At 33.7% G+C, this 72,089-nt stretch overlaps 7 protein-coding genes and 2 long non-coding RNA genes across 10 annotated transcripts; 3 read left to right on the top strand and 6 right to left on the bottom strand.

The window, feature by feature from the left end:
* Positions 1–13,025: 13,025 nt before the first annotated feature.
* Positions 13,026–13,619, bottom strand: LOC120282801 (pectinesterase inhibitor 9-like). Its single transcript, XM_039289647.1, has one exon. It carries the CDS (start codon positions 13,617–13,619, stop codon positions 13,026–13,028), a length of 594 nt encoding a protein of 197 aa, XP_039145581.1.
* A 23,981-nt stretch (positions 13,620–37,600) lies between these two features.
* LOC120282402 lies at positions 37,601–39,239 on the top strand. Of its 2 annotated transcripts, none has more exons than XR_005542965.1 (4): positions 37,601–38,143; positions 38,264–38,408; positions 38,801–38,936; positions 39,019–39,239. XR_005542965.1 is itself a non-coding variant. In XM_039289206.1 (4 exons), the coding sequence occupies exons 1-3, from the start codon at positions 38,003–38,005 to the stop codon at positions 38,882–38,884; spliced, it is 378 nt and encodes a 125-aa protein (XP_039145140.1). In that variant the 5' UTR covers positions 37,601–38,002; the 3' UTR covers positions 38,885–38,936; positions 39,019–39,239. The 2 variants fall into 2 exon arrangements, 1 of the variants encoding a protein (XP_039145140.1); XM_039289206.1 differs by having other exon boundaries at positions 38,793–38,936.
* An 11,301-nt stretch (positions 39,240–50,540) lies between these two features.
* LOC120282610 (F-box protein SKIP28) lies at positions 50,541–54,650 on the top strand. Its single transcript, XM_039289445.1, has 3 exons — positions 50,541–50,937; positions 53,666–53,976; positions 54,119–54,650. The coding sequence occupies exons 1-3, from the start codon at positions 50,566–50,568 to the stop codon at positions 54,390–54,392; spliced, it is 957 nt and encodes a 318-aa protein (XP_039145379.1). The 5' UTR covers positions 50,541–50,565; the 3' UTR covers positions 54,393–54,650.
* Positions 54,651–58,732: 4,082 nt separating this feature from the next.
* On the bottom strand, positions 58,733–61,377 carry LOC120282800. The gene is made up of 8 exons (XM_039289646.1): positions 61,215–61,377; positions 60,885–61,126; positions 60,529–60,783; positions 60,335–60,427; positions 60,133–60,237; positions 59,661–59,978; positions 59,090–59,177; positions 58,733–58,923 (listed from the first exon to the last, which is right to left on the bottom strand). The coding sequence occupies exons 1-8, from the start codon at positions 61,375–61,377 to the stop codon at positions 58,910–58,912; spliced, it is 1,278 nt and encodes a 425-aa protein (XP_039145580.1). The 3' UTR covers positions 58,733–58,909.
* Positions 61,378–61,397: 20 nt separating this feature from the next.
* On the bottom strand, positions 61,398–62,437 carry LOC120282664. Its single transcript, XM_039289505.1, has 3 exons — positions 62,419–62,437; positions 62,004–62,334; positions 61,398–61,901 (listed from the first exon to the last, which is right to left on the bottom strand). Exons 2-3 carry the CDS (start codon positions 62,263–62,265, stop codon positions 61,639–61,641), a joined length of 525 nt encoding a protein of 174 aa, XP_039145439.1. The 5' UTR covers positions 62,266–62,334; positions 62,419–62,437; the 3' UTR covers positions 61,398–61,638.
* Positions 62,438–62,660: 223 nt separating this feature from the next.
* Positions 62,661–63,510, bottom strand: LOC120282663. The gene is made up of 2 exons (XM_039289504.1): positions 63,055–63,510; positions 62,661–62,961 (listed from the first exon to the last, which is right to left on the bottom strand). Exons 1-2 carry the CDS (start codon positions 63,432–63,434, stop codon positions 62,730–62,732), a joined length of 612 nt encoding a protein of 203 aa, XP_039145438.1. The 5' UTR covers positions 63,435–63,510; the 3' UTR covers positions 62,661–62,729.
* Positions 63,511–63,635: 125 nt separating this feature from the next.
* Positions 63,636–64,985, bottom strand: LOC120282799. The gene has a single exon (XM_039289645.1). It carries the CDS (start codon positions 64,983–64,985, stop codon positions 63,636–63,638), a length of 1,350 nt encoding a protein of 449 aa, XP_039145579.1.
* A 190-nt stretch (positions 64,986–65,175) lies between these two features.
* Positions 65,176–65,931, bottom strand: LOC120282667. The gene is made up of 3 exons (XR_005543013.1): positions 65,899–65,931; positions 65,711–65,795; positions 65,176–65,317 (listed from the first exon to the last, which is right to left on the bottom strand). It is a non-coding gene; the product is annotated as an uncharacterized LOC120282667 (long non-coding RNA).
* Positions 65,932–67,031: 1,100 nt separating this feature from the next.
* LOC120282665 lies at positions 67,032–67,932 on the top strand. Its single transcript, XR_005543012.1, has 3 exons — positions 67,032–67,055; positions 67,155–67,220; positions 67,877–67,932. It is a non-coding gene; the product is annotated as an uncharacterized LOC120282665 (long non-coding RNA).
* The last annotated feature ends 4,157 nt before the right edge of the window (positions 67,933–72,089 follow it).

The raw sequence follows: 72,089 nt of genomic DNA, 5'->3' as shown, positions 1-72,089 counted from the left end.
ATAGACAGTAAAGGAAGAATGATGAGAAATAGATTCTCAATTTAATTTTTTTTAATGCAGAAAAAATCATTGTAGCCTTGAAAATTGGTCACTGTATATCTTGTTCACTGATCTTTCTTATGCTTAATTTTTAATTTATTTTTAGATAACTGGATTATTTTTTTAAAGTGCATCTGTTAGGGATTTTGCCAATATTATTTCATTCTTAAAATAATTGGAAAATCTCTGTAGGTGGTTTGTATTTGAGGAAACTCTGTAATGATGAAACTTTCATATTTCAACTTTTGTGGGTCTAAGAACTATATGAAGAAGTTGAATGTCACTTATATATATTATAGTTCAGACTTGTTTGATCAGAATGACGGAAAATAAATTAATTATTGCAATGCAATTCTTTAAATTTAGCCTAAAGCCCTAGCTTCTGTGGACCACCATTGGCTAGACAAATCAATTCTTAGAGGATCAGATGGCATTGAATTTGTTAAGTGTGGGTATTTTATTATGTTAAACTATCATGTATTTGGATTCTGTTTGAAACTTTTGAAAGGTTCTGATTACTGATACTCAGTGCTAATAATTTTAAATGAGTAATGCTATATAACACTACTCAATTACACTAATACCTCACACGACCCATGTGGCACATATAATTTCTCTCCTAGTCAGCATAGTTTTTTTTTTTTAACAAAAACAAATTCTTGAAATTAGGCAAAGTTTTTTTCTCTCGGTGCTCCAACCCATCTTCCCCATTTTCAATGCTAGGGTTAGGGTTAGGGTTTTTGGTTCTCTTGATGGTGATGGATCTCTCGCCGGAGCCCGATGAGTGCATCCGTGAGTTTTTCTCCACCTCAAGCACATCGTCTCCGAGGATGAACGGCGCCGCCTGCAGGAAGAAGAGTGCTTACGGTTTGAGCGGGATCTCATGAAGCTTCAATCCGTTTGTACCTGCCATTCATGTCCTATATTCTATATTCTAATAAATCATAAACCACATACCAAATTTTTTTTCAATTTTTCAGATTTTTAGGGAAATTATTGACTTTGTTTGGGTTGTTGGAACTAGTTTGCAGTGTTAGTTTGCTATTTTGATTTGGAAATGGAAATGATAGGAGTGAGGTATTGAGATGAATGAGGGTGGAGTCGGCCACATAAATCTCGTCTCTTTGTAGCAAACTCGTCTCTTTCAACACGTCTACGAAGGTGGAGTCGGCGTCGGCGTCGGTTGCAGCTAATTATATGCAAAGAAGAGTGGCGATGAAAAGAAGGGTGGGGGTGGTGATGAAGGATGCCAGCTGATTTCAAAAATTTGTTTTTTTAATAAAAAAATTATGCTGACTAGGAGAGAGATTATGTGTGCCACATGAGTCGTGTGAGGTATTAGTGTAATTGAGTAGTGCTATATAGCACTACTCATTTTAAATAGCTTAGATGGCATGATAGGTTGTATTATTTTTTGTCTGTGTACCATCATGCTTTTGTTTTGTACATCTATACCAAATTAAAAAGGGTTTGCAATTGGCCCATGACTTAAAGTGAACCAGGAAAGGTTTTAGCACAGTTTAGGTTGAGTTTTTCTAAACCAGATTGAGTTTGGTTTGAGATTTTAAAATACTCAACGAGAAGACTACTTAAAAAATAAATGAAATAAAAAATTTGAAATCATATTTCAATCATTGAAAGGTGGCTAAAAATAATATTCAGATTTTTAATTCCTTGTTTATAGATATTTGTGCTTTCATAATGATTTAGAGGGGATTCTAAACTCTACATCTCCACCAAAGTAACAACACATTTACCAACTCCTTTAGTTTCTGGTGCAAGTTGTGATTCTTTGTTCCTTGCAAATATCACAATATACACTTATTATTGTGTGTCTGTGTGTGTGCATGTAATATTTGTCATGGAATAGAAAATGAATGCAATCAATATTTCATTCCCCTCCCAGGTTAGGCTTCATGATTTGTTCATATTAAAAAATAAAATAAAATAAAAATAAATTAATGAGTAAAGAATGCAATTAAATATAATTTCCAAATGAATGAATTATGATTATTATTATTTTTATTATTTGTTTATTTATTTATATGTTTATTTATTCATGAGAATCACTAGCATTGTTTTTTGGTGATAATTTGAAGTATTATTATTTATTTTGAAATTTTTTTAATTAATTTTTTTTACACAAAAAAGTATTAACAGACAATCAACGGTTGTAATCTCCTTCACAAAGTGTCTTTTTCATATTATAACACAATGATAGAAAAAAAAATGTGGGATAATCTTATTAACTATCATATCTTGTAAGTTTTTTTTTTATTTTTTTTAATATTTACAAAGATGATAAGGTCCCACAAAGGGTTGTTAAGAGACATGGTGATTTATTAACCAATGTTTGGAAAGAAGGAAAATATCATCCTTTCGCATGAAACATAGAATGATTATTATTGTTGACCCAATGATTCGATTTTGAGTATGTCTATTAACCATTTAAATAATAATCCATTGCATTGGACAGTGGTTGTTATGTTTTGCCAATTTTGCCATCAATAAAAACTAGGTCAAATCCATTCAAAATTGTAAATCTAGATTGGTTTTGGACTTTGGTGTTGAATTATTATTCTAAGGAAACCTCATATTTTAATTTAACTAACACTAATTAAAATAAATTCTTTAAAATTAATTTTATTTATTTAAATATTTTTTTAGGGATAATTGTTTATCAATATTTGCTTCATGTGTGTGTCTATTTAAAACTCGAACAAATTCAATCCGTGGGTTTATCTCTTGTCAACCAAGCCCGCAAACTCAATCTGTATCAATTCACCAACAAATTTGAATTTAGAAGTAGATATCTCAGAAAAGAGGGATCGAAAATATATAAATTTTTTGTTTTTTTCTGGAGGTTTTTTCTTCTAGGGTTTGTGTTTTTTGTTTCAGTGTTGTGACCACTTCTGATGGTTCCTTTTTGTTCTTTTGTTGGTGGGTTCAGTTGTTGTTTCTTGTCTGTACTTTTTTTTAATGGTTGTGGTTTATTCATTTTTTTAAAAAAAAATTTAAATAATTAATTGATTATTCTAATTTTTTTTGGATAATATCAAAGTAGATGTTGTGTTTGCAGATAGGTTGCCATTAAACAAGATTAATCAACATCCTAAACACCACTTGGGGACATTTAAATCCACTTCTATAACTAATATTTTTTTAAAAACATCACCATAAATATTTGTTGTATAAATGAGTAAAATAAGCACTTCAATTTTTTTAAAAGAGTTTTAATATTTTTACAAAATAAAATTTCTAATTGGGTGAATGCTAACTTGATATCTATGTCATCATATAATTTTTTTTCTCCATTTAAAAAAATTTTAGTTTCTTTATAATTTTTAGAATTTAGAGATTTATTTATACAGTTTGAATTTAAAATTTATGAAAAAAAATAATGTGAATGCAAAATTGCCATCTATGTCATTGGTGAAATCTATTTGATAAATTTACAATGTAAATATGACATCACTCTTTTTAAATATCTAAATATAAAATGTCCCAATGCTTCCAATTTTAAAAAAAAATCCCTTAAATTATTTTTTAATGATTTTTTTTAAAAAAAAGCCAATACGAATGCTTCTATTTATTAGCCCAAAAATGCTAATATATCTATATAAAACACGCAGAGGAATCATGTATTTGAAAATATTTTTTTATTTATAAGTAATGCAATCACAAACATAGTAATGCAATCATTGTTTCACAAAATATTTAAATATGATGAGGATTAAATTATGCAATTTTGATAAATCAACCCGTTAAAGTCTCCAAACCATTAATTGTTTGCCAAGAATCATGCTGGTTTAATTCATAAACAAACCTTCATGGAATTTAAAGCTCATTTCATTTCAATTAACAATAAGTAGATAGTTGCTTCACATGGGAGGATCATGTGGTTGATGCTTGTTATTGCAAGTTAATGGCCTTCATAATGGTGTTGTTATTGATGCTATGTACCTAGTTGCAAATCTAATTCTTTTCTTCTCCATGAAACAAGGTGAGAAAATAATAAAGAAATGGAAAGGGTTGTGAACTCACCCTAGGTTCATTGCATTGAGATGAGATTGCATCAAACTAGAATTTCCATTTTTACCAATCCAAAAAACAAAGGGGGAAAAATGATGTGTTTATGTGAAGGTTTGGTATAAAAGACGCCATACTCATGAAAGAGGTTTTCTTGGTATCATGTTGCATTATGAGTTAATAAAATATTTTGTAAATAATTTTGCCTTCCTTAACAATCTTTTAATCAATTAGCATTAGGTTCCTTGTGTAGAGTATTAATGTCATTACCTAAGAGACGATTTGAATCTTATTATTAAGGCTAACTGATGGTTTTATGAAATAAGTAGAATTTTATTTATTTTTATGGTATTTAATAATATTATATACCATTTATTGATCAATTATGAAATAGTATATATTCATAAATTATTAAAATAATTTTAGTCATCGTTTATTAAGTTTTTTTTTTATTATATTCTTGCATGTGTATATAATGATTGAATCCAACACAAGTGATTAATTGTTTGTTTTGGCTCATTTCGTAGAAGACTGACTTAGTTTTACATTATTAAAAGTATTTTATATATTCAAAATCAAGTTATACCTACAAACTTGCACTCAAATTTCATTGTCAATAGATTTTTTTTTATTTTTTTTTATTTTGGGGGAAAGAGCTCAGAGAGCTTATTTATTAATAAGAATAAAGAGGTTTACAAAAAGTTTAAAGATTACACAACAAATAAAGGAAGATAACTAAACAAGCAGCAAAAGAACTAGCAGAATAAGGAACTAAAATATGAATCCATTATCCGTGAAAGTCTTCATGATCCACCACGGCAAGTCGCGTCCAAACAGGTTGAGGTTTAGATTGTGAATGTTGTTACCGGCGCCAGTGAGAGCAATGGCAGGAGCATTCCAGCAACTAGAAATGTCTACAAGAGTAGGATTTCCAACAATTTGGAGGAGATGAGTGATGTCTGAGATGTCCTATGCAGATCGCCAAGCGACAGGGTGCAAGATTCCTATAAGAGATGGGAAAGATCATGGTTGCAATGTAAAATGCCACGAATGTTCAGTTTCCTGTCAATAGATGATCGAACAGCAATGCCTAAGGCTTTGATCCCAGCTTCAGTATGCGACTCAGCTTCAAACTTACAACAACCTGCGCATGAGATAACATAAGTATGATTTGAAATAAAAAAAAAAACCTTAGATTACCTGTCTTGTTCATATCATTCCATTTGTGAGCATAAATAAGAAAGAGGGGGAAAAGTTATTGAGGAGAAGATGTCGTCCCAAAAGAGATGTATTTTCCTTCATAAAGTCCTTTACATGGGCGACAGCTCTGATAGCAATGCTAGAAAAGTTAGGATTAATGTTGTTGAAAATGGCATCACACCTAGCCTTCCAAATATACCAAATATTAGCTGCAATAACAAAAATTGTATGCATGAAAAATTTGTAATCTGTGATCCAAAAGCCTGAGGAGATGTAATCTGGAAAGGAGATGTTAATGCCCAGGATATGATTCAAAGTATTCCAGATCAGGTGAGTATAACGACACTCCTTAAATAAGTGCTCAATAGATTCGGATTCGATATTGCAAAATACACATAAAGATCTAGGACCAAGATTGATGTTGCTGAGATAGTCAGTAGTGGAGATTCTACCATGTAACATAAGCCATATAAAGTGTTTAACCCGCGGAGCTACATGGAGTTTCCATAGTTTATGCCATCCAACCCACAACATATTCGAGTCTGAATTGTGATTAAGGTAATGATAAATGACTGATGAAATTTTTAGATTGGAGGAGTGAGGATGCCATACCTCTATAGTCTAAAGAGCAGATTTTAGATATCAGAGGACCCAGATAATCTCAAAAAATGGAATAAAGCATATCATTGTTCCATTGACCATCAACATAAAGATCAGCTAAACAAACAATATTTAGATCAGCCCAAACATTTAAATAAGTGGGCTTAAATGCAAGAGGGATTTCAAATAACTAAGGATCAAACAAGAATGAAGTTTGTAAGGGGTTGAGAGTTTTAATCCAAAGGTTGGGTTTTAATATGCCTGCTGTCTTGCATATACCTCTGAAAATCCAGGAACATTTAGAAGGGATAGAATTAGACCAGAAATTAATGCAACCATAGTTATGTCGAACAATGTCAACCCAGAAGATATTATCGGAATTTAGATATTTAAAGATATTCTTAGCCATGAGCGAATATTTAGCATGAAAAAGATTCCGGTGCCTCAAGCCCATCTCAGATTTTTTATCAGTGACACAACACCAAGCCACTACATGGATGCCCTTTCCATTGCCTCTTTTAAACCAAAAGAAATCCTTGACCAATCTAGTAACATATGTTTATGTACTTGGCATGCTTGCTAAAGGGATGAATTAAGGTATTAATTCCTCATTTTGGCATAGGATATTTATATGCTTGTTAAGAAGACGGGTTGAGGTATTAACTACTCTACATGCTTTTAATGTGGTTGTATACATTAATAAAAAAAAAAATGCTTGTTTAAAGTTAAATATAATATTAGTTTCATATATGAACTATAAAGATATTGATGTTTTATTTGGATTAATCACTTCTTTTCAATTTGCCTCTCTTTAATCCTTCTTTTATTTTGGTCCGGTAAATTGAGTCCAAAACTTAATCCGCATAGTTTTTTTTAATTAAAATATTATTAAAAAGTAAAAATAAAAAGTTGAATGCCAGTATCCAAACAAAACCATCATATCATCACTGATCACCATCTCCGGTTTCCTATTCATTTCCATCCGTCTACTTTCCTCCTAATTTCTGGTTTTGCAATTGCATTCCTCTCTTCTTAGTTTTACTGCTCCACGCCAAAACCTCTCACATCTTTTCTTCATCCCCACCACCATGAACCATCAATCCACTTCCCTTGACGATCGTTCAACCAAAGGAAAGAGAGAGTAAGTTGGCGACTTTGTTACATGTATATATGTATCTCTTATTCTTCTTCTTCTTCCTCTTTGGATCACAGTTTGGAGAAAGATGGAGTTCTAATGGTGTTAGTGTGTCCCAGTGACTCTGAAGAAAAGTGTCTTACTTGTGTATCTGGTTCTTCTTTATATGGTATTCATCTTGTTCTGGCGAGGTTTGTGTTATGGGTCCAGCCCATATTTGCAATATTTCATATTGCTTTTGTTGTTTATGTTGGGCCTTTATGTTGGACTTGTTATGTCTTATTTCTTGGGTCCATTTGGCATTGATATTAGGGTTTCCAAGAGAATTTTCTTTTGGTGATTTTATTCTTTGGTTTTGGCTGTACAACATGAAAAAGGCGGACGGCAATCAAAGAAGAAAAGAGAGAGCTTAAGAGGGGTTTGTTATTCCCGGTTTTGTGTGCGCAGTTTTGATCAACTCTATGATCGGAGGTGCTCCCGTGGTCCGATTTTGCTCAAATTTGGCCAGCTTGTTCCTGACAAGAAGGGCTTCATTTTGAACGGTCGGATAGTCCTCAGGTGCTCTGGTTTGGTCAGAAATGTAGCTTTAATAGACCAGCAGTTTTTGTGTGATTTCTACACTTTTTTGCTCTATCTTGATCTCTTATTGTTCTTGAAAATTGTTGGTGGGTTGTGAATCCTTTGTTGACTGATTTGGGGTTCTTTTGCCCTCAATTTATCAATAAGAGAAGTAAAGGGTGGACTCCTTGAACGGTCTCGTGGTTTTTATCCTTCACATCGAAGGGGTTTTCCACGTATAAATTGGTGTGTGTTGTTTGTGATTTATTATGGGTTGATTAAATTATTTAATTGGTTGGTTGTCTTGATTGTTTGACTTTGTGAGTGTCGTGAGAGACCTCCGGCGATCTTTACAAAAGTGGTATCGAGCCGAGGTTTAATTTGTCACATTATGGAGTCGAGTAGTAGCCATTCGATGGTAAAATTGACATCAACTAATTATTCTATTTGGAGACCTATGATGGAAAAACTTGTTATATTGCAAGGACTTGTATGACCCAATTGAAAGCTGTCACTAATTCGATGGTAGTGTTTCTAAACCATCTAAACCCGGATAAGATGGAAGAGAAAAGAATGGATAAAGTTGAAAAGAAAGGCTTTTGGGGACTATTAGGCAATGGGTTGATATCGAGCATTTTTCAACCATGTGTCACAAGAGTCGACCCATATGATTTGTGGAAGAAATTGGGAGGTCTTTATGAGCGGAAGGCGCTCATAATAAAGCTTCTTTGATTAAGAAACTTGTTAATTTGAAATTGAAAGGTGGGAAGTCCGTTTCGAGCATCTTAGTGACTTCGAGGATATTATTAACAAGTTGACTACCATGAAAAATTTGTCTTGATGATGAGTTGCGGGGCTTTGTTTCTATTGAGTTCTTTGCGAGACGGTTGGGAAACCTTGGTTGTGACTATTAGTAACTACTGCTCCGGGATGGTGTTCTATCTTTGGATGTCATCAAAAGAAAAGCATGTTTAATGAGGAAATTAGAAGAAAGGAGATGGGAGTTGATAATTCCACGGGCTCTTGTTGTTGAGAAACGGAGGAAGAAGCAAGAGTAGGGGTTTCAAAAGCCACAATAATCCAGAAGCGGGTCCAAGTCCGAGTGATGGGAAGAATGTGACTACATGCCATTATTGCAAGAAGCTCGGTCATATCAAAAAGTATTGTTTCAGTCCGAAAAGGGAGCAGAGCAAGAAGAATGACTCACATAAAGAGGAAGATGACAAAAAAACAACTGCGATGTGACTTCTAAGAGTGATGATGATGTTACTTTGATTTGTGCAACTTTTGAGTGTTATCATGTTGATAGTTCAGACTCAGAGTGGCTTGTAGATATAGGTGCTTCATACCATTGTGTTCCTAGAAGGGAGTACTTCATGAACTACCAAGCTAGTGATTTTGGTAGTGTTAAGATGGGTAATCAGAGCTCAGCAAGCATTGTTGGTTTAGGTGATATTCGTGTGAAGACTAGTCTTGGATGCATACTTACATTGAAAGGTGTGCGCCATATTCCTGATCTACGCCTTAATTTGCTCTCTGCTAATGTGCTTGATCAAGAAGGCTTCCGACACACCTTTGGAAATGGCAAGTGGAAGCTGTCAAAGGTTCTATAACGAGTTTGCGAGGCGAGTTGTGTTGCTCTTTGTACAAGACATATTTGAGTGTATGTTCGATGAAATTAATGCAGTGGAAGATAAGAATTCTCCTAATTTGTGGCACCGAAGATTGGGACACATGAGTGACAAGGGTTTAAAATGTCTACCAGGAAAATCTCTCATTCCTGTTGATACTACAGTTGCTCTTGACCCTTATGATCATTGTCTGGCAGGAAAGCAACATAGAGCTTCTTTTGCTAGGAAGTCTATAAGGAGGCAAGCTAAGCTGGAGCTTGTGCACTCTGATGTCTGTGGTCCCATTGAGGTGGAGTCAAATGGTGGCAACAAATATTTTGTTACCTTCATTGATGATGCTACTAGAAAAACTTGGGTTTACATGTTGAAGACCAAGAGCCAAGTGTTTGAGACATTCCAGAAATTTCATGCTATGGTGGAAAGGGAGACGGAAAGAAAAATTGAAGTGCCTCCGTTCTGACAATGGTGGTGAGTATACTTCACATGAGTTCGAGGAATTATTGTTCACAGCAAGGTATTCGACATGTGAAGACAGTTCACGGCACTCCACAACATAATGGTGTTGCGAGAGAGGATGAGCGAGAACCATTATGGAGAAAGTGAGATGTATGTTGAAGATGTCGATCTACCTAAATCATTTTTGGGCGAGGCGGTGAAAAGCTGCGAGTTTATTTGATCAACCGTTCTCCATCTATTCCTTTGGGTCTTGACATTCCCGAGAGAGCATGGAAGGGATGTGATCCCACATATTCACATCTTAGAGTCTTTTGGATGCAAGGCATACATGCATGTCCGAAAGATCAGAGATTGAAGCTTGATTCCAAGACTACTCCATGTGTGTTTGTTGGCTATGGTGATGAAGAGTATGGGTTCAGGCTCTATGATCCCGAGAAGCAGAAGGTAACGAGAAGCAGAGATGTAGTGTTCTTTGAGCATGAGATGGGAGCAAAACTTTTAAGGGCAAGGTATCATTCTAACTCAGATTCGTTTATTGATACTACTGATGACTCTTCTGTTCCTACTTCTGTTTCTGTTGAACATCCAACACATGACGATCTTGATGCAACACATGATGGTATTGAGGAGGTACAACCTGATGTTGATGATGATGTACCACAGTTTGATGATGCTCAACCAGATGATGAAGAGGTTCATGAGCAGGTGGAACAACCTACTTCGCCAGTGGATGATGTTCAGATTAGAAGGTCAACCAGAGATCGTAAACCTTCTACAAAGTATCCAAGCACAGATTACATCTTAGTCACTGATGAGGGAAGCCCGAGAGTTTCCAAGAAGCGTTGTCTAGTGAAGATAAAGATCTTTGGCTCGAGGGCTATAAAAGAGGAGATGGATTCTTTGAAGAAGAATCGGGACCTATGAGTTAGTGAATCTTCCTAGAGGCAAGAAAGTCTTGAAAAAGCAGGATGGGTTTTCAAGAACAAGAAAAGATGAGTGAGAAGATAGTGAGCGGAAAGCTCGATTGGTGGTCGAAAGGATGCAACCGGAAAAAGGGCGTTGACTATGATGAAATTTTTTCTCCTGTTGTCAAGATGACTTCTATCGAGAGCTGTTTTTAGGGGTATGTTGCAAGTCTTGATCTTGAGTTGGAGCGACTGATGTAAAGGCTGCTTTTCTACATGGTGACTTGCATGAAGAAATCTACATGGAGCAACCTGAAGGCTTTGAAGAAAAAAGGAAGGAAAGACTTGTTTGCAAGTTGAAGAAGAGTCTTTATGGGCTTAAAGCAGGGCACCAAAGGCGTGGTATCGGAAATTTGATTCGTTTATGACAAGTAATAGTTATAAGCGGACTTCTGCAGATCCTTGTGTGTATTTCAGAAAGTTCCCTGGTGACAACTTCATTATCCTTCTTTTGTATGTAGATGATATCTTGATAGTTGGGCAAGATTCGGGTGATAATTAGCAACTTGAAGAAAGATTTGTCCAAGTCGTTTTGACATGAAAGATTTGGGTCCTCGCAAAAGCAAATCTTAGGCATGGAGATTGCTCGTGACCGCAAGGCTAGAAAGTTATGGCTATCTCAACAAAAGTATATTGAGCGTGTGCTTGAAAGGTTCAATATGAAGCATGCTAAGCCTGTTAGCACACCACTCGCATTACATTTTAACTTGAGTAAGAGATCTTGTCCTACAACAGAGAAGGAGAAAGCAAGTATGTCATCTATTCCTTATTCTTCTGTTGTTGGTTCCTTGATGTATGATATGGTGTGTACAAGGCCCGATATTGCACATTCTGTTGGTTTGGTGAGTAGATACTTATCCAATCCAGGTAAGACTCACTGGGATGCAGTGAAGTGGATCTTCAGATACTTGCGTGGCACTTCCAAACTTTGTTTGTGTTATGGAGGTGGCAAACTTGTTCTTGAGGGATATATAGATGCAGACATGGCCGGTGATCTTGATAGTAGAAAGTCTACTTCAGGTTATGTGTTCACACTTCAGGGGGAGCCATTTCTTGGCAATCAAATTACAAAAAGTGTGTGGCCTTATCGACTCTTGAGGCGAGTATATAGCAGTTTGTGGAAGCAAGTAAGGAAATGCTTTGGTTGAAGAGGTTTCTTCAAGAGTTGGGTTTGGAACATGGTGAGTATGTGGTGATACGTGATAGTCAGAGTGCTATAGATTTGAGCAAGAATTCCATGTATCACGCCCGCACCAAGCATATTGATGTTCGATATCATTGGTTGCGGAATATTATTGAAGAAAAGATGATGAGCGAAGAAAGTTCATACAAATAAGAATGGATGCGAACATGTTAACCAAAAGTGGTTCCGGGAAGCAAGCTTGATGTTTTGTGTCAAGCTTGCGGGAATGAACTTCAAGTGGTGATTGAAGAGTGTTCATCTTCCCGTGTTGGGTTGGAGGGGAGATTGTTATGGGTCGACCCATATTTGCAATATTTCATATTGCTTTTTGTTGTTTATGTTTGGCCTTTTATGTTGGACTTGTTATGTCTTATTTCTTGGGTCCATTTGGCATTGATATTAGGGTTTCAAGAGAATTTTTCTTTTGGTGATTTTATTCTTTGGTTTTGGGTGTACTGACATGAAAAAGGCGATGACGAATCAAAAAAATAAAAAGAGAGCTTAAGAGGGGTTTTGTTATTCCCGGTTTTGTGTGCTTGAGTTTTGATCAACTCTACGATTGGAGGTGCTCCCAGTGGTCCAATTTTGCTCAAATTTGGCCGACTTGTTCTCGACAAGAAGGGCTTCATTTTGAGCAGATCGGATCGTCCTCGAGTGCTCTGGTTTTGGTCGGAAACGCAGCTTTTAACTGGACCAACGAGTTTTTGGGTGATTTCTACACTTGTTTGCTCTATCTTGATCTCTTATTGTTCTTGAAAATTGTTGGTGGGTTGTGAATCCTTTGTTGACTGATTTGGGGTTCTTTTGCCCTCAATTTATCAATAAGAGAAGTAAAGGGTGGACTCCTTGAACGGTCTCGTGGTTTTTATCTTTCACATGGAAGGGGTTTTCCACGTATAAATTGGTGTGTGTTGTTTGTGATTTATTATGGGTTGATTGAATTGTTTAATTGGTTGGTTGTCTTGATTGTTTAACTTTGTGAGTGTCGTAGAGACCTCTGGCGATCTTTACAGTTTGAGACTAACAAAGTCCAATGATTGGATTTTTGTTGATTTTTTTTTATCCCCGCTTAAGAGGTGAAAGTATTAAATTTTTCTCTTGTTCTTGTGGGGGTTGTTGATTTAATCTTCAATCGAATATACGCTTTAGAACTGTGTTACTGTTTGTTTTTAATTCAAAAAGTTTGAAAAAAAAATATAAATATAAATATATATATATATATATATAACTCAAGAAACGAGAATGTTAACAAGAGCTAGGGCATTGCTGGAGTACATCTTCACAACGGCGACCATGGCGACCACCTTCTTCACCACAGAATCCATCGGAACCCCATCGAACCCGTCGCCACAAGTGCCCTCATTCGTCAACGCCGCGCTCATCCACGTCTGAACCCCCGAAACCCTCCACGCAATCGACCCAGATCCAGCACCTTTCCCCGCCGCCATCTTCCCCAGATACTTCGCCGATTTGCTAGTTTGATCGACGGCGTCGCCAAGCGTGTCGGCGCAATCGCGTAGCGCAGCGGACTCGCGGCCGGTGGAGGTGGTGTTGGCCAGGGCGGAGATGCGTGATCGGGTGGCTCGGAGACGGGAAAGGGCAATGGAGGCGGCGGAACCGGAGAGGAGGAAAGGGTTGGAGTTGATGGCGGCGGCGGAGGGGGAGAGGGATGAGACGCAGAGATTTGGGTAGCCGGTGGCGTTGCAGCTCTTGAGGATGAAGTTGGCGGCCGATGTAGATGGTTTCTTGGCCGATTGAGTTGGTGATGAAGTCACGGTGATGGTAGAGATGGCAAGGAGGAGAAACAGCTTGGAGGAGGCCATTAATGACGATGAGAAGAGGGTTTGAAAGGAGAGATGAAGATGGGACTTGGGGGATTTTATAGGGAGGAGGAGTGGTTTTTATGAATATACCCTTTAAAAGTTTTTAAATTAACTTTTTATGCAGGCTTATGTAAAAGTGCACTTCAGTCCTTTAATCCTTTAAATAATAGTTTAGTTATAGAGACGACTTGGAAAAAATTAATATTTTTAAAAATAAAAAATAGAATATATCAGACTATGGCATTGCCATCTCAGCTGCCACATCAGTAAACCCATGCGCACTTCAATAAAAAAAAAATTCTTTGGATGGGAGATTTGCTAACGAGGAAATAAAATAAAAGGATCAATTTCAACATAAATATGTAATTCAAGGACCAACTTATATTTTTACTTTACCACGCATTAAGACAAGAAGAGCTCGCCTTAACCCAGAGATCTATGGGGCTTGCTTCATGAGGTAAGGTGGCTTGCCTCAACGTTCATAATGCTGGCTATCAAAGATCAAACTAATACATGAACTCATCTATGGCAAGTTACGGCGTACTTGCTTGTTGTTAGGGGCTCGCTTAACCGCAACAAACTAACTACGTCACCATTAGCCACAAGCTAGCTGGATGATTAGTGAGAGGGAAAATGAAGAAGATGAAAGAGTTAATGGCTTCTTGATCTAGTGGTATTGAATTTTTTGCATATACTATTTATTTTGAAGAGCACTTGAGATCGAATCTCAAAACTCATACTAAGTGAGGATATATATATATATGTATTGAGACAGTAGCGGAGTTAAAAATTATAGGGTAGGAGGTGAATTGTAAAAAAAAAAAAAATCAATTAATAAAATTTTTACATTATTATTTATTCATATGTTAATTTATAATTTAGTTTATAAAAATCAGGTGTCAAACAATAAATTTTTACAAAAACTCTGATAAAAATATAATTTTATATATTATATAACTTAATTTGTAAAAATCAAAACTAAAACATAGATTCAATTTTTAAAAAAATACTATATAAAGTAATTTATAAAATATTAATTGAAAAAATAATAAATTTTTCTAAATATTTTTTTAAAAAATTCACCACAAAAAATCATACTTTTAGGGGCGGTTTTGAAGGCAGTTAGCGGCGATTATAACTGCCGCTAACTGCAATTGGTGGTGATTATAAACCCGCCGTCTATACCGGCATCGGCAGAGCAATTAACGGCCGTTTTAGTGAACGGCCGGAATAACCGCCGCTATATGCATTTGTCATTTCTCGGCGATTATAGAATGGCCGCCAAATCATAATGAAGACAGACAATGGAAATCGTGGCGGTTTTATAGAATGACCTCGAAATGGAAACAGTTGAGGCAGTTTTATAACTGCCACCAAATGAATTAATATAAATTTATTTTGTATTGGCGGCGGTTATATCCTAAACCGCCGTGAACATTGATATTTTTTAGAAAAAATTATATATATATTTTATTTAATTTTCTTTTTTTATAATTACATATATATGAATCTGTAAAGCATGTTGTACATTGAACTCATTCAATTAATATTTAGAAATAATAAACATTTATTGATAACTCACGAATAATTAAGTAAAAGTCAAATTTACAAATTTGTTCTCATCATCCAAACTGAAAATATATTAATTAGTATACATCCTTGTTTTACACCATATATATATATATATATATTCACCTCAGCATCACAGACATCCTCCTCCTCAATGTCTAATGGGATATCACCATGACCATATGGATAGGAATCTGTCAACTGCATATCAACATTTCTTGAGTCTGTATCTGCATTCACATCTCCTGAAATAGTAGACAAAAAATGATCATCATGGTAAGAAAGCACAGAAAGATAAAAAACAATTGAAGGTTCATGAAGTGTGCACTAACCACAGGGAAGCTTAGGCCTTTCATTTTGGGTTGATGAGCCAGAAGCAGACGTGGACGCCCGTGAGAACTATGACCTGTGTTGGCATGGTGAATCATAAGTAAAACTCATAGGCAAACATTAAATAATGTAAATTATACAATTAATCATTTCAAAAGGCACCCTCTAGTTGCCCCATTAAACATAAACCAACACATGGAGCATGCCAAATGATAAAAGAAGCAATACAACAAAGCATCTTGTCATGGATAGAGTTAAGATGTCTGGCCATTTCAGTAAAGTCCTCATGCACAAACTTTCATTTGACATGGGTGAAATAACTTTGGCCAGATTAACATTGTCCTAACAAAACCAAATTCTTAATTATAATGACAAGCACCTCGCTGCATGTGATACTCAGAATTATTCTCAGAACCGAGTGGGGGAAATCTCCAGAACTGGGTGCATACCCACTGGAATTGGTTCTAGAGCCCTGTAGAAAAGTCGGAGCCATAGAAAAAAAATAAGAAAAATCAGAAGAAACATATCACAGTAAATTTCATAACACAGAATGCAGTCAATGGGTGCAAACCACGGTTATTCACAAAAATCTAATCAAAGCACCAAAATCATGTAATGTCCAAACCACGGTTATTCACAAAAATCTAATCATCGTAGATAGATTTTGGCTTGTTTGCAACACCGAGCAGTAAAATAAAAAGATGGACTCACCTGGGAACAATTTCCACGTTCAGGTCCAAGCCACGGTTTTCCAATCTTGATGATAAAAATTGAACACATTAATGATAATAAATAAATAAATAAATAAGAAATACAACTTGTTCCGGAATTCAGTAAAACGTAAGATGCTTACTTTTGACTTGGGAAATTGACGGGTTCCGGAACTTTCCCTAAAACAGTGAATTTTCCTTGTACAATACCATATTTGAAAAATCGAAGAAAAGTTTGCATTTTAGCAGTTGGAATTGGTTTGTCACTAGTCGTGGTTGAGTCAAATTAATTTTCCTCATACAGTGTACAGACATGCACAGTAATATATAATAGTAGGAGGACAAGTAGTAATAATAAATAACATCAACAAACAAACAACAACAACAACATCAAAGAAAAAAGAAAATGGTGATGCAAGAGTTAAAACCTTCGGTCTCCTGTCAATATACTTGAAGCCATAATCTTAATGATGTCAAACAGAGAGTTCCCAGCGATCCCAAATAGCTTCAATGCCATGAAGCCCAGACATCCAATAATTCCAAACATATAATCATTAGAAAAACTTGAACTTGATAAGAGATAAAGCAAAAGGTAATATTTAACATAAAAAAACAAGTCTATGCAATCACTATCAGATAGAATTAGAAACATGAACAAGATTCACTAGAAAAAAAAAATATAATACAACATTTATTGAATGAATATGAGTAACTGTAAGACACTAGCATCTTAAATCACATGTAAAGGTATAGAGAGCTTCAGTGGGCTTATTTCTAATTCAAAATCATGGGCATTCACACTTTAAAAAATCGGAGACAGCAATAATTAATGATCATTAAAAATCAATAAATAAAACCCAACAGTTCAAATTCAACCACAAAAACTACATGAAAGCTTTCACTGGCATACAAAATTTATTGGCAAATAACCAAAAGCATGGTTAAATCCAAAAAATTATCAAATTGTACAAATATAACCATTTCCTACATGAATTCAACTATATATATAAAAATAACACTCCACAGATGAATTGCTGCATTTTTGTTACTCATCTTCCATTGCATGAATAACAGATCCATTAAATCATTAGAAGAAAAGAAATAATACCTTTTTTGTGAGAGAATAGTATCATATTAGGTTGAGCCTTGGATTCATAAACTGGGGCAACATCTGAGACAACAGAAAAATTAATTATCTTACAAACTGAAGCACCATTCAGTAACTAGATAACATCATAGCATTATGGTTTCCATACAATTACAAGGCTGAAAAGTTGTTGAATTGGCTTTGCATGGATGAATATCAAAAGGCTGGTTATCATGTTTTTGTTCACCAATACCATCTAATTTAGATAGCACACCAATTACAACATCTTCAGAAATTGCAACAACAATCAGCAAATATATATGCACATAGCATTAGAAATCTAACTAGTATTATCTATACCTTTGCATGTCTTGAAAGTATTTGTTTCTACAGTGAATCGATGAGTTTGCAAAGCTTGCTCCTCCTTTGCTTTTGATAATAAATTTTTGTTGATAATTGCAACCTGTTCTGACATACTTATTGTTATCGGGGATTACCTAGACAGTCTAGACAAGGCACAACAATGTTTAACATGCAGTAGTATGTTTCTTCAGTTTAGACAACATGCAGAATTATATACCAAAAAAGAATTAAGTTAATAATGCAAATGAATTATATATACCTGATTCGTGTATTTTTGCCAGAAGTTAGGGCCTCATACCCAAGCACCATAAGATGAAAGGATTGCAAATGTAATTCTTACCAACATTTAACCTAAATACTGGTTTCACTTCTCACAATAATAGAAAAGAAAAGAAGAATGAAGGAAAAAAAATATCAAATGCAAACAAAAACTTTTTAAGCCGCAAAATGTGAAACCAAGTTTGTTTTGCCAAATGCATTGGCTGACCTTAAAATGTTGTAACAAAATTCATAAAAGTACCATAAGACTCCTCATGTTAAGCCACTAATCATGCCTAGACTTAACCATAACAACAAAGAACCTAACCAACTTTTTTGATAGGCGATAATATTGTCTCCTGAGGGTAGCCTGCAAAATTCAATGATAGTTATAGTTAACTAACTGTAAACTTCAACAAAACACCAAAAAGAATTGGGTTTTCAGATTCAATTTTCCTTCAATCCAAACAAAAGCAAATGAAAGACAGTATGAACAAGAAGAACCACGCAAAGATATAAACAATGGAGCCAAGGGTCGATCAAGAACTCACTGAATTGTAAGCAAGATCAAATCCCTCTTCGGTGGAGCCAAAACTGAATTCATATGATGGATTATTAAAACTATGAACTAAATTTACACCAAGAAAAATGTGTAATTTTATTCTAATTACAAACAGTTAATTAGATCAATTTCATACTTCAAATTGAAAAATAGAGTATCAAGGACTTGGTTAACTTACCCTGCGATGAACGTATAGTCACATCTGTCCTATATAGAATCATCTGAATTTTGTATGCCATTAACCGTGTGACTACCTTGCGATGAACGTCTTCCAATAATTGGCGACCCCACATTTTCCTATTGCAAAGCAATTTCAATATCAAATATGAAGAATAGATTAAATTCCTATAATTGTAACCATCAACACTAACCTAATCAACATAATTGTACCCAACAATAACTATAACAACAGAAATTCAAACAAACCTGATTAGTTGCTATGTTTTGATTTTGGTTTGCCAATTGTTGGGTAAGAATTGATATTTGTTGCTGAAATCGCTATTTGTTTTCTTGCACTTGTTGCCTTAATAGATTCACAGTTTTCTTGAGCTCAATGATTTCAGCTTGTGAGCCCCCACTAACATCATTTCTCCTACTCGAGCTAGAAGATGATCCATACACTTGAGTTGGGACAACCCCAAGTCCCATACCTCGAACATACCCTGGGTGTTCTTTCCCAAAAACACTAGTAAATGCTTCATTTTCAGTTGATCCTTGAGTCCGAGTAATTAGATCTTCCTGTAAATAAAATAATAGATTTTTTCATAAACACAAGTCATAAAATCATGAAACACATCATACGTATCAGTAATAAACTTACATGACTATGCCTTGCTTCTTCATTTACAAAAGACCCATCGGATGTTGTATGGCTTGCTTGAAATAATTCAGCTCTGGTAATAGATCGACCTAGTTGCTTTTCCTACCAAAAATTAATTTTTTTAAAAATGTAAGTAATGTTGTGACATGATTAATAAACATAATTAAAACTAATCAAAAGAAGAAAGTAATAACCATCTCGTTTTCCAGTCGAGCAATTGACTTAGAACCTAATGTGTGAGGCATTGTTTGGTGGGTGCGATTTATAGTATTTCGTTCTGCTTTTGCCTGTAAAGTGTAATTTAACAATTAAAAGTGAAACAATAATACAACTACCAATTTTTTTTAATTGGATATCACCTTCGTGTCAGGACGAGCTCTATAATCCATAAAAGAAACCCATTGCTCCAAAGGGATCTCTGGAGGTTTCCTTGCTATGTTGGCTTCACGAGGACCATTGGGATCACATTTCATCAAGTTATATAAGTTGTATCGATTGTCTTGCCATTTTTTGGCTAAGCTTTTGAAAATGTATCGCTTATGCCCATCATCATTGACCTCCAATTTTGTCTACATATAAATAAATACATTAATACAAAACTATCAAATGTAGCAAAAATATAACCATAACATGGCAATCATAAATAACACTAGATACCTTTATAATATTGTTCCACACTTGATCTTTATAGCACTCTGGAATCTTTTGCCACTTTTCATATCCGATAGGAAAATTCTGACAATTGCTTACAATGTGGCCTAGAAATTGCGCGAGCATACCCCCTGATAAATCAACAGGTTGATTTCAGGAATTCCATTCCACAACAACTTTTTCTCCTGGAGGAAGAGAGTATATGTCAATTGCTCACATTTTTTGACACTTCACTTCCCCATTGCTATCTGCCATTTACAGAAAATGAAACCACATCTTATATATGTGATTATTGTTTATAGCATTTAAAAACCTATAACTTTGATAACATTCAATATATAAAAATCAAATAAATTATATATATATAAATACATGTATATAGATTAATCACCTTTAATTTTCACATCCCATGTTCTTGTACTCCTTTATAACCCCTCACAAGTTGAGGTTCATCTCTTTCAACTGTTGTTTGGTGCACAGGACCATCTTCTTGAATTTGTGCATTAATCTGAGGACCATCTTGTTCAACTTGTGCATTAATCTGTAGTGTTGACATAGATGTACATGGGCCTATAGAATGATTTCGGTCCTCTGTTGAATGACTTGCCGTAATGTGTCTTTTTGTCCTCGGCATATTGCAAATAACTAACATAATCAATTAGTGTCAAATAATTAGTTTCATAACATGTAAGAGGAAAATAAAATATAAGAATAAGTATAGAGACAAGCTAATAATTACCAATTAGCGTCAAAAAATTATTTAAATATTGTTTTTCAGCTTCATAATGTTATCCAATATTTAAGGATTGCAAATTCTGAAGATCATCTACATCATCTTGATTCAGAGCTAAATGTATATCTTCATTAGGAAATAAGTTTTCAAGATTTTGTGATGGATAAACTTCAATATTGGCCATGGTGTCTAAATCATCCTCATCCATATCGTACAAATCTCTAGGTTTCAGATGTATTGGTATGCACCACCCTTTTTCCTTTTGATCATCAACATAGAATACCATATGTGCCTCAGAAGCTTTAATGTATGGCTCATCATCTTCATTCACCCCAATATGTATAGGTCTTGCAAAATTGATTGAGGTAAAACCTAATGTATCAGTTTTTAAACCTCTAGGGTGAGTTGTGTTGGCCCACTCACACTTGAACAAAGTCACTGTAAACATTCCATTGTAATTAAGATCAATGATGTCAACTAATTTTCCATAATATGACACACCTCCATACCATGCATGTTAACATCACTATTGCTTGAGTAACTCCTTGTTCCAAATGTGCCGAAAACACCACTATTCTGTGTGTTTAATCCTCTATCACGTTCCAAAGTACGAAATTTGTACCCATTGACATTGAATGTTGTGTATATTTTTGCTTGTTTAATTGGCCCCTGTGCAAGAGCTATGAGCAAACTCTTGTCTGTATCTAGGAGCACCTCACGATCTTAATTGATCTAAAGACAAATGTGCATTAATTTAGACAAATTTGCATTAATTTAATGTATATATAGAGATAATACTTACTTGATTTGCAAACCATTGATTAAACTCCCTATGAACCATCTTATCTACCTCGATAGGATTTCTACTTCGGCTTCATAATTGTGGTCTTGCAACAGTCCTGAATTGTCTATCATGTTCAAAGTACCATTTTAATAACAATGTCCACTTCACTAATTCACACATGCACAAGTAATAATACTCACTGAACGTAAGAATCAATTGCGGGGCAATTTATTAACACATGCCGATGCGCTTGTAGCTGCTCAATGGATGATAATGTAAACCACGTAAAACCACCAACTGATTTCCCAACATATGGAAATAATTCTGCAATTCGAGCATTTGGGTACTGGGGGAATGACAGGTTCATCATCAACTCGCCTGGGTCGATTCCATATTGTCTCAATATTATCTAGATATGGCTAACAAAATGTAATAACTTCTTCTGCAATATAACACTCTACAATAGATCCCTCTGGACGTGCTTTGTTGCCCACATATGACTTTAAACGTCCCAAGTACCTAAGACATCATGTGACTCATAGTTATATAACACAGATTTCTTGTTATTATTAATTATAAATAAAGTTATTAACAATTAGGTACCTTTCTATTAGATACATCCAACGGTAATAGACCGGCCCTCCAAGTTTTGCTTCATCAACCAAATGAACAATCAGATGTATCATCAATGTGAAAAATGGTGGGGGGGAAGCATTTCCATGTGACACAATGTCAATACAATTTGGTTTTGAAGATTATCCAAATCCATAATATTCAATGTTTTGCCACATATTTGGCGGAAGAATGAACATAACTCAAGTAGTATCGCAGACACTTTATCATCAACCCCTGCACGCATAGCCAGTGGAAGGAACTGTTGTAAAAGTATATGACTATCATGACTTTTCAACGTGCCAACAATTTTTAGATTATTAATATCAATGCACCGAGGAATGTTGTTTGCATAGCCATCTGGCACACTAATATTCTTTAGAGTGCTTAAAAATAGCTTCTTCCCTTGCTTACTCATTGTGTAGACAGCTGGAGCAAACTTCCCATTTTCATCTGGCCATAAGTCAGGTTTGCAGCCAATATCTTTTAGATCCTTGCGAGCATTGAGATGATCTTTTGAGCAAGAACTGTCATTCAACAATGTAAAAAGAACATTATCGCACACATTCTTCTCTATATGCATGACATCTAAATTGTGACGCAATAAATTTCGTTCCCAATATGGAAGCTCAAAGAAAATGCTTTTCTTCCTCCATTGTTATTGCTCATCTGTAGAGGTACTTGCACCACGTCTTCTGTTCCCCCTTACAAGACTACCCATTGGCCGGCCGAATGTGACATCAATGTCCTTAACTTGCTCAAAAATTTCTGCACCTGATAATAAGTTAGGAGTAGTGCGTAACTCTTGTTCTCCATTAAATCTGATCTTGTTCAGTCTAAATTTATGACCACCATCAAGAAAGCATCGATGGCCCATGAAACACCATTTCCTGCTATAAGGCAAGCGACAAGGATCAGATGCATAATTGCAATGTATACAAGCACGTCCAGTATAGACATTCCACCCAAATAATTTGCCCAAACTAGGGTAGTCACTAATTGTCCACATCAAAGCAGCATGCATCTTGAACATTTCATGTGCATATGAATCGTATGTATCAACACCATGGTACCACAACTCTTTTAACTCTTGTATTAGAGGTTGTAAGTAGACATCTATATCATTTCTTGCATATGTTTACCGGGAATTATTGTTGAAATGATAAAAGATGAATTTTTCATACACACCCACGGTGACATATTGTATGGAATAAGAACAACCGGCCAAATGCTATAACTTTGACTCATATTTCCATGGGGATTAAATCCATCCGTAGCTAATGCAAGACGCACATTCCGAGGGTCTGCTGCTAACAAACTATTTGTTGAATCAAATCTTTTCCATGCTTCAGAATCTCTTGGATGTCTCAGTAGCCCATCATTATTGCCATCCAAGCTGTGCCATCTCATATCCTTCGCTGTTTTTGAAGACAAGAACAATCGTTGTAAACGAGGTCTCAGTGGAAAATATCTAACAACTTTTGCAGGAATCTTCCTTCAAGCTCTATTACCCTTGGATAACACATCTGAGCCACCCTTCCTTTCCTTCCACCTAGAAGTATTACAAATTTTGCAATTTTGTCTCCCTTCATCTTCTGTGTTACCCCAATAAAGCATGCAATTATTTGGGCATGCATGTATTTTATCATAGTTCAATCCAAGCTTCGTGATGGTTTTCTTTGCATCATAAAAAGAGCTTGGAATTTTTATATGGGGAAATGCATCACGTAGCAACTCCAATATCATTGTCATGGCCTTATCACTCATCCCACATAGACACTTGATGTGGTACAATTTCAATATGAATGATATCTTTGAACAATTTTCACACCCTTCATAAAGAGGTTGTTGACCATCATTTGATAACTCATAAAACTCATCTATTGCATTCCTAGTTTGGTTCAAATTTGGTATTTCTTCATATATTTGTCTGACCCCTTCATTTACTGTGTGGAAGCCTTCATTTGAAATAGGTTCATGTACTCCAAAAGCATCATTTACCATATCCCTGATTGGGTCTTCAGCAAAAGCATTTCTTTGTGAATCAACTACGATGTTGCTTGGAACACTAGTTGTTTCTGAGGGTGGGACTCTCCATGAAGGTACCAAATTGTATACCCTTTTGGAAATTACTTGCAAATTAGATGATCGTATACCTCGGCATGATTTTGACGTTTACTAAATCGACACATAGGACATGGACATAGTATCATATCATTAACTGAACGATGCTGGAAAGCAAATTCAATAAAGTTCTTAACACCTTGGTCATACGCGAGTGAGTTTCATGACATTGTAATCCAAGATTTGTCCATGCTTATTAATAACTGTGTCTAAAAATAAACAACACAATATTCATTTATTAATATAAACTACTCATACCTAGACAAATGTATTAATAAATACAATAAATTAACACTTACCAATATTTCTAGTGTTATATTATTAAATATTGCTATTCTTCAAGGTTAATTTTTCTTGTTTGTGTTTAGGATTTGTATGTGTATTCATGTTTAAATTTAATTTCATCTATTTAAAGTGCTAAAATCTTTCAATTATTGGGATTAGAGCATATCGTTCTATTGGAAAATTCATTCCCAAGTGAATATTTGATTCCTATTAATTGAATGATTCTATAAATCTAAATTTCAGTCCTCACGTAAAACTAAATTAAAGTTGGTTGTTCTTCTATATATATATATATATTATAGTGCTAACACTATATAGTTTTTCATTCTTACCTAGATATTGCAATAAGAACTAAGAGCTTGTTTTTTTGTTTCAAGAATTTGCAGGAAAACTAGTGAATAGATGTTCATGTAACATAAAAACCCAACATTCTGATTAAACATCACAGTTATTAAATAAGCACTATAGTTTGGAAACATAGATGTCATCTAGTGTGATTTAAAAACTTTGAGCAAGCTATATATTAAACAAAAACACATTATATAATACCTAATCTAAAGTAACCTTATTGTTCTACTTGTTAAGACCATGGAAGGTAACTTATTGTTTAAGTTAAATCCACACCATTCACGTACAACCACAACATATTCCTTATGCCTACTATTACCATGCTTCTAATGTTTACTCTAAGCCAATCAAAGCATCAAAGACACTAATCCATCTACTCAACACGGCAAAACAAGCTTGTCTTTTAATAATGGTTAAATAAATCACAAGATTATTTCAAATATCATGTTATGTCACACATTGTTAACTATCATTAACTGAAAACTATGAAGCTACTGAATAACCAGGGATACTGGTCACTTTTGGAGTAAAACATTCACTAGCTTTTTTCAAGTATCCTGATATATATATATATATATATATATGAGAAAAGGGTTTCTGTGGACGTACACAGATGTCCACAGACATCAACAGTAGGATTAAGATAATGCACAGTGAGAGCTAATCTTGTGTTAATTGGGTTGATTAATCTAATTTTAGAAAACACTGTTCATCCCAATTTTTACTGTACACTGTTCATAAGCACAGTGTTACTATTCATTGAATAGTGTAGAATCGTTGGATTGAAATCCAACGGCCCAGAGCAACGTTCACAGATTACGAATCTGTGAACGTGCGTAGAGGATCGATGCTCTATATATATATATATTGTTGTTTAGAATCATTCATATATAACAGAATACCCAAAAGTCATCCAAATGTGCTAGAAGAGCTCAAGGTACTTCACTACTCTCATCTTATGTTTAATCTATGGTTTGCTAAGCAAACAACCATTGACATAGAATTGGAAGGTATATATATATATCTGAATGTTTGTAGAAAATCATTGTTAAGTTTGATCTAAAATGCTTAAATTATTTATATTAACCAGGTTTTACAATTTTGAAAGAATGGAAAATCCACTAATGGAGATGGCTGGTGAGTATCATGATATAAAAACATGAAACAAAGTCAAACTTTTTAGTAATCAAGATGTGATTTATCACAAATGCAGGATAGAAATCTTGAGCTTAATCAGTACTTTGGTTTTGGTGGCAATATTTGGTTATATACAGGATAAATAATTCTTACAAGCATCTAATATAACAACAAACATTCAAAGCGAGTATTGCATCGAGAAGGAGAATTCTTTGAAGAGATTGAGAAAAAGCGAGCGACTTACTTGGGGATTCAGGTGCTTGCTCCGTCGAAGGGGGGATGGATTTGGACAGGCAGGTGATGAAGGCCAGGCGGTCTAATCCCCAGTCGTTGTTAACTACCATAAAAAGAACAATTGAATCAAACCATAAAAAAAAGACTAAAAGAACAATTGAATCAAATAATCAGAACAACTAAACGTGGAGATGAGATGAAAGTTGAGAAAGATGAAACAAGAGACTTCACACCACCGTGGAGATGAGAGAAAGACCGAGATGGGAGAAAAGCTCAGATTGATGGTTCATACAATGGATTAATGGCGTCAAGGGATTGATGGCATCAACAGCTCGATGGCAACAACGGAGAGAAAAGGGAAGGCCCTCGATCGAAGGTAGCAACGAATCAATGGCAGCAACAGAGAGAAAAGGGAAAGAGGTCGGGGTTCAGTGGAGAAAAACCTAACACCTGGATAAAGAAAAAGAGATGCTTGATCTGTTTAGAGAAAAGCATTCACGGCCACTTGGTACACAACTACAGCCAATTGCACAGCCGTCTCGCCTATTTGCGTACAACTGCCGCCAATACTACACAAAAACCGATACAATGTGTAACCATGGCGGCCGTTTATTAAACTGCCATATAAACCACCACAATGTGTAACCATGGTGGCCGTTTTGATAAAACCGCATGGAAATGAGTGCCGCAAAAAGACTATTTTCTTGTAGTGATTGTTATGTTTTAGACTATAGGTATTAATTTGTAAAAAAATTGAATTTTTGTTTAAATAAAAATAAAATAAATTTCTAAAAAGAGGTAGAGATATTTTACAATTTTAAAATAAAAACCAAAAGAGAGAAGGATAAAATAAAAATAAAAACCTAGAGAGATACCTAATTTGTAAAAAAATTTTGATTTTTTTAAATAACAATAAAAAACTCTAAAAAAGATAAAGATATTTTTAAAAATTAAATATAAAAACCAAAAGAGAGGGGTGTTTCCTCCCCCTCCAAGCTAATACATTTTTCTGACTTTCGTTAAATAAATGGTGTTTGTCCTTAAAAAAAACTAAAAAAAAAAAAATTCAAGATATTTTGAATAGGTGGAAAGCCCTCCCTCCCAAATGAATTTTAATAGTGAAATATGCTAGCTTTATTTGAATATATATTATTTAGGTCCATCACAAATATTTAAAAAAAATATATAAAAGTAAGGATGGACAGAGATACAAACAAGGGAAAATTACCTATTAGTTCCTGAAACCTTTAGTTTATCCCAATAAGTCCCTCTGGCCAAATAATATACCCTGCAATCCTTCCTTTTTAGAATCATTTCCATTTCGTTCCTACCGTCATCTTTGCCAGTTTATATTTTTGAAAAACCCCACTTTACCTTTGCTTTTGTGAGAGAAATTTGGAACCATGTCTTGTCAAGACAACATATTGCTTGTACTTTGACATCTCTCAAAAGTCTTCTTCATTACCTTTTGTCTTGCTGGAGAAGCTTGCATCTTCTTCATTTCATTTTCTTTCCTTCCTCCTTGGCCTTGGTTTTGGAGTGATTCTCCTCTTTTATCACCCATCTCTACTCACCATCTCTGTTATTCGGCGGTGAGCTAACTTCACAAAGCTCTATCCCAAAGAACGTGTGGAGGTATTTCTTAGATCCCCATCAAGATGCATATCTTGGTCTTAATGCAGGGTTCCTGGTATCACGTTCATCGGTCCTTGATCTATAGTGGTTTTTCTTAATATAGGGTCTTTATGGACATGTTTTATAGTGTTACGAAGTATAAAGGGGATGATTATGTGTTAGATTTCACTGTTTTGACTGGATGACAAACATTATTTGAGGAGATATGTACATATTGGGCTCTCGAACCTCCTACAGTGCGAGTAAAGTATATAATGCCAGACGAGCACAAGACAATATGTTCCATTAGCTCAGAGGATGACTTTCAGAACATGTGTAATGTTCATCGTATATTCAAAAAGACCGTGGTGAACATGATCATAAACACTGTGAACGAAACAACGGAGGCCATCTGTACTTCACCAATGTCACTGTAAATATCTTATTGTTTTTGGTTTTGCACTCATTTTTGTATAATGTGGCAAGGATTTGCATTATATTTTGTTTTCGCATATGTGGTCATTAATATGTTTTTGGGTATAGTAACGTTTGTTTGGTATTAGTTTTATTTTGTAACCATTAGTTTTTATTATTGCTGAAGCTTATTTGCCATAACTATTAAGTTTTAAATTGTTGTTGTTTATTTATTTTACTAACTATTTACCAAATGTATATAACAAGGGTACCAACATCGCAAAATACACTGGCAGTGACATATGGACGATGCATTATGCGACTTAGCCATCAACCGCAATTTCAACTTCATGTTCATAAAAAATGATAAAGATAGAGTTACTGTCACATGTGCTGCCGAGTTATGTCAATGGCGTGTCCACACCTCAAGAGATAGCAACCTCCCCACGTTTAGAATCAAAACAACCCAAAATAGTTATACATGTGGTGGGGGTATCGCCACAACATCTCATCCGAGGGCTTCTAAAAAATGGGTTAGTAGGCTTGTAATGAGGAAATTGTGAGATCTCCCTCTATACCGGGTGGTAGACATACAACATGATATATTGCGTGACCATGGCGTTCGGCTACCATACAAACAAGCCTGGATGGGTAAAGAGGTGGCAAAGTGAATTCTCCATGGAAGTGACGTTGCAAGTTATGATCTGTTGATATGGTATGCAGGTAAGGTTTCTGAAACCAACCCAGGTAGCATTGTTATCATTGAGAGGGATGGAGAACGCTTTAAGCGTGGTTTTTTTGCTTTTATGCATGTCTTCAAGGTTTTAAGTGTGGTTGTAGACCCATGCTATTCCTCGATGGCACCCATTTGCTAGGTAGATATGGTGGCATCCTACTAGGCGCAACTGAAAAGGATGGTAATGAAGGTCTATTTCATCTAGCTTTTGCTATTGTTGACAATGAAACTGATGATAACTGGACGTGGTTCATTTCCACTCTGGGTGATGCAATATATGGTCAAGATGACTACCACAAAATCATTACATTCATTTCAGACCGTTCTAAGGGACTTGTTAATGGTATTGCCAAAATCTTCCCCTCTACCCCACATGGGTACTGTTTGCGACATCTCCAAGCAAACTTTTTGAAGGCTAATGGTCACCTAGGGAAAGGATTAAAAGATGACTGTTGAATGCACATCCTCGGAGTACGATACAACTGTGGGTGCATTGTCAGCGGCATCAACACAGACCCATAATTAGCTATTTGAAAAGTCAGACATGATGCATTGGTGCAATTACTTGTTTAAAGGACAACGTTGGGGCGAGATGTATTCGAATGCGGAAGAGTCTTTCAAAGCATGGATTAAGAAGGCACGATATCTACCTGTCTGTAACATGGTCGATGCGATAAGGTATGCATTGAAATAATTTAAGTAGAATACTTTGCGAAGTTGTCGTTCTATTTCAGCTGAATGTATTTACTTTCAAACATTCTTATGTAGTATCTATATTAAATGTTTGAGTTTTGGCTTCACCATGTAGTTTTAAACCATAATGAGTACTTTGCGCTTTTGTTATTTTGTATTTGCTTTTGGTGTATAGTTTTTAAGGTTGTTGTTCTTTTTTTGTATTTCTTGTAGACAATAGTTATTTTAGTACTCCTTATTTATGCGTAGTGTTTAATATTATGGCTTTGCCGTGGTTTTTTGTTATATTCGCAGTAGTAGTGTTTATTCTCTCATGTGTACTTCCCACCAATGTAGGTTCAAGATGATGAACCTAATGTACAAGCGGTGCAAGAATTGCATGAATGGGAAACCCATCTTTGCGGGAGATTCACAAGAAGATTGAAAAGACTATTGAAGAAAGCAGATGATTAGTCATAGGCCAATTTGATGGTGATATTTTTGAAGTCGTGGACAAGCAGGTCAACTATGTTGATTTACGTAATAGAACCTGTTCGTGTTGTCGGTGGGAGGAGGTGTACGGTCTTCCTTCTAACTATGCCTACTGTGCAATCTTACAAACTGATGTAAACATTCATCATTTCGTGGAAGGCTACCACACAGTCGCATTGTACAAAGAAGCATATGAGAGTCCAATATTTTCTATACCGGATCACGACAAACCGATGGATGAGGGTCAACATCTCCGTATTCGTCCACCTATCTCAAAGAAGAGACCCGGGCGACCAAGAAAAATGAGGATTGAATTACAGACATTTGGTGTTCGTGCTTACATTTTAGTTGATGCCACGAAGTTGGGCATAACAGAGCCACATGTAATGAAGTAATCATAGACTAACCGTGTCCTTTGAACTCATCTCTTTTGTTTTTTGACCACTACCATCATATGTCGAATGAATGATAGTTATATATATTGCATATAAAGTTTGAAGTTTGTTTGACAATACACGTATTTGAACAAGTTCATCAAATAATAAGTGGATACAGGAAAACCAAAAAACAAAATTAAAAACTGAAGGTGATCTATGAATAGTAAATTCAAAGTACGAAAACCAAATTAGTAACACTAAAAACTGAATGTTTTCTAAGAATAGTAAATCCAAAGTGTCAAACCCGAAGATTAAAATTGTATATTGAAGGTGATCTACGAATAGTAAACTTGAAGTACCAAAATCGGCGATCACTAGCTGAGCCATCTCTGATCCATCTCTGTGGCTTCTTGCACTGTTGGTTTGGTTGCTCTTGCCTTCAATGCCACTGTCTTGGATCTTTTCGCTGGTGGAGCTAGGCCAACGTCATTTGTTAATTGAGGTGGTATAACATCTTCTTTCTCATTGGTTGAGTTCTTCCTTTATTCAAGAATAGCAAGCTTCACACGAAGAGCTATCACTTCAGCCATCAATGTTTCGTATTTGTTATCTTCCATCTGTTTCCTCGCTGGACTCGAACATAATGATTTTCTGGACTCCCTTGGTGGGCTCATTGATTTCTCACTTTCTAGATCTGTTGTACAGGAGGCCTCTCCCCCTTGTTTTCTCTTATCTTTTGGTTTCAATGCCTTGATGAATTTTGGTGCTTTCGTTGCACCGGATAGAACCAAACTTTCCTTACAAAGCTGAGCTCAATCTTTCCCAAACCAATGAGGTCAACTTCAGATTGTCTCTCTGGGATAAGTGGGGAAAACTAGTAAATACAACAACAAACATTAATATGGATGTATACACATTATTCTCAAAATGGAACATCTAATCAAAAAACTAAATACATGTATAAGATACTAAACTGGAATCGATATAGAAAACAAGAACCGTGAATATGAAACGGTTAAATATGATACGAATCGGTAAATATGGATAATAATGACCTATGAGTAAAAGTAATCAGAATGACACAAAAGGAGAACAGTAAAAGAAAATACTTAATGGATTCTATTTTTGTGGTAATTCGATTTTTTTCATATATATATATATATATATGTATATTTTTCATTTTCCCTCATGTTTCAATGTGTTTTCTTGAGTAATTTTCATGTGGGAGTGTGCTTAATAGTGTCCCAAGTCATTAGAAACAAAAATGAGGTCAATCGGACACCAATTGAGTTGTTTAGAGCCATTTTAGTATAGGCTGCATGGGTATACCGGGGTCCATATGGGCTGGATAGACCCTGGTATGAAAATTCCAGATACTTTGAACTAGTTCATACAGGGCGTATGGGGGTCGGTATGGGGCATAAATCTAGGGTTTAAAAGCCCTTTTTTCTCATCTTGTCTCATTCTTTTTACACCTTTCCTTGAGACCTTTTCTTTTCCACTTTCCTCCTCCTCTAGAACCTTCATCTCCACTTCTCAAACTCATCATCCCTTGCCTTAAATCAAGAAGAAACTCAAAGATTTCTTCTTCCTCTCTTGAGAAGTGCTTTTCCTTAGGGTTTTGAGAAGCTTTGAGGTAAGGATGTGTTTTATTTGATCTTCTTCTTCTCCCTTTCTCTTATTTAGATTTTCTTTGAAGTTATTGATGGATAATCATGGGTTTCATTTAGATTTAAAGAATAGAAGAAGATTGAAGTTGTATAACCATGAATCCATTGAGATTTGAGAAAGATCTTTCATGTTCTAAATTTGGGTTACTGTAGCTCCGAACCAAGTTTGGTTTCTTTTGCTTTTCTTGTTAGTTTTGAGGGTTTTATTCTTGCTAGATCTTCTTGCTATAGTGTTTAGTATACCCTAGAATCACTCATTTTCCCATTTTGAGCATTGTTCTTCATTTCAATTGATCAAGTCATTGATGGCGTTTCATTGCTTGTTTGGTTGTTCAAATGCTTCTAGGAGGTGAGACTTCAATCAAGGGGAAAGAACCAGTGGAGAAGTAACACCGGGGTGTTTTAGCTCGCCAAGTTTGTGAGTGGGATTTACTAAATCATGGGTTATAAATCATGCATGCTTTCTAATACTTAAATTGCTTTCCTTTGAATGATAAACTTCTTGTTGTTAAAACTTTTGAAATGTTTTCCATGGGACCTAGAAATCTTGATGGTTTATGACTTGCCTTATTTCATGATTGTTGGTAAAGATTATATATATTATTTGTAGTTTGGAAACCCTATGCTTTGAAATATATGTTTTCAAGTTTTGTATTTTGAAAGACTTGATATTCTTCTTCTAATGATTAAAAAGGCATGTATGAAGCAAAATGAATTTCCTTGTGATGATGCTATATATTCGAAGTATATTTTCAAAGATTACACTTGTATGATGTTCATAACGAAAATGGTTTCAAAAAAGATGTTATAATCAAGTTATTCACTCTTGGGGTGAAAGTTGCTTATATGAAAACTGGTGATCTCTTGATGAGACTTATGCTATCATATTAATGTATATATATATTGAGCCTATGGGCTGGATTGTGATTTAAATGTTTTGATGGTGACATGGGGGGGTCCCCAATACCTACTACAGTAAGGGTTAGAGTTTCCACCGGCCGACCTTGTTGGGGTGGCGTGGAGTACTCAAATGAGGTTTCACCCTTTCAGGGGGCGTGTAGAGAGCCTGAAAGGTGTGCAGGGTTGGGTGCCCGGAGTCACCACACGGGTTCCCCAGCAGCCAACACCAAGACACGCGCATCTTGGTAGCTCCTAACTTAACCGAGGCCACGGTTAGCTAATGGAAGGTTTTTGAGGCTAGTTGTGATATTGTTGATTATTCTAAGTTGTTAATTTATTTATTTCTGAACATTTTAAGCTATGAGTTATTAAAGAAATGTTTGAATTTGGATTTGATACTTGTATGGATTCCGTGATGATGTAAAAGGTGTTTCTTATGCATTTCTTATGTTATCCTTGCTATCTAAAGTATTTTAAATATCTTGAGAATCAAAGGATATTTTGGCATTTTATTTTTTTTATTCAATCATGTATGAGATGTAGTTCCATGTTTATCCCTCACTGAGTAATTTGGTTACTCATCCCCTCTTCTTTTCCCTCCCAGGTGATAGCACAATAGCAGAGTAAAAGTGTAAAGTGCTTGGTAGAGTTTATTTTGTGATTTTCTTAAGCTGCGTATGATACTTCAAACATTTTGGCATGTATTAGAAGGATCCACTAGGATGTCATACCTTCATATTTGGTTTTCACTTCTCTTGGATATTCCTAATTGTGTTAGTCAGGACTATATGATATATGAGAGTTATACCCAGTGTTTTGGAGGATGTTATCCTTGTGGCTGATCATCCTCTCGGACCAGCTACTGATATTGTTATGGCTTTCTGTGTTGTGATTAACTATGTTTTTATCTTGTGCTTCAATGTTGTTCTTGTGTAGCAATGTTGTTGTATGTCCTCATTGTTAAATTATTTCTTGTTGTTATAGAATATTGTACAGTGAACAAGATAGCCTTACGGTGATCTAGGGTAGAGGCAGGTGTATGTTCTCCCCTGGGTTGTCGTTGCGGTATGTCATGTGTGGGACCCGTAGGACGGGGCGTGACAAATTTGCATACCTCTTTTCCATCCAATGACTCGAGCAAGGCACTCACACCTGCTTGTTTCTTGATACGGGATTCACCGTAACAGACAATGCGTGGTGTTCTTTCAAAGTGGATCTTCTTCCCAGTCCCCGTTACTTCATAAAACCAAATTGTCTGTGCAACTGTACATCCTCGCAAATACCCTATGTATGGTTGCTTCCCAGAAAATCTGTCATTTACACGGGCAGCTGCATTAGGCAAATCATCCATAATCCACCTGTAGGTGGTTTGGGCCCATGCATATTGATCCAGCGTTGACAGGTCTTCCACATAGTAGGCTAACCATGCTGGAGATGTACATGAAGTGATGGGGAAAAGTAAGAATCCCATGATGTATACAAGCAAAAGCTTTACAAAACGTTCTTCTTTCTTGCCTTCTTTCTTACCAACCAGACTCATGAAAGTCCTCACCAAGCATTCCCTTGTTCAGTTTACTCCTTTCGTTAAGAACTCCTCCTCAAGTGTGCAACGTTCCTTGTTCCTTGAGAAATCTATTGCGACACCGTCACATTTTAGTCCAAGTATCATTGAAACATCTTCAGGACGAAATTGTAAATGACTGTTTCCCAAATTGAAGGTTTTGGTCCGTGTATCAAAAACCTGCATCAACGCATCTAATACAGTACGCTCTTGTGCTATTAACTCAATATCCATCAGATGACTAAATGGCATCCCTCGGAGTAACTCCCAATGTCTTCGTGTCATCTTCTCTTTCAACTGGCATACACTGTCTATGAGTGGTGGTAAGTAGCAACGTCCATTCACCAAATTTTCCGACTGGCTAGCCATAACCTTGCTGATTGCACAAACAATACAAACACATTCGGGTGATTATTTCGAATGACACTAAACATGTTTGTATAAAACCGGATACATAAAACAACCATATCCATTCCTCATATTAAGTCTTATATTTGAATGAACAACAATGAACAAAAATAAACATTAAATGGTAAAAATACTGTCATACATAAAACAATTCCAATAACCAAATTAATAAGATACATACCACAAATGTATACTGGTTTTGATATCAGTGATTTATAACTAACAATCTACATACATAACATACTGAGAAAATTCTACAAACACAGAATATTGACAAAATTCTGCAAACACAGCATAATAAGATTGGAATTCAGTGATTTATAACAAACAACCTGCAAGGACTTTGGACAAGAATCAACTCTCTTACACAAATGTATACAATTTTGTTCGTTTCATCTCAAATTAGGGCACAAAGTAATCACACTAACCAACCATTAGATAGAAATTACAAGATCACATGTTTTCGAAAAATATAGTTCATTCACCAAATGATTCCATGCTTCATCATAGAATGCACAATAAAAATAGCTAACCTAACATTGCCCAAGAACACAAACTATTTCGGCCATGGAAATCATAGGGCTTTCATACCTGCTTGTAACGATGGCACGGGAGCAGCGAGATGGTCCAATCAAATGCCTTTCTGCTCTTCTTCGGTCTTCGGCGGTAATGGGTGAAACTCCGGCGAGGATGGCCTTGTAACTCAAATGGAAGATGAAAAGCTTTCACTTGTCTCGGGAGAAGAAGAAGAAGAAGAAGTGGGGACTGATGTGATGGTTATTAGGTTTTATGAGAAGTTTCTCATTTTTCAAAGCTTTCAAATTGATTAAAACTGAATGGGCAACATGGTAATTTCCTTTGAGAGATAACGGTGTTATCCATCCGTTGGGCTTAATAGAAATTATGTGAAAAAAGAGGAACTTTGAAAAGATTTTTTGGCCATATGGTAGTGTTTCTTGGACTTTTTGAGCAATTCCTCTAAAACCAATCCAAGATTTTTTTTATATATTAAATGCAATAACTGTTCTTGATTATTTCTACTTTTAATGCATAATTAATTTTGTTAGTCGAAGTTTTCTAGAAATAAACATCAAACATAGGTTTTTTCAGATAGTAATGACAAGTATGATGACCAATAAATTAGGTTCTAAAAAAAAATCTTTCAGAAAATTCACATTAACATGATTGAATTCCAATTGATATAAAAAATGAAATCCATGAGCACTAGAAATTTCAAACCAAACAGCAAAAATTTAACGTTGAGTGTTGCGAACAACACATTCTTAATTAAATATCAGTTCACTTACTACAGTAAGATAATCTTATATTAATTTTTTTTTTACAAATATATTAAACTTTTCATATGTTTTTTATTTAATTATTTCACTAAAAAATTAAGGTTTTTTATTTTATTTATTGCTACATGAGGGACAATGACATAAATAAAAGAATTTTTGAAACTAAATGAAGGGTTGAGAGTTCAAATCCCTCACAATTTAATAATTGAGAATTTGTAGCTTATTCATATTTATTTAAAATAATAAAAATAGCTTGAGGAGTAAATTATTGGTTGATGATTGAATTTTCAATTTAATAATTTGCGCTGGGTAAGTCATATATTAATAAATTATTCATACCATGAGTGGATGATCATAATCATTTTTAATGTATATTAAGAACTAGTTCAAATATCTTTGTATTATTGATATACATTAAACAAAAAAGTTATAGTAGACCTAATTATATGTTAGATGCACCTAAATTTCATTCACAAAAAGTATTTGAAGATAAAATAATAAAAATGACCAAATTCATATGAATTTCTTTTTAAACTGTATTTTTAAATAATTTAAATAAAATTTTAAAAAAAAACTAAGATGGTTTGATTGGGGGTTTTTACATTACCCCAGGGATCAAGTAATTTTATTCTAACTTTGATTTGTTAATTTACATAGGTTAACTAACTTTGTTTTAATAGTAATTAATAATAATAATAATAATAATTATTATTATTATTATTATTTTGTGTTTTATAAAGTAAACCAGGTGGTATTTTATTAAGGTGGAAAATTTTTAAAAATTTAGAATTGTCTATCTTTTGTGGATGTCGTTGTGTTTGGCAAATACAAAAGAATGGGGCACGCCTAACAATTAAAAATGTCTATTTTTACATAATTGAAATTGAATTTCCAAAGTCATCCCAAAAAAATGAAAATCTCACCTTCGGATATATCCATACGATATATTAATTTTATCCCTTGATAATGCTATGATTCAACACGTGGCCCACTCTACTTCTACTTTAAGTATTATTTATTAAAAAAATAAAAAACATAGAAAGTTATTTAAAAAACACTTGCAAATATTTCACATTTTCAAAGGACTACCTTTTAGTTTAAATAATTTCAAAAATATTTAATATTTTCACAAAATTTTTACATTTAAAATATTAAGATCAAGAGACTGTATTATTATTTTTAAATGTTTTCATAGAATTTATTTATTTCTCCTACTCGTTGTCACTCTTTTTCTCTACCTCCAATCTCCAAACCCTCATCTCTCTCTCTCTCTCTCAATAATTTTATGGACGAAGACGATGCCACCGTCGCCACCAGATGCCGGTCTCCAATCCTACCCCCGACGGTGCCGAACCCTAGCCCTCCCGATCCATCGCCATCCTCAAGAGAGAGCTGCTGGAGCGAGAGGCGACCTCAGCTCTCATAGATGCCTGGGGAGACAGCTTCCTCGACCTCTCCCGCAATAACCTCAAGAAAAAGCATTGGCAAGACGTCACCGACGCCATGAGCACCCGTGACAACTATACCAAAACCCTGAGAATCGACATCCAGTGCAAAAACTGAATCGATACCCTAAAGAAGAAGTAAAAAATTGACAAACCTAAGATCTCGAACTCACCTGCGTACTGATCTCCATGACCCTTCTTCGATTGCCTCGATCTACTCTTTGCTCCTACCCACAAGCAGATCTAGCCGAAGCCACTCCGGAAAAAGCCCTCTCCCCCACACACCACCGCCACTCCGCAGCTTCCACCACCTCCATTTCTCATCTGGAGGTGAATCACCATTCAAGTTTTCAAAAGAAAATATTGGTTTTAACACAAATTATAATTTGTGATTTAGGTTTCATCTAATTGCTCTCTAATGGCTCTGAAAGCATTTTTTCTTGCTCTTAGATCATGATGGGGAAGCTTCTCCTTGAGGAGATCTCTCCTGTTGTCATGGTTCTCTCGACACAACTTGCTGAGCAATATTGCACGAAGAGAAGGCTGAATTTCGTTGAGATGTTGTCTCCCTTCTCTGTTTTCAGTAAGATTGATGGTGAGAATTTCTTTGCATTCTTTTATATTTTCATGAATTTTAAGATAATAGATCAAGATCATATAGTTCGGTTTTCTTTTCATTGTTTAGTACCTTTTTGTTTAACAAGTGATCAGCCTTATTAGCCACAAATGTTCAAGTTGCGGTTGGTTTATGCTTTAAATATGCACATGCAGAATTATTTACGTCCCCGATTTTGTATTTTTTTTTATCACAAGTCTTTAGAAATTAGATGGTTCAAGGGAAGTTGATTTTGTTTGAAACTTATAAGAATTTGATGTACTTACTATAGTTACTAGTACATCTTGGCTTCGATAAACAAACACCTTATTAGCTTCTTGAATCGTATGAAGAGGAGTTCCTCATCTAATGGTATGCTTCTAGAGTCTCAGAAAAGCTCTGGCGCAGTCACCAACAGCGGTGGAAAAGCAACATATCAAAAGAATTACGGAAAAGGAGAAGCTCGGAAAGAGTAAAAGTCCAAGTCTAGTGCTATTGCAAAGCAAATGTCGGAACGGAGAGCTGCAAGTCCGTTACTACCATTTCCTTCCAATTTTTTTTTTTCAATTGAATGTTGATTCAATATTTTATTTTATTTTATTGTTGACAGGCACCAGATTGGAGAGAAAAAGATTGCAGAGACTATTACTTTCATTTAGATATCTTTTGTTTGAATTTTAATTCAAGATTTGAGTATGTTGTTTTTTGCTTTTTGTTTTTAGATGTAGAGGAGGAGAAGAATAAAACTAATGAGATTGTTTTTATTTGTTTATTTGTTTATTTGTTGTCCCATGAGATTCTCTCTTTATAATTGTAAGTTTTTTTTTTTCTTTTCTCTATGGTATGTTATTTTAATTTTCTATTTGTAAATGTAAGATTTGTGATGATAATTGATAGTCGCAAAAATTTATTCCTCTCTTTAATTTTTGATTTTTGATTTGTGTGGTGTGATACTAACTTTCTCATTTTATTTAATTGATGATCTATTTAATTTTTTGTTTAATCTTTTTTAATAATTATCACTTCAAATATACATAAAAAATAATCATAAATGAAATTAATGAATGAAAATTTATTTTTTTTAAAAAAAAAAATCTTGAAAAGTAAATCCATTCCTACTATTTTCATTTGAGTCCTTTTTATTTTTAAATTTTTTGAAATTACAACTTTATTTTCATTCCTTATAAAACCTTAAAATTTCTTGAATTTTTTTAAAATTTTTATAGTGTTAAGAAAATTTCAAAATTTTTGGTATTTCCTTATTATAAATCATGTTCTTTTGCATTAATATAAACTAATTTTATTTTAAAAATAATTATCTTTTAATAGCTTAAATAAAATTTTATTGTTTTTTAAGGTTATCAATATAAAAAAAAATGTACTATATGAAAGATAAATGTAATTTTAAAAAATATCAAATTTGTTTTTGCTATGTTTCATAATAATTTATAATAAATTTTTAAATTTAGATAGGGTGACCATACAATCATAGATAAACAATAAATAGATAAAAAGTTTTACTTTCAATAACAAAACACATATCACATGTTCTTATCAATAATTACTCACATATTAACTTTTTAAAATAATCTCAATATTGTTTCACGAATAAATTAAAAGATAAAAAAACACCAGTTAAATCCTCTTGAAATAATGGCATACTGATACTGATTCTCAGACACAACAAAGTTTTTCATATTTTTACATTGCCACTTCAAACATGTTTCAATTTTTTAATTAACACTTCAAATATGATTCAACATTAATACTTTAAACATGATTTAAGTGGAAGAGTCTTTTGAACTAATAAATTTTCATGAATAATTTTATTTTTCTTAGTAATATATAGTAATCAATTAATTATTTTTCCTATGTAACTAAATTATAATTGGAAACACAATAATTCGTTTCATTATTAAATCATATATAATTTTAAATTTTATATTGAATTAATAATTTTCAAAAACAATTTTATACTTGGTGTTCGTTCCTTAGAGAATATAAAAATTTTAAAAAAATTATCTTATTGTTCTACTAATGAAGCTCATTTGCTTTCAAATATATAAAAAAAAAAAATATTATAAAACTTCATTGATGGATGTTTTCACTGACAACTCAACATCACACACAATGAAAAAAATCAAGATAAATAAAACATAAAAATATAAAAAAAGATGATATTTATATTTGCTCCAATGAATGATATTTAAAACAGGTAAGTCTTATTGGTTGCAATAAATACTTACATTTTTAAAAACATTATACATTAGTTGATTAAATATATGGCCATATAATATAATGGTGGCTAATGGTCAACAAGGATTGTAGTTGGTTGTTAATTTTAATTTTCATACGACACCATTTATTTATTTTTATTATGATATCATTATATATATATTTGGGTTAAGTAGATGTAATTTTTATTTTTCAGAGCATCTTAATTTTGCTATAAATAATTATTTTCATATTTATAATTTAGTTTTTTTTATTCATTACATAATACATAGATTTGCATCTCATTATATTATTATTTTGATTACCTATTAATAAAAATAGAACCTTCAGACTTATAGCTCTACATGTTCATCTAAGTATTAATTCCAAAATAGGTAGACTAACTCCTCAGCACACTAAGAAAATAAATTATTATAAAGAATTCATATAACTATGAGCAACTCATGAGGTAATTTTATCTAATCATCGAATTTGATAATACATCCATAGCATGCCAACTCAAACACTTGGAAAAGATTAAAATATAATATTGCATCCCCTAAATCCTAAGGGCAAGATAGAGCAGTGCAATGAAATGATAGGATTCTTCTAAGTGATCGCTATCTACACAATATAACCTTCTTGAATAGACTGCCTTTCATGTATATATGGAGCGTCATATTTAATGATTCACATGCAAAACATGGTTTAAAATATAGCCAAGAATGCATTTCAGTGTCAAAGCATTGTACACTGATAGAGGTTAATTAATATGGGTTAGAGTGTATTTAATATAGGTCACAAAAGTCAACAGCTATTTGAATAATTTAACATAAATTTACACCCATGATTTATATTTACTATTTTATGGTCAGCTTAGGAGACGTGTGACCATAATTAAGAGTTTTTTTTTGTTTTGTTTTTTTAGCAAGTTTATTGAGACATATTTTGTTGTTTGTGCCAAGAAAAACATTATATTTTTTTTCTCAGCTCACAAAAGAAGATTAGAGATTAAAGTGATGAAGTGATTTAAACCTAACACTATTTATGCTATCCTATTCATCACCAGTTAATATTTAAAAAAAAAATCATACAAATGCATGCTTTCCTCTGCCTATATATTAAGATTACCTCTTATGCTTTTATGATTAGATGCTGGTGCTGACGACCTACCCTTAGCTAAGCAACCTCAAGGCCAGAAGGAACTCTCTTGATGGTAGGAGGAACGAAGGATTGGCTAGATAGGCTTTACGAGCGATTGGAACATCTTGAAGGTGTCGTTGGCCGATTTGAGTCCTTGATCAATGCATTTTTGGATGATGAAAAATGCAAAGATTGTACTAATCGTGGTGCCAAGCCCGGCCCAGTCAGTCCATGAGGTGGTGGACTCATGATCGCTAAAGGCGCCGGAGGCGCAAAGGATTGGAGACAAGCTAAGAAAAAGAAAAACGATGAGAGCCAAAGTGTAGAGGACTGAGATGCAGAGGCGTCTTTGCCATGAACTTGATGTTGGGTGAGCTCGTGGTATGAAGGACATTCAGATGGAGTCTATCCAGTCGGTGACAAGGTCCAATTCCCCGGATTGCTATCCTTACATTGGTCCTTACAAAAAATAAATAAATTATATTGTAATTTATTCATGTATGAATAAATCTTTACTAAATATATGGATTTTATTTTTCAATATAACTATATATGTTCTAAACAATATAAATTATCAACAAATAAAATATTTATTACATTTTTAAAAAAAATCTTATTTTTTTTAAAATAGTTAATCTATGAAAAATATAAAAAATTATAAATAAATATAAAAATATAAAAATATAAATAGCATATATTACTTAATAGTCACTCAAGACCTCTTCAAATGCTCTAAAATGATGAGTTTCAGTATATTATAATGCAATATAATACTATATACATGCAATCTAATGGTATTTAATATAGTAATAAAACCAATCAAATATATATATATATATATATATCATTCTTTACACTCTACATTTTTTTTAGTTGATATATATGATATCACCATGCAATTGTTGGATAATAATTCAACAAGATGCATTTAAAAAATAAATTATATAACAAAATAATTAATCAAAGTTCATAGAATTAATACTTTCCATATATATATATATTCCCTCTTTTTTTTTACTGATTTTCCCCCAAATTATCAAATTTCTCCCTCATCATTACATTACACATTATCACTAATAACAACCATCTAATGACAAGAAAAAACCCCGATTTTATAAACATTTAACAAGATATTTATTTATTTATATATTGCAAAATTTAAAAATCTAAACCAAATATGCTCTTCTATTAAGAATACCAGGATATTTATTTATATTTATATTACAAAATCTACAAATCTAAACTAGATCATATCTGCTTTTTTTTAAGTAACCTGACAAAAACATCACTGATATCTTTGACAAAAGATGTAAGTATATTATATGAAAACTGGCATTTAAATAACCATATCAATAAATAATAAAAAAAACTCAAACCAACCATCTATATATATATATATATGCATTTGTGCATTATTTGTGGCTATCCCAACAAAAAAACAAACCACCTAATAGAACTACAGTTATCTCCCCATACAACACTCCATCATCACTCTCCTAGATCTAACATGGTATATAATCCCTCCAATATTTGTAAATTTTAATCCATCCATTTTTTTTACAATCAAAATGCATATCATTCTTGCAATTTTAAATGATCCTTCCTCTTTATTATGTTTATTTCTCCCACTTATATTATGAAATAGTTTTACATGTGTGTGTGTTTCATTGTATTATATTATTGACAAACTTTATAATATTTGATCACTACTACTAATGTAAAAACTTTGTATGTGTATTTATTTTAAAATAAACTTCTTGTTAAATTTTATTATTATTAGACCCTATCTATTTTTAATTTATTTAATTTATTAAAAGATAATTATTAATATATTTACAAAGCCAACTATTTATATATTTACATATAACCACAACGTAAGCGTGGGACGCCCTGCTAGTATATATATATATATATACATCCTCAGAAATTAAAAACCTAAATTTATCATAAAACACAAAAAGAAGAGGAGAATAAGATTTCTATTCAGAGCCTTGAAGATTACATTAATGTATTACAAGCTTTATGTCATAAAGCTTCTGTGATGTTTTCATTACAACCATTCATCCAATTTTATAACAGTATCATGTGACCAACATGTGATCAGTTAAACTAATTTGGCTGATTTGGTGAGTTGATTACGCTGATATGGATTAGTTGAAGCCATGTCAGCAAGGTTGTTATGGTTGTTTTTTTTTCCTTTGGCTGTGTATGAAGAACAGAGGCTATACATAGCTCTTGTTCTAGTTGTATTCTTTTGATCCTTCAATGAGATTTCTTCTCTTGTTCTTCAAACCTTGTTCTTGTTCTTGCTCCCATTCTTCTTCTCATTTGCAAATGGTCTCAATCATAATGTAGAACTACATGGTATCTTCCACCTTACTGGATTGAAGACAGTGGTGCTCTTCATCATTTTCAGTTTGTTTAGCCTGTGATTTGAAGAAGATCTATCATGGTATCAGAGCTCTCAATCTGAGTTTTCTTTATGTCTTGGTTTGGTTTTCATCTTGATCTTGAGGTTGAAGGCTTTCTATTTAAGTTGGTACCGGTTCTTGAGAGTTTTCTTTACTCTAGCTTTTAGATCTTATGTCTGAAGATCATTTTACTGTTGAGAGATCTCCAATGGATCCTTCTAATATCTTATTCCTCCAATCTTCTAATAATCCTAGTATGATGTCAGTTTCCAAAACATTTTATGGTATTGGCTATGGTGTTTAGAGAAGAACCATGGAAATAGCTTTGACAGCCAAGAACAAATTGGTTTTTGCAAATGATTCTTGCAAGAACCAAGTGTACTTGATTCTACTGATCTGCAAAACTGGGAGAGATTTAGTAGTATGGTCATCTCATGGATCTTGAGTGGTCTTACCAGTGATATATCTGGAAGTGTAGTTTATATGAAAACAACTATAGATATATGGTTGGAATTGGAAGAAAGATTTAGGCAGTTGAATGGATCTCTCTTGCTTCAACTGCAGAAGGATCTTAGTCAAGTCTACCAAGGAGATGGCTCTATTACATCCTATTTTACCAAAATAAAAAAGCTATGGGATGAATTCAGTGTTTAAATGGCATGAATGTGGTTTAGGAGTTGAACAAAAGAAATATGAATAAAAGTCAAAATTGGTTCAGTTATTGATAGGGTTGAATAAGAGCTATACTGCAACAAGTGGCAACATTTTAATGATGAACCCTTTGTCTTCTGTCAGAGAGGCTTAGTCTATTTCAATCCAAGAAGAAAAGCAAAGACAAATTTCTTCTACTATGCAGTTGAATTCAGATGTTGTATCTATGAATGCAAGATTTTCCTCTGGAAATTTTTTAGCAAAGCATGCACCTCAATTTACCTTTAGAAACAAATCAGATTTTAGAATAATTGTCTGTGAGTACTGCAAGAAAACTGGTCACAACAAAGACAAATGTTTCAAGTTGCATGACTTTCCTAATTCTCGGAGAAATAATGAGACTGGGAATAGATTGGTTGCTTCTTCTCAGGGAAATAATGCAAAAATCTTGTCTGCTTCATAGTATTCACACATTCCTGAATTAACCACAACCCAATTGCACAAACTGAAGATTTTTCTCAATGACAATTCTTCCAAAAACTCCTCTCAACAGCTGATGAAGCAGCTAGGAATGTGAATTTGGTGACTACCTTTACTACTATGGCAAGTATTACAACTGAACTTTCCTAAAAAATAATAGCTCACATGTATTTAATAGTACAAGCAAGCATTCCATTTTTCACAAATCCTGGATAGTTGATACTGGGGCTTCTGACCATATGTGCCATGATCTCTCATGTTTTCAATCTCTTCTTATTTTACCCAAACCTTATCAAGTCACTCTTCCCACTAGTTTCAAAATTTGTCTCTCATATTGCTATAGTTGCTCTTGCAAATAATTTGTCTATTGACCAAGTTGTTTTTGTTCCTGATTTCCACTTCAATCTACTCTCTCGTACTAAGTTGATTCAACAATTTAGTTGCAATGTAACCTTTACTTTTGAATTCTGCATTTTACAGGACCTTTTACTGAAAGGACCTCTGGTTCTTGGTAAGGCTTGTAAAGGCTTGTACCTTCTTCACACATCAAGTAAGGAAGCTATTCCAATGGAGAACATATCTCTGACTTCAAAAGTTGATTGTTCAAAAACAAATTGTTCACAAAGCTATTTACTATCTTCTTGTTCTTTGTTTCCAAACAATTATATCCCTTCTTGTAATTCCACTGAATTTGAACTTTGGCACAATAGATTGGGTCATCTTCCATTGAAGAAAATAAAACTCCTTTCTTTGTAAAGCTCTAGTAAAAATTCAGACTCTATGACAATTTGCAATGTTTGTCCACAAGCTAAGCAACATAGATTGCCCTTTCCTCATAGTAATATCAAATCCATTACATTTTTGATCTCATACATGTTGACACCTGGGGACCTTACCATACAATGACAAATGAGGGTTTTAGATTTTTTCTCAGTATTGTAGATGACTTCAATAGATCCACATGGACTTTTCTTTTATGAATCAAGAGGGATGCAAGTTACACCTTGAAAAATTTTGTTCATATGATTTAAACACAATTTCAAATTAGAATTAAAAAAATTAGAACTGATAATGCTTTTAAATTGGGAAGCTTTGGGGGCTTAAAAAATTTATTTACAGAAAAAGGAATCAATCATCAAACTACATGTACCTACACCCCACAACAAAATGGGGTGGTTGAAAGAAAACACAAACACCTTTTAGAAACCTCTAGAGCTCTCCTTTTCCAATCAAAACTGCCAACCAAGTATTGGGGAGATTGTGTACTTACTACTACGTATTTGATCAACAGATTTCCCTCTAAAGTTTTGAAAAACAAAACACCATTTGAAATCCTATTTGGATCTCCACCAAATAACTCACATCTTAGTCATTTGGCTGCTTTTGTTATGTGACCAATAATGATAAGTCTAGAGACAAATTCCAATCTATAGCTCAGGCTTCTATCTTCATTGGCTATCCTTTTGGCAAGAAAGGTTACAAAGTTTTGATCCTCAACACAATGGAAGTAACTATTTCTAGAAATGTAATTTTTCATGAGACAGTTTTCCCTTTTCACAAACTCAATACCACTGATAACACTCTTCCTTTTTACTCCCCCATGTCTGTCCAAGACAATTTTGAATCTAATTCTATTCAAAGGCCGCCTCATTCAAAATTTTTTGATAACACATCACCAAATTTACCTTCACCATCCCTTATTTCATCGACATATCCTTCTCCTATTAGTTCAAATCAATATTTTTTGATCAACAATCCTGTTAGAAGATCAGTTAGAAGTCATAATGCTCCTTCTTACTTGAAATATTATGTTTGTAACACAATCAGAACTAATTGTTCCCAGAATTCTTCTCATTCTCCTTGCCAAGTTAATTGTAGCCATACTATTACTAATCACTGCTTTCCAAAACATATTTGTTTTTCTTCTTTATCACAACAACATCAAAAAAATGCTTGTTTTACTATCCAATACTATTGAGCCACAAATATATGAGGAAGCAGTACAAGATCCTGCATGGAGAACTGCAATGATGGATCTTAATGGGTTTACAGCTTTTAATGATAATCATACATGGAAACTGGTTACTTTACCAAAGGGAAAGAGACCTATAAGCTGTAAATGGGTCTATAAAATGAAGCATAAGGCAGATGGGAGTGTGGAGAAATACAAAGCCAGATTGGTTATCCTATAATTTACATAAGATTAGTGGGAAAATTAAATTATCTCATCAACACAGGACCAGATCTAGCATTTTCAGTACAATATCTCAGTCAATTTATGTCCAAACCTTCTACAGCTCATATGGATTCAGCCTTACATGTTCTCAAATATCTGAAGTCCAACCCCAATCAAGGAATAATTATGTGATCTACTTCTTCATATCAATTACAGGTCTTTTATTGCTCAGATTGGGCTTCATGTCCTCAAACAAGACACTCTGTCATTGGCTTCTTTATTAGTTTTAGAAATTCTCCTTTGTCATGGAAATTTAAGAAGCAAGCTACTATTGCCTTGTATTCTGCTGAAGCTAAATACCGGTCCATAAGAAGAGTTTATGCAAAGCTCTCTTGGCTTACTAGATTACTGACAAAGCTAACAGTTCCCTTAGTTACACCAATTTCTCTCAAATGTTATAACCAGGCAGTTAGCTATACACATTGCCAAAAATCCTGTCTTTCATGAGAGAACCAAACACATTAAATTAGATTGCCATTATGTGTGTGAACAACTTCAGGCTGGGCTCATTTCTCTGCAACATGTGCCTTCTCAACTTCAATTAGCAGATATCTTCACAAAGCCTCTATCAGGGCCTCACCATCACGACATCTTATCCAAGTTGGGTGTGTCATAACTTATAAACCCTTCAACTTGCGGGGGGATATTGGAGAAATCACGAAGCTAAATTTATCATAGAACACAAAAGGAAAAGGAGAAGAAGATTTCAATTCAGAGCCTTGCATCTGTGTATTACAAGCTTTATGTTATGAAGCTTATGTTCTGTTTTCATTATAGCCATTCATTCAATTTTATTACAGTGTCACGTGACCAACATGTGAGTTAAACTAACTTGGTTGATTTGCAGAGTTAGTTATGCTGATGTGGATTAGTTGAGGCCACATCAGCGAGGTTGTTATGGTTGTTATTTTCCTTTGGTTGTGTATGAAGAACAAAGGCTAAATATAGCTCTTGTTCCAGTTGTATTCTTTTTTATACGTCAATGAGATTTCTTCTTTTCTTCTTCTATAAACCTTGTTCTTATTCTTGCTCCTGTTCTTCTTCTCATTTGTAGTTGGTCTCAATCATGGCGTGGAAGAGAATGATATCTTCCATCTTGCAGGATTGAAGACAATGGTGTTCTTCATCATTTTCAGTTTGTTTGGCATGCAATTTGAAGGAGATATGTGAGTATTCTTTCTATCCATTTATATGTTTACCAAAGAGACGAATTCATACCTTAACTCATAAAAGGTGAGGACATATGTGAATTGAGTTATCAATTCATCATTTGTGTATGCCTTCACTTTATAAGTAAAAAAAGGTATAATACCCTGGATAGTCAATGTATTATACCCAAAGTGCCCATTTAGTCCCTCTGATATTTTTTGTCCTCATAGAGTCCCTGTATTTTTCATTTCGTGTCAAATGAGTCCCTCCTCATAGTGGAGGTCATTTTTTTTTTCTTATAGGATGATATGGCATTTAATATGTTTAAAATATTAATAAAATATTCAATGGGCTGATTAATTGAGTAATTAACCTATCGGATCCAGATTCGTGCTAATTGGATCCAGTTCCAAACTAATCGGGTCATCCTTCTCTGCCTCCGGCATCGGATGCTGCATTGGGTGCTGGAGTGGCATTTATGGCCGTGCTGCTCTACTTCTCGCTGGGCTGGTGGGGGACTCGTGGCGAGCACTGTGACCTCACCGCTTGCCCCATGGGCAAAGGTATCCAATTTGATGGCTTCTCTATTTTCTAGCCGAAAAAAGCTTAATTATTTACAATATTTTCTTTTGAATTCCAAATGTACAACCTTATTACAAGAACAAACACGAGAATAAACATCATTCCAAGTTTTTATTGCTGAATAACATTGTTTGGAAAACAAAAGAGAGAAAAAAGAAGATTTTGATGATGATGATGATGATGTTGATCTAAGAGAGACGACCTCTTTTGTAGAGCTTGGAGAGAGAATGTTGGGCAGCATCGATAAGGTCGACAATGTTATGGAGAGAGCGTTTCTCAGATCCAAACAGGAAGATGACTTGTGCTTCAGCTTTCTTGGCTAGACGTGAAGCAAGAGAGAGGAGAGTTGGGGCGAGGTCAGGTTTCTTAGTATTTGATAATACAGTGATAGCACTACTGGCTTGTTCCTTGCTAAATTCTCCGCGGTCGCCAATATGAATCCCTTCACAATTGCTGAAGACATACGAAAATCCTTCTTCAATCCCTAATGTCCAAGGTTTTATAAGATTTGTGTGTGAGGGAGATAGGTTATTGACCATTTGGTTGATTTGAGATGCTGCTAATCCCGAGGTAATTTGTAAGATAGTAATGTATAATTTTGGTAATTTTTAGGGTGTGGAATGAAAAAACATTAAGAATTATCTACGATTCTACATAGGAACCCACCGCCATTGTAGAGCTTGCTCTGGTGACTACTAACAATGGCGTCTCTCTTAGTCTCCCCGCATCTTCCACTTTTCGCCTGGAACCTTAATAACCCTCCCCTTATTTGTTTCTATGATTGCCCTGATTCCGATCCTGAGAACGATGCATCATTTAATGTGCCAAGAATCACAGATGAGTGGGGAGAGGAGGTTGATTCAGAGTTGGAGATACCTTCAGTGCCAGATCCTCCACAGATTGACGACGAGTGCGGGAGGGAGCTTGATTTAGGGAAGTTCTATGAGTTGAGGAATGGGAGCCCAATGGCAGAGACGGAGGAGGATGACTCGATTAGTTTGGATCAAGATGTGATTAGTATGGATCTATACAGGGACTTTACACAGATAAAAACATATTAGAAGGACTAAAAAGACATTTTTAATATAATACAGGGACTATAAGGGTATTATACTTTAAAAAAATATTCTTGTCGGGAGTGGTTTTTTATATAAAAAAAAAACCATAAAAACTATATTTCTTGCGAATGTTTTAAAAATAATAAAAAATCTCACTCTTTGTTGCCGAGATATTTTAGGGTAATTTCTGGCAACCCATAAATACATAAAACTCCATTTTATTATTTCACAAAATGAGAACCTGTCACCAGATGGAGAATTCCGACGTCTCTGATCCCATGCTCCTCAATGCTTCAGATCCAGCTCTCCCTGCTATGGATCCCCACGCCGCGCTCTTCCTGGTCCTCGGCTACCTCCGCCTGCCGGACCTGCTGGCCTTCCAGAGCGTCTGCAGGTTGTTCCGCGAAGCCATCGCTGGTGACCGCTTACTGTGGATGCGCATCACCGTTGAGCCGCCGCTCAGTGGGAGACTCACGGACGATGCTCTTTTGGAGCTCACCTCCAGGGCTGGTGGCGCCCTCAAGTCCTTGGCCCTCTTGGATTGCTGGAAAATCACTGATGCTGGTCTCCTTCAGGTCATCGATCGGAACCCCACCATCTCTGAGGTCTGTTTCTCATGCTGTTTTCTTTGAGGATCTTAATTCAGTTTTATTGGATTTTTTTTTTGGTCTTGGATTATGATACGTTTGGATTTGATGTCAAAAGCTTGATGCTTTTGCTAGAATTGGTCTTTAATTCTTTATGAAAAGTTTATACAAGATAGATACCTAGCGAGTGCAAACCTGTAACTTTTTTCTTGATCAGAAGGAGGTAAGTGGTATTGCTTGGTGGTTAGAAAAGAATCATGACTTCCGTACATTTTTAATGTGTAAAGTTGATGTCTTTTTGGGCAGAACACAGGAAAACTTTCACTTAATTTTTTTTTCTGTGGGAGTTGATGGAAAAGCAAGATTGTTGTAGGTTATTCCCTAAACCGCTGGGGTAGATGGATTAGGCTTTCATTCTGTTTGAGATTCCCTGAGATGTGTGTGAAATTGAGATGGACTGCAGAATAATGGAAATGATGTAGAGAAACAAAAGCAATTTTCATGAGTAGATTTCTTTCTTTCAATTATCGATATGATTTTCTTCATTCTGCCAAACCGCTATTTCTGTTTGTGAATCATCTGTTTCATCTCAGGGAAGTGAAGAAATATGTTCCTAATTCCTAAAAATAGCATACATGATAGACCATTTCTATGACGCTTTTGTCATATGTGGCATTGTAGTAAATGAAATAGTCATGAAATGTTGAAATGTTAAAGAAACAATGCAGCGTATAATGTGTGGGAAAAGTTTTTTTTTTTTAACTGTGAAAAGATGAATGGTTGAAGGATTTTGATGAATATGTTCAAATTAAAATGAATGTTACCATTGTCTGTATTAACTTACCTATGCTGCTAGAACAGACCATTTATCTGATTTTGCATGATTGCAAATGCTTTAAGGAAGTGATTTGGGTGTAGATTATGATAATTCTTTTTTTAACTTCATAAGAGTATTGCAGGGAGTTCAGAGTAAGAGATCTTAAGAATTGTATAGGGTTCTTTCTCTAGTAATAAAAAATTTGAGGTGCTCCTACTATCCATGAGCACAAGTTTACTTGGACGCTGAATTTTTTTAATGAGGTTTTGATGCAACTAAAGATAATCTTTCTTTACTTGATGAAACGTTGAAAGGTTCGCTAATTTTCATCTTAGAGTTATTGTTGGTTCCTTGATAGTGGGAGTAATTGTATACTATTTCTGTTATTTCTTCTCCACCAGTGCTTTGGAACTTTAATTGTGATAGTCTAGGTTTACATTTTCTTCCTCTCATCGTTCTTTATTGTCAAACTTCTTTTTCTCTCATTACGCTCTTTATCTGTCTATTTTGTTTGATAAATCCACTTAGTTGGAGTCCTGAAATTGTAGATAAACCTTTCCCTTGATCTCAAACAATTGATTAATTAATTCATAGAAAAAGCCTTGGGCTGTTTAGGCTGCTATGTGTATGAGATCTTATGATGATATTAGTTTCCTGTCCCATTCAGTTCATTGCAGTTGCTTTGAATAACATGGTAATCGGTTGTAGTGGCTATAGTAATTGACCGCAAAGACTTACTATGGTGTGCACTACCATAAAAGAAATTTACGCTTTTCATCTTGTGGCAATTGTACACCCAACAATTTTACTACAATCCTGAACATTCCGATATGCCACAGAAATGATAACTCCACCAGAGCAACTCTGATAACTCCCTTCAAATGAGTAAACCTGTAGAATTTCCAGGAACAACCATTGCTCTCTGGTCCTGGAAAAGTTATATTGCAGTCCTAAGAAAACTGCCACCAAAAAGTCGCAAAATTTACAAAAAAGAGTCCCTGAAAGTTTAGGATGTTATAATTCATCAGTCCTTAAGAAAATTTTATCTTTGAAATTTCCTTAGCAACCATGATCCAATTCTGCAAGGTTATCTTTAACTCCTTTCATCCACATCTTTCCTTTTTAAAGGTTTGAGCTCTAACAGCCAAATATTTGTCAATAAAAATCCCATGCATAACTGACTAAACTGGGGCTTTTCTTGTCCAACTCTTGTGCAATCTTTTAGAGGTAACCATCTGTTTCTCATCATCCTAGTATACCAATCGGATCAAAATAAATCTTGATGACTGCCATTACGACCGCAGGGTTTGGGTTCACACCCTAAATTTATGGCCGCTAGATTGAGCAGAAGTGCATGGTACTGCTCACCATATTTCCTCTGCACCACCTTAATCTTTTTCTTATCCTCCTCTTGCCAGAAGTGAGCATATCATTGCAGCTATAGACATGCTTCTGACTTCTGTCATTGTATTACTTAACCCTGCTTAACACAGTTCCATACAATCGCACGTCTATCTTCGTTTCAACCATAACTTCCCTTACACTGATAACTTAAAAGTCATGACGTCCACTTGGAGTGTACAGCAATCTTATCTCAATACCTTGCAACTGATAATTTTGCCATATCTGTGCATTCCTTCTTCAAATCCATTCTTAGATGAATGAATATAGAGAGTACACTTTTCTCAATCACACTTTGAATCAACACATTTTCCTCCTGTTAAAGTTTTAAAGATATTTTAAGGGTAGAATATATCTTTAATTAATTTATTCTTTATTTTTAGACTGTAATCCGTAATGTTTATACGTGTTTGTTCGCCTAAAAATTTAATGTTAAAGATATAATAAAGGATTCTTCTGACAGAACAGAAATTTTTTTTCCAGCAATTAAATGTAGCTATTTGATTGATTTATAACTTTTTTCTACAGCTTTTCATACCTGGCTGCACATATTTGACTGCGGATGGTGTGGTCAGCGTAGTACAACGGCTTAGTGAGCGAAAGGGCAAACTTAAACGTCTCCGTCTCCGAGGTCTTTGTAACATATCAAGAGATCATCTTGACAGTCTAAACTATTATCTTGGCATAAATGATCATCCACAATGTTCAAAGCCATCAGTCTATAATCACTGGATGTCTCTCCCACTTAATGACAACGATGACCGCCCAATTGATATGGATATCTGTCCCAAGTGTAATAATGCAGGGTTGGTCTTTGATTGCACAAGAGAGAATTGCAGGTTGGTAACTTTGGTTTGGCGACGTCTTCAACTCTAGTACTTTATGGTCAGCATTTTCAAAGTGCAATTATATAGCTAATAACTAATGGCTAGTTTCCAAGGCTTCTGATTTCCCGCTCATACTTCTTTTCCCACTCTTCAGGTCGATGAAGTACCGATGGTCCGTATGCAGAGGATGCTTCTTCTGCATTGCAAGGTGTCAAGAGTGCGGAGGTTGCATCGATTTTGAAGAACTTGGAGAGGAAACAATCTGTGCGCATCTCTTGTGCATTGATTGTTGGCTTCAACTTCCGAAATGCAGCTTGTGCAACCGTCCATACTGCAAAGGCCACATAAATTTCCGAGGATCCTCACCGGCATTGTTTGTATGTGATCAATGTGGATATGATGAATTCACGACAAATGATATCATGTAGACAAAAACAGAAAAAAAAAGGGAAAAAAAGTTACTGAGTTTGGCTGTTAGGATGTTAAATCTATGATGTTAAAAGTTTACGGAGGCAAACCATGGTTCTGAACCAAGATTGGTTTGAGGCACTGAATGTAAATGTGTTGTATTTAGTTATTTGCAAGACCTGTAAATGTTGTAAAATATTCTGAATATGGTTTATGTTTATGTAAATGACAACTTATTTAGTTATTAAAATATCATACTGCATTCTAATTGTGATGAATCTGATGCTGCATGGCATAACACTAACTTTAAATTTAAAATCAATAAGTAAAACTTATCAACTAATATTTTAAAATTTAATTATTAATTGCTTTCCTACTATTTGAATTGAAGTGATTAATTAATGGAAAAATAACTTTAAAGTACATATTCAGGGTAATAAAGTTTTAGAATCATATCAATGCCTAAAAAAAACTATTGTTTTAAATTTATACCTCAAACATCGATGTTTATATGAAATTATCATTTTACCTTCTTACTTATTTATTTTTGTTCAAGATTGCCTAGCCTCTAGCATGCTCCAAGGTCTTTTTATCTGAATTATTGGAAACCTTATTATAGCTTAGACCATTAAATAAAAGTAGTTATCAATTTATTTAAAAAAAAAAATTACTCTAACTATGCTAAGTCATTTGGTTATTTTATTATATTGCCATTTGCTCAATTTTATTTTCATCTTGGTGCTTCTCTAAACACTCATGACATTCCCTCATTTTATGATAAAAATCATCTCCTGAATTTACCAAGGGAACTCAACCTCTTACAACAATTTGATTCCCATAATTATCATCTTTATTCAGATGTACTTAGAATTTTAATATATTAAAAAAATATTGTTTTCTCAGTAAATTAAAAAAATAAATATTTTGTGTTATGTTAGTTAAAAAATATCTTTACCTTTCTACATATTATAATTAGCAAAATTTTTTTGTTTAGACCTATATAAAATGAGTTTATTATATTATTTGTAGTAGTGTACTGTAATATTTCGGTTGTTTCAGCATATGGATTTTTTTTTTTTTTTGAAAAAAATGACAAATGCCCCCCATTAAAAAGTTATTAAGATATAGGTAAATATCACTACAAAATTTTTTTTTCCAAATCGGCACGGTAAAATTGACACAAAAACAAAATTGTGACAAATTTGTTACAACATTTGATGCGGAACTAAGAATCAATGTCAAATATATGATTTTTTTAAAAAAATATTTTTAATTTCGTGCCAAATACCTTGCCAAATATATAAATTTAATAATTTTACATGAAGTGCCAAATGCAGTGCCAAACATATTTTTTAAAAAACATAATTATATTATTACAGTGCCAAATACCGTGCCAAAAACTCAAATATAATAATATATTAATACTGTGCCAAATGTCGTGCCAAAATACAAATATAATAGTATATTGATACCGTGTCAAATACCATGCCAAAATATAAATATAATATTATATTACTTCCATGCCACATACCGTGCCAACAATATAAAATATAATAATATACTAAGACCGTGCCAACAATATAAAATATAATAATATATTAATGCCGTGCCAAATACAGTGCCAAAAAATATAAATATAATAATATATTAATACCGTGCCATATACTATACCATGCCAAAAATACAAATATATTTATATATTAATAAGGTGCCAAATATAGTGCCAAAGTATAAATATAATAATATATTAGTACCGTGCCAATTACTGTGCCAAAAATATAAATATAATAATATATTAACACAATATCAAATACTGTGCCAAAAATACGAATATATTTATGTATTAATACGGTACCAAATACAGTGCAAAATATATAAATAGAATAATATATTAATACCGTGCCAAATACGATGCCAAAAATATAAATATAATAATATATTAACACCGTACTAAATCCCGTATCAAAAATATAAATATAGTAAATTATTAATACCGTGCTAAATACAATGCCAAAAGTACAAATATAGTAAATTGATTAATGCCGTATCAAATGCAGTGCAAAAAAAAAATACAAATATAATAGTTTTTTAATACATTGTTAAACTCCTGATTTAAGATAATTATATATATATATACTTGTATTATTATATATAATTATATATATATATATATATTATATTATATAATTATAATTCCATCCGCTCCTCATCCTCTCCCTTTCTCGAGACTCTGACAGGCAGCCTCCATCTCCGCAGCCAATCGTGACGTCGACGACTGCTAGGCCGCCTTCCTCATCCGCTCCTCCTCCACTTGGATCCGAGCGGCGACCGCTATTGCTCCTCCGCCTGGTGTCTCGGATGTCCCACAATCATCACCATTGTTGCCATTTCGAGGATTTCAGGTATGATCCTCTTTACGCCCTCAACTTCGACGACGCCTACCTCGCCGGAGACCTATCTAAGTATTGTAATTTCTTTACCTAATTTTCTTCTGAGTTTTTCCTAATTTTTGTGGTGTTTTGATTCTAGGCCTGCTAATGAATGACTATGGCCTTGTTTGGGTTAGCTTTAAAAAAAGTACTTTTTTTTTTAAGTTATAGAAGCACTTTTTAGAAGCACTTTTTTTAAAAGTGCTTTTGAGAGTAAGTTAAGTGCTTTTTAGTATTTTATGTTTGGGTAAGCTAATGTTAAAGTACTTTTATATGTGTGAAGTTATTTGGATGTATATTTTTAAAATGGCTTTTACGGGGCAAATTACTAAAGTGGGCATTCATTGATTTTTCATTGAGTTATTATTATACATCGCTATTAATAATGATAATGAAAACATTAATGATAATAATAACAATAACTTCTTAATGTATTATATAACAATAATAATAATAATAATAATAAAAATAATAATTATTATTATTATTATTATTGTTATTGTCCTGTTTGTTTTTGTTTAATAAGCTAGGACTGAGGGCATTAATTTGTTTAATTGTTGAGGGTAAACTGGTAATTTACAACACCTAAAAACAGCTTTTTAGAAGTGCTTTTTTCAAAAGTACCTCTTTACCAGCTTTTGAAAAAAGTTGAATTTGGGCTTTTTGAACAGCTTCTGCTTTTGCAGAAAAGCTAATACAAACATCTTTTTTTCCATCCAAAAGTTCTTAACTTATAAAAAAGTGCTTATGGGCTTTCTAGAAGCCAATCCAAACAACCCCTATAATTTTGATCCAAGTTGACAATCTTGGCCTAGAGTGCTTCCGAAGTGGTATTGTGATCTATAAACCTTTTGATTGATTTATTTCCGAAGTTTTGTTGGTTTGGTGATTAATTAACTTTTTCTAGGGTTAGGGTTCATTGATTCTAGGTATCAAATACTGTTTTCAAAGGAGAAGATGATGGTGGTGGAGAAGCTCTCTTCCTTATAAGGTTTTTTCTATGCGATCTCTAGATCTTTTCTTCATTTCATTTCATTTTATTTATTTTTAGATCATCGCCTTTGATTTTCTGGTTCATGGTTTCCAGATTAATCTTATATACTACAAATAAATTGCCATATAGTGACGGTGTAAGATATGTTGGTAAAAGTCAAAAATCCGTTGGTAAAAGTCCCAAAACCCTATACCAACAATAAAAATAGCTATTCCAACACTTATTTTACCGTCGGTAAAAGCCTTGTAGGTATAGACCTATACCAACGGATATAGCGTTTGTTGGAATAGATTTATTAGTTTTACCAACGGAATATGATTGTAACTATTGGTTATACTGTTGAGATAGCACCGTCAAATTACTTATCCTATACCAACAATAAAAACACTTATTCCAACAATTTTTTTACAATTAGTAAAAGTCTTGTGCACATACATCTATACCAACGGTTATAGCTTCTATTGGAAAAGGTTCATGGGATTTACCAACGGAATATAACTCATAACTATTAATCTCACCGCTGGTAAAGCATCTCATATTTATTTACCTTATACCAATGATAAAAATGTATATTCCAACATTTTTTTACCATCAATAAAAAAATCTCATAAGCATAGACCTATACAACCAGTTACAATATTTGTTGGAATAAATCCATTTGATTTATCAATGACTACAACATCCGTTGCTATAGATGTATATTCAAAAAGACATGTTTAGCTTTTAGCAACTACTATACCGTCGGTAAAAATTTTTTATATTAATAATTAATCATCAATAAAAACTATTATTGTTACCCCCGGAAATATATTATGAATAGTTTAATAACTCATACACAATTAAATTAATTTACAATAAATTAAAAACAATCAATGCCATTAAAAAAACACAAAAAAACATTCCACTAAAAAAATAAAAAAAGAAAAAAACTATTACATCACCACAAACATATATTTATAAGGTATATGTCCAAAAATAAACCACCATTCAATCTTGACAACCAAGAGTTCTTCCCTCAATTTCAAATCTAACACAAAAATAAACTACTTTCATTTCATGTCTAACAACCCAATAAAGCAACAAGAATTTTCCCAAGTAGAACCGATGTCATCTTCTAAACGGCATCACCTACAAGAACCATTTTAAAAAAAATTACAATTAATAAGATGTATGTAACAATAAAACACTAATATAAAAACTTAAAATAATAAGCTGAATAATATAAAAAAACTATAAGTAAAATAATATACAACATGTCATGCCTTCTTTTCATTTGGAGACAATAAGAGCTTACTTGATGCATTTGGATTTACTTGATGACTTGATTCATGAGAATGATTATTCCCACGCGGCGTTTGTTGAGCACTAGAAGCATCAGGTACCTACAAATTATATAAAATAGAAGTTAAAATTGTTTACACAACAATAGCTAAAAGGATTTGCAAACTAGTAATAACTTGTAAAGATTAAAAACAATGATATATATCAAAGACCATTAAAAAAATTACCAACAATACCATCAAAATCCTACAACAAACCAAAAATAAAAATAATTAAATATGCAACCATCAAAACAAAAAAATGAACAAAACTTATATATGACAATAAGGGAAAAATAAATGTATTTAAAAACAATGATAAATATCAAAGACTATTAAAAAATTACCAACAATACCATCAAAATCCTACAACAAACCAAATTAAAATAATTAAATATACAACAATCAAAACAAAAGATTAAAAAAACTTATATGTGCCAATAAGGAAAAATAAATATATTTAATCCATAGTGTGACTATAGACTAACAACAAATTTGCTACTCTAATATATATATATATAGCTAAATATACATAGTATCACATACCTCTCCATTGACTATGCGAGTCACAGCATTTAGGACCTCCATGTTCTCATTAGGAAATTGTTTTTGAAATAATGAAATCACAGTAGTTAAAGCTTCCTTCAATCCTTGAACCTCAGCCTTCAAATCTTGTACTTCATTATGATATATGATTTGAGAACATGAAGGACCAGACTTGCTTGATGAAGTAGAAATTGTTCCCATACAACGAATACGCCCTCTTTTCTCTGGTCCTTTAACTTGTGAATACACATCATTTTCCCATGAACACCTTTTAGGATCTTGTGAATTACTTTCACTTAATCCTTTCTTCATAAGTTCCTACAATATAAATCAAAAGCATAAAATCAAAAAAATACTAGAACCTCTATTTCCTTGCCATCCATAATTCTACAAACCATTGAATTTAGTGTAAGTGTCAAGTTATTAGAAAACACAACCATTAATTAAAAATAGCATGAAGTTAAATAAATACCACAACAGAAGCTGCTTTTTCATTCACAACACTTCCATCTTTACGGGTACGAGTGCGTATATACATTTCAGCACGTGATGGTGGAATTCCATTAGATTCTTCAGTCTACAAAATTACTTTATTTAAGTAGATATAACAAACTCAATTTCCCAAAACCCATAACATTAGTCAAAATTCAATAAAAAAAATTGTAAATTTATACCACAGTTTGAATAATAGTAGGGAATGATCTTGTTCCTGCACAATGGGGTTCATCAGATTTTGAACGATTTGTTCTATTTGTCTCACTTTGTTCCTATACAATTTTTGAGTATATAGAATATAACATAATGTATCATTATGTTTTGATTATCAAACCAATATAAATGGTATATAATGTGAAATATATAGATATACCTTCGCTTTGTCAGTCAACCAATAAGTAGCAATTACCAAAAATTGTTGTTTGTCTACTCGAGGATCATCAATCTTTGAGGCCATTTCCTCTACTGTCTTGTGTTCATCATAATATTTGGACTTCAAAAAATTCTTCCATTGCCTCCACTTAGTACTCATATCAGACACTATCCAACTCTTAACCATTTGAGTTGTATTTTCATTTAAAGACTCATCATTCTCATGTGAATGCAACAACTCAAATGTGAATTTGGTCTAAAATTTTAAGAAAAAAATAAGAAAAAAAGTATTAGTTGAATGCTAATATATTGAAGTAAATTAAAAAAATATATCTTGAACATAATAAGATTTAATACCTCGATTACTTTCCATATTTCTTCCTTTGTAGAATCTGGGAACTCATGCCAAGTTGTGTAAGTAATAGGTGCAAAGTTAGGCATTCGCATCATACTACCGATAAATCGAGTTAATTTAGTAGCTTCTTCTCCAATTGGTATACGGTGATCGTTTAACTTGACAACAACTCGTTCTTCATTATTCAAATCCCAAATATCAGCCATACGTGTAGGACCTCGAACTTTTTTTGGCTTAGCATTACCTACATAAAAGAGTAACACAAAAAAATTTAAGTCACAGTTAAATATAAATAAGTGAAAATACATTAACTAATGCGTTAGAATTTATACATGAAGTTGATGGTTGTTCAAATTGTTGTCGAGGTTCATTTGGTGAAAGCTCAGTTCCTAAAAACACAGATTGTTGTTCAGATAATGAGCCTGATTCGGATTGTTGTTGAGAAGTCGAAGTGCGATTTGTCTTAGTGATATTCAACCGTTTACGCTTTCCCATTTATCTGAAATAAAAAAAATTAACAGATAAATTAATTTCCTCATAAAAAAATGCCTCAAATAAATCTTAGTTAAAGGAAAATAAGTAATTTACCTTTATATGCTCTTAAAGGACATGCATTAACCAAGATAATCAAAATATAATAAAATTCAAACACACAAATTAAACTTCATACCCACATAGTCACATCAACAAAATAAAATGAACAAACTTGGTTCTATAATCAACATCTATAACACGAAATTAAATCATAAAATAGATCTAAAAAAGGTCCTCATTATGTTCATAAAGAGCTTGTTCTTCTTCATGCGCCGTTTTCATTTCTTGTGTGAGCTCCACTCCATCAACTTCATTTCGAACCCATTTTGTAGTGTCATGTGAGTCATCATCTTGTACTTCTCCACTCCCTTGACCCCTATCAAAGGATGATCCACCACCGATATCATATATGTCCCTAAGTTTTGCATGCTTGACAATAAGCCAATCTTTATTCTTTTCATCTTGAACATAAAAGACCTTCTTAGCTTGTGATGCAAAAACAAAAGGATCATCAACCAAATTAGTTCCACTATGAGCAAGATGTGAAAAATTCACAATAGTAAAACCAAATTTATCTTTTTTCAAACCTCTATTTGGATCGATCCAATCACATTTAAATAAAACAACCTTGAATCTACCACTGTAGTTTAGTTGAATGATGTCAGTTAAAACCCCATAATAGTTAATTTCTCCTTCAATAGGTCGTGCATCCCTTGAACTTGCATAACTCATCATCTTAGATGTTACAACAACCCCACTATTTTGAGTTTTCAACCATCTTTCACGAGCTTTGGTGTGAAATCTAAAACCATTAACAATGTATCCAGTATATCTCCTTGCTGTATCCATTGGACCACGAGCAAGTAGTCTAAGTTCATCGGTGATGTTTGCATTTCCTTGTTGCTCCAATTGTGCAACCTATGTAATATCATACATAATTAATTAAAATAATGCTATAACTTAAAAATATTATAAGTAATCCAAACTTGAAGTCACACTTACATGATCATGAAACCAATCATGAAATATTTCACTTTGTAACTTTTGTATCTCATAAGGCGAAAGACGTGGGGAGCGATTACGCCTCTTAATAAATTGCTCATGCTTCCTAAATACAAAATTAAATATACTAAATAAAAATTTTCAATTAATATAATTTAGCACACATAAAAATTTATATGATGAATTAATCTTACTTTAAAAATGGAGCAACTCCATTAGAATTGAACAACACATAACGATGTGCTTGTACCAAAGTTTGGTTGTCAAGTGTAATACGTGAGACCCTCTTACGCTTGTTACTACTAAAGCCTTTATTTTTTTTCCCTTCCCAATGGTCTTCCAACATTTGCAAAAATGGATACTTCCTCATCATTGGCAACATTTTGATCTTCTTCATTTCTAGTTGATTGATTTAAGCTAGTTTCAGTCCCCACTAAATATCGTGAAGCAAAAGTTAAACATTCATTAGCTAAATAGCCTTCTGCAATTGAACCCTCTGGACTAGCTCTATTACGCACATACGTCTTAAGCGTAAGAAGAAACCTATTCAAATATAAATTCAAATATAAGTATATGTATTAAATATAAAATTGAAATTTAGGTATTTAAAATAAATATTTAGAATGCAACATATACCTCTCAACAGGATACATCCACCGATATATGACTGGACCAGCAAGTCTTGCTTCATTTGCTAAATGAATAACCAAATGTACCATTATGGTAAAAAAAGACGGAGGAAATTTTTTTTCCATTTCACATAATGTTGAAGCAGCTCGATACTCAAGCAAATCAAAGTCACTTTCTTGAAGAACCTTAGAGCAAAGGTCTTTAAAAAAATTGGACAAGTCAATTAGAACTGAGCACACTTTTTCAGGTAAAGAACATCGTATTGCTATGGGAAGAAATTCTTGCATTAATAAATGACAATCATAACTTTTCAGTCCTATGAGCTTCCGTTGTTTAAGTTGCACACAACGTGAGATATTAGAAGAATATTCATCTGGAGTTCTCATTTCCTTGAGAATCTTCAAAAAAGTATTTTTTTTCTTCCAAACTCATCTGATAGGAAGCTTGTGGTAAAATATTGAATATTAGTGTCAGGACGAGTTTTGGGATGAAGAACGCTCCTGATACCCATTTCAACAAGATCAAGTCTGGACTTATAAGTGTCCTTTGATTTCCCATCTTGTCCAATCAATGTGCCAAAGATGTTATCACATACATTTTTTTTCTATGTGCATGACATCAAGATTATGACGCAATAGAAGATGTTTCCAATAAGGCAATGTGAAAAAAATGCTCTTCTTTTTCCAAGGTCCATCTTTGCTACCATTCATATCTTCCACTTGTCTCAACACTTCAATACCAGATGATGGTAATGGAGCATTTCTAAATTCTTGTGTCCCATCAAAAGAAAGTTTATCATTACGAAACCTATGGTTAGGTTTCAACCATCTACGATGGCCCATGTAACAATGCTTTCTACTATGTTTTAACCACTTAGAATTGGCATCATATCCACAACAGGGACATGCATACTCTCCCTTCGTACTCCATCTAGACAAATTGGCATATGCAGGAAAGTCATTGATTGTCCAAATAACTGCTGCATGTAACTGAAAAATTTGATTTGTGGCCGCATCAAAAGTCTCTATACCAACTTCCCAAAGCACTTGCAATTCTTCAATCAACGGTTGCAAGTATACATCTATATTGTTTCCAGGTCCTTTTGGACCAGGAATAAGCAAGGAAAGAATAAAGTTTGACTGCTTCATACACATCCATAAAGGTAAATTATAAGGTATCAAGATAACAGGCCAAGCACTATGAACAATAGTCATAGTTTTGAATGGATTGAAACCATCAGAAGCTAATCCCAACCGAACATTACGAGGATCAGAGGAGAATTGAGGATATCGAGAATCTAATTCTTTCCAAGCTTGAGAATCTGCAGGATGTCTTTGGCATCCATCTTTGGTACGTTCATGTTCATGCCAAGTCATTAGAGAAGCAGTTTTTGAAGACATAAATAACCTTTGCAATCTTGGAATAAGAGGAAACCATCGTAATATTTTGGTAGCTTTTTTTTTCTTTTTTGTAAAAGCATCTTCAGAATCATTTTTTCCATCATTCAAGCTCTCTTTCCATCTTGAAGCTCCACATTTTGTGCATTTGTCTTCATTTGCATTCTCCTTCCAAAATAGTATGCAATCATTGGGACAAGCATGAATTTTTTCATAACCCAAACTTAATGCAGAAATCATCTTTTTCATTTCTTGATATGACCTTGGCAATGTATTACCTTCTGGTAGAACAAGTTTCAGCAACTCTAGTAATGCATTGAAGGACTTGTTGGTCCACCCATTAAAACATTTAATGTGGAACAAATAGATCGCAAAAGAGAATTTTGTGAAATTCTTGCAACCCGGATATAATTCCACCTCAGCATCTTTAAGCAAGCTATAAAAATTGTCACTATGAATTCTGTGAGTATAATGTTGGCCCCAGTGACTTTCTTCTGATTGCATATTATGGACATCAGCATTCATATCTTCTTCAGCCATCATATCATGCAATAACTCATGAATATCATTGCCAAACACTATTTCTTCTTCATTACTTATAACAGTAGAAGTAGCTACTTCCGTGGTTTCCCCATGAAAAATCCATCGAACATATCCTTTAAGAAAGCCATCACAAATAATGTGATCAAATGCTTCTCTTCGGGACACCCTATATGTGTTCACACATTTAACACAAGGACACCAAATTTTACCATCTTCGGATAATTTGGCAAAGGCAAAATCTAAGAAATTGGTGACCCCATTTATATACTCTTCACTTGCTCTTGATGTAAGGTTTATCCACGTTTTATCCATAAGTTGAAGAATTAACACTGAATAATAACAATAGATTTAAATTACTTGTGAGAATTAAAAAAATTAAAATAAAGAATGATTTATAATATTAGTGTTTGCATATATTTTATTTCCACATGCCAATACTTATTAGAGAAACTATTATAAAAATAATGTTATAATAGGAAAGATTTATTGTTAAATAGTTTACTAATAATGTTAAAAAAAACTTAGATGACAGTCTACATGATTCCTTTGTTTAGAATATGTTAATTAAACTTCCCATTACACTAACCAATTCTACATGATTTATTATAGATGACAAAGCCATGAAATTGACTAATGAGCATGCATTTTGATCTTGTTTGCAACTCCTAAACTTAATTAGATGTCATTTTATAAAAATAGCAATACAAGATTATCCATTTTACCTCCAAATAGTTTCTCACTCGGAAATAGTTGATTTCAAGTGCTTGACCCACCAAACATGCCTTCTTGCTTCACAATACAAGATCCCTGCAAATATTCCACAGACACAATTCGTATATTTATTAATATGAGAAAGTAAAGTGTATGCATTGTTTACCTATTAGAGTTTTGCAGGTTTGTGATTTGCTACCTCAGTTTGGATGATTCTTGTTGATAGTACTGAAACATTGAGTAAATATTCTTTTTGGTTAGGCATTTCTAACTTTTCAAAACATGCAAACAAGAAAAAAAAAATGTTTAGAAAAATACAACATGGCTTAAAAACTAGAAAGAGTAATATAGATTCATTTGATATATTTAATTTAAAGGAGTTTCTCATGTTGCATGTATGAACTTGTAAAATTTGAACTCAGATAAATAGTTTTGCATGTGATTGCTGTTTATTGTTCTACTATATTAATATCAACTTAAACGAGTGACAAAAGTATATATAAACTTACAAAAGTTTTATGACCAAGAGATTTCAGTGTTTTTCTGTCAATTTTAAGATGAGAGACTTACAAGTGTTTATTAATAAAGAGCAATTACTGTTCAGCATATATGATAAGTGAAAAGAAATATACACAATGAATGATATATAATTGAATATGCTACGCTATACCCAGCCAACCATGCAAAGGGTGTGTATGTGGGGAATATAGATAGGTCTTTGGAGGGTGAGACTGTCTGCACTTAAAACCCCTAGATCTAGAAGCCATAGCTACGTAAAAACCTAGATGAGACAAGTCCATGTGACAAATCCTTGGTTTCCAAAACCCTAAACCATCCCGACTTAACACATGGAGCCGGACATAAATGTCTTGGATCATGACCGCCAAAAAGTCCATTCTCTGAGAAAAGAAACAAAAACTTCATACCCTCCTTACATTCCCTTCATACACAGTTCATGTCATGCGTGCCTGGTTGGGTCTGATGCTTGTTCTCCGTCTTCGCCGCCGCTGGGGAGTCTCCACAAGCGTCAAACTCCGGCAGCCACGCACCACGCTCGAAGCAATAACCTGTGGACTCCGACTCCGGTGACCGGCCTCAGCGGCCGGTGAAACGGAAGGACGGTGACCGGAACAAGGTATAGAGAATTCTAGGGTTATATTTCATTGCTTTTTACATTCTCTTGTGCGAATCTGGAAACGCGGTTTGGTTATAGGGCTAAGCCACCGGCGAAGAAGAGCCGGAGTGGAGAAGAGGGAGCCGGAAAAACCATCGGAGGAGAACGAGAAGCTCCCTTTACGCCCACGTCCGGAGCTCGGGCGTGGCTGAGCCATCGATAGCCATAGTTTGGCAGAAAGAGTAATCCTCGTCATTAGAATCTAATCATTAATTAATTATTTTTCTTTTTTTTTTAAATTTTCTATAAAATGTTGTTTTTTTTAAAATTAATTTTTTTAGGCAAGGAGGGAGAAAATAAATGCTAGGATGAAGCTGCTGCAGGAATTGGTCCCCGGTTGCAGCAAGGTCAGCCTGATTTAAAAGTTATTTATTTTATTTTATTTGGGTGAAATAAAAAGGTTTATATGGCATGGTTGTTATTTTGGTCGAATCAAAGGGTCTTGATGAAGAAGTAGTGGGTAGGCAAACAGTTGGATTCGTGGGGTGGTGTGATCCGGTTGGTCTACCAAACATGCGGTCGGGTTGGGCTTGGAAACAATGACATATGCTTGTAAAAGTTTTGCATTTTTTTAGGCTTTCCTTTTTCTCTCATTGCTTGCCGCATTATTGATCTTTTGCCCATAAGGTTATTATTCATTGTGTCCCTAAACTTTAAATATATATATATATATATATATATAGATATAGATATATAGAAAGTCTCGCTTAAAAAGGAAAAAAAGAAAAAGGCTTTTTAATTAATGAGTTTTTCGTTTAGAAGGCAACCCATTATTATTATTATTATTATTATTATATAAAAGGGGTGTACGATTGTGGTAAAATCAAAAGCCCAATTTTCTAGTGAATACCGGAATTTATGTCCTTGTTGTTCACATGCCGGAAATACATCAATGTCCCTAATCAAATCGTTTTACTTAGTTAATTAATTAAGCACACGCTTTTCAACTTCCTAACTATTTGAGTTTACTTTGTAAATTAAAAAATAAAATAATATAAATTAGATATCAGGCACGGCGCTGGCGTCGGACGAAATCATCAACCACGTCCAGTCATTGCAGAGGCTAGTTGAGGTATGTACAGAGAGCAATATAAAATCCTTGTTAATTTCCAAAAATACCCCGGACAGTGTATTTTCTAAGTTTTAATTTTTAGGAACCAGCACAAGCAGCAAATTATGACTTTCTAGTTTCTTTAGTTCTTTCTTACGTTCAAGGTACTACTACTACAAGCTAATTTTCTCTTGAACAAAAGCTAGCGTACATACTACACAAGCACATAATAACAACAACCCCCTTGAACAAACAAAGTAAATGGGGACATTTCTTTGCTTTGGGATCAGTAACTGCACACACACTTATTTTTTTTCTTGATACACTCGATTTCTATACTTGATTTCCTTGTTCTTGCAAAGTGCCCATGCATGCTAACCAGCTTGAAGACGTAACTATGAGAAAGCCGTAAGGGAGTAGTGTTTTCTTGTTAAATCCTCGTTGTACATAACCGATAAGTGCTTGTTAGGAGGCGAGTAGGGTGGGAGAAGAGACCTAACCTCTCTATGCATTCTTTAGGATTGTCAATTTCTCCGCTATTTGCTTGGAGGAAATGATGAAACCCTAACTTCTCTCGCCATATATATTATATATAATGTCTACATTGTCTAGTATTTGGTAATTCTGTTCTTCAGATGCTATTATTGACTTCTCTTGGTTCTTGGTTCTCATTTCAGTCTATTACGAGCATGTATATATATATATATAATACTACATAACAAGCAAGCCTTCATTTGGGCACACTCAATTTCTTGTCAAAGAGCAACTTGAATGTGCAAATATATTATTGTTTGATTTGTACAAGAAAAGTAGGAAACTGGAAAAGCTCAAATGTTCGTCTGGATCGGCAATTGGAGCACAACCGATGGATTAAGACAAAACTCAAAAGAGGCCACAAGCACCAGCCGACAGATGTGACACTAGATGTCTTGCTCTTAATATGAAAAAGCCCCTACGTCTTGTTAGGTAAATCTGGGAGGAGATATTTCATGCCCTATTCTAATTATATAACGTATCCATCTTTGCCCTTGCTGGTAAAACAGCCTTATACGGTTATACCTTACCCAAAAATGGATGATTTTGTTTTTCTACAAGCAAAGCAAAAACGTTGTTTTAGTGGGAAATCACTATATGCCTAAAACTTGAAACCTGTAAGAGGTCATGTATCACATATATACAGCAAAGCTATACCTAAAATTTTCTGGAAATTTTCTCTAGTAACTCGTAAACAAAGCTCAAGTGTAAAATAAAATAATATCCTGGAGACCCACAGTGCATATAATACGATTAAAAACTTTCGGTTTACTTCAGGGCACAGACGCACCCTCCCAATGCAAAATAAAATGTAATTCATCCAGGGCTTACCTCCCCTTCTAGTAGGGAACACAAGCAATTTCAGACAAGGAGAAGCATATAGTGTTGAATTGATAGCCTAGCAGTAATTAAAACGAGCAAACCAAGAAAACATTGCTCAAACAGAGAAGTAATTGATTCATGAAACAGTATTCAACAAATATATTGGACGGTATTAAGCAAAATAACATTAACCAAAGTTCAAAGCATTCCATCTGACGATGGACTGTCCCATTCCAAGATAGTTAAGTTTCAAAGCCCTTGAATTTTGCCAATTTATGTGTAAATCACCGACCTAGCATAAGGAATTTCTAGATGTTACAATCAAAACCCTCAATTTCAATGACATTGACTCAGCATAACTATTCTTTTCACTGTTCTATTCTAAAGGACAACCTTATCTTCACTTACTATTGTTTCCTTTATTGTTAAGTTTATCTCAGGACTGTTAGTTTGGTTTCTAGAATTTTATTAATCAATTCCTTGAAATTAGGGATCCAATGGCCGATTTACTCATGTTATGATCTTCTACATTGAAAGGCATGCACTCTTTAAGAAGAATGATATGAACCAAAGAGGTCAGGCATGTTCTTGTTTCACTTGCTTTTATTTTTCATATGCAATTCACGTAAAAAAAGAAAATATCAGGCTAGACTTCATCAAGTATTGTATTAAAGTTGAAGCTTCAAGAAAATGTCTCAAGGAAGACTGCAATCCAAAATAAAAGAAGTGAAATGTTCATTTGTTCTCAAAAAACCAAACCACCAATAGCAATAATCCTCCACAATATCCAATCCGTGAGTTTCTTTTTCTCCAATTTTTTCAAGTATCCACATAAAATCTGGATAACAAGACATCCCAACCAGTATAGATGGAATCAAATGAGTAATTGAGCAACCGATCTAAAACCACAATATCAGTCAAGAAACTATCAAAGATTTCCATCTATAAACCATTTCTAATGTCAAAAAAATCTCATCATCACCAATAACAAATCTAATGAAACATTCATTTGGATTTATAATCAAATCATCAATAGCAATCATCCTCCTCAAATATCAATGAGCTCCTTCTCCAAAAATTTCAAGAAATAAAAACATAAAAATTCTGGATAACAAGGCATCTAATCAACCATGGATGGAACCAAATGAGAAATCTATCAGCCGATCTGAAAAATAACAAAATCATTCACTATGAAACAACAAAGATCACATCCAAATTTGAAAAATAACCAACAATCAAATCAAAAAGAGCTCAAAATCAAACTCACCGCTACCATAGCAAAGCCCCTGAACCTTGATGATGCCGGCGTTGAAGCCATGGCAATACTCTAAAGCAGTTGAACCTTCTGCATAAGTAATCATATGGAGTTCAGAACACAACTGAGATACTTTGGGTTCATTCCAAAGCAACTAAGCAAGATACCAACCAGATGAACTAGATTCAACAGCCAAGACAATCAAATTTGGGGAAAAGAAGAGAACAATCATACCTCCGAGTAGGAATCAAGGATTAATTGACAGGTTTCATGGAGATCATGCCATCTAATTCGAGTGTGCTTCTCCCCCACCAAGGTCTAGGGCACAACAGAGAGACAATTGAATCAAGGAAATGAGAGGATTTGAAACCAATTCTTCAAAAAAAGGAAAAAGAAGTGGATGAGTACCTGCGAGAAGGTTTAGGGTTTCGAGGAGCATCCGCGGGGAAAAAACCTCGATCCTCCGGCAACAATGAGAAGGGATGAAGATGGGCAATGAGAAGGGATGAAGATGGGTTTGTTGATGTTTTAATAACTTTTTGTTTTTTTGTTATATAATAAAAATTTATGAAAAAAATATTTATTATTTATATTTTTATAAAGTTTTTAAGTTTTTTTATAAAGCTCTCTTATTCATTAAGTATTAATTATTTAAATTTAAATATTATAAAATTAACAATAAACCAATTCAATTTAACATAAGGATTATTTTTTTATTTTTGTATGAAATACTTACCATTTCATTAATTTATATAATGAACATTATTTGTTATTATACAAGAGCAAGTAAAACAATTATTCATTAAATATTTATTATTTAAGTTTAAATATTAAACAACTACCAATAAACCAATTGAATTTAACATAAAAATTAATTTTATATTTTTATATGAAATAATTATAATTTCATTAATTTATATAATAAACATTATCTTTTAATAACATGCGTTTTTTCAATATATATATATATAGAGATATATTATATCATAATCCAATGTTAAAAGTAATTTTAAAAATAAATAAAATCAAATATTTATTTACTAAAAAATAAAATATTTTTTTAGTAGTTGCAGTAATGAATGCTAATCTTTTAAATATTTATTTCAATAATTATTTATATTAGTCAAATAAAAAAATATATAACAAATTAATTTATATAAAATAATAAGTTAATTAATTTTCATAAATTTGTAAATTAATTTATATATCCAATCGATATTCATTAGATTGTTATTTTTACGAATGTGCTTATAATTTATAGAGTAAATTATCATGAAATTATTTTTTATATTTGTTTTATAATGATTATTTTTTAATTTAATTATTATTCTCAATATAAATCTCAAATTTAATTCTGATAATATTATTATTATTAAGCCATGCTCTACTAAACATAAATATAAAAATTAAATAAAATTTAAAACATATAGCTCTACCAACAGAATGATTTCCGTCACTAAATGTCTGATCTATTTTAACACTTTTAAAAATTCATTGGTATAAATAATATATAGCTACTACATTTAACCGTTGCTATAGATAAGTATAAGTATA

The sequence above is a fragment of the Dioscorea cayenensis genome, chromosome 18, assembly GCF_009730915.1.
Source record: "Dioscorea cayenensis subsp. rotundata cultivar TDr96_F1 chromosome 18, TDr96_F1_v2_PseudoChromosome.rev07_lg8_w22 25.fasta, whole genome shotgun sequence".
Lineage (NCBI taxonomy): Eukaryota > Viridiplantae > Streptophyta > Magnoliopsida > Dioscoreales > Dioscoreaceae > Dioscorea > Dioscorea cayenensis.
Note: the sequence above shows the minus strand (reverse complement) of the source record. Positions and strands in the feature narration are given on the sequence as shown.

Excerpts from the sequence above, each read along its gene's own strand:
- LOC120282801 (XM_039289647.1), bottom strand. The coding sequence starts at position 13,619 with ATGGCCTCCTCCAAGCTGTTTCTCCTCCTTGCCATCTCTACCATCACC.
- LOC120282800 (XM_039289646.1), bottom strand. The coding sequence starts at position 61,377 with ATGGGAAAGCGTAAACGGTTGAATATCACTAAGACAAATCGCACTTCG. Across the intron at positions 60,238-60,334 it reads CTACTATTATTCAAACTGTG|ACTGAAGAATCTAATGGAAT; the intron begins GTATAAATTTAC and ends GTAATTTTGTAG. Across the intron at positions 59,178-59,660 it reads CTCGCATAGTCAATGGAGAG|GTACCTGATGCTTCTAGTGC; the intron begins GTATGTGATACT and ends TATAATTTGTAG.
- LOC120282664 (XM_039289505.1), bottom strand. The coding sequence starts at position 62,265 with ATGGATACAGCAAGGAGATATACTGGATACATTGTTAATGGTTTTAGA. Across the intron at positions 61,902-62,003 it reads TTGGATCGATCCAAATAGAG|CTAAGAAGGTCTTTTATGTT; the intron begins GTTTGAAAAAAG and ends TTGCATCACAAG.
- LOC120282663 (XM_039289504.1), bottom strand. The coding sequence starts at position 63,434 with ATGAGAACTCCAGATGAATATTCTTCTAATATCTCACGTTGTGTGCAA. Across the intron at positions 62,962-63,054 it reads TGGATGTATCCTGTTGAGAG|GTTTCTTCTTACGCTTAAGA; the intron begins GTATATGTTGCA and ends ATATTTGAATAG.
- LOC120282610 (XM_039289445.1), top strand. The coding sequence starts at position 50,566 with ATGAGAACCTGTCACCAGATGGAGAATTCCGACGTCTCTGATCCCATG. Across the intron at positions 50,938-53,665 it reads GGAACCCCACCATCTCTGAG|CTTTTCATACCTGGCTGCAC; the intron begins GTCTGTTTCTCA and ends TTTTTTCTACAG. Across the intron at positions 53,977-54,118 it reads TGCACAAGAGAGAATTGCAG|GTCGATGAAGTACCGATGGT; the intron begins GTTGGTAACTTT and ends CCCACTCTTCAG.
- LOC120282799 (XM_039289645.1), bottom strand. The coding sequence starts at position 64,985 with ATGGCTGAAGAAGATATGAATGCTGATGTCCATAATATGCAATCAGAA.
- LOC120282402 (XM_039289206.1), top strand. The coding sequence starts at position 38,003 with ATGACCCTTCTTCGATTGCCTCGATCTACTCTTTGCTCCTACCCACAA. Across the intron at positions 38,144-38,263 it reads CCTCCATTTCTCATCTGGAG|ATCATGATGGGGAAGCTTCT; the intron begins GTGAATCACCAT and ends TCTTGCTCTTAG. Across the intron at positions 38,409-38,792 it reads TGTTTTCAGTAAGATTGATG|AGTCTCAGAAAAGCTCTGGC; the intron begins GTGAGAATTTCT and ends GTATGCTTCTAG.